This window comes from Armigeres subalbatus, chromosome 2 (genome assembly GCF_024139115.2).
Source record: "Armigeres subalbatus isolate Guangzhou_Male chromosome 2, GZ_Asu_2, whole genome shotgun sequence".
Classification (NCBI taxonomy): Eukaryota; Metazoa; Arthropoda; class Insecta; order Diptera; family Culicidae; genus Armigeres; species Armigeres subalbatus.
In genome coordinates, this window is record NC_085140.1 from 103003982 (window position 1) to 103070125 (window position 66144).

Genomic DNA, 66144 nt, shown 5'->3' on the forward strand with positions numbered 1-66144 from the left:
GCCATGTCGACTATGCGTGCAAGATGATGTCCAACAGTTCCAAGGTGTGTGCCAGTAGACGTAGGCTACTGGCAGGCGTTGACGTATCTATTCTACGGCAAACGGTAAAACTGCCGGGAGAGGGCCAAGCTTCTCAAAACTGGAAGTGAGCAGCTGCATCAATCGATCCACCGCATTATTCAGAAACTATGAGAGGTTCATCTCAATGGACGCAGTGGTTCTACATGGTTCTACGCCCCAACAAAAAATGAGATGAAGAAGAGGTTGGAGAACCTCATGTGTCCGATATATAAGAAAGGGCACAGACTAGAGTGTGCCAATCACAGAATTCGGCGTACGAAACTTTGTCGCTCATTCTGTTTATCAGACTGAGGCGGCTTGAAGAGTTCTTCGTCGGCGAATACCAGGCAGGTTTTCGTGAGGGCTGATCAAAGAAGGATCAGCCAACGGATGATCTTTGATAAATTCCGGAAGTACGACTTTCGTCTCTAATTCTATCATTATAATGTACGTCAAAGCATGGAAGATGTTATTAGCATTTCTAATCAAGTTATTTTGAATCTTCAATAATTGTTTCATTCCGCTAACTCCTGAACTCTTTGAATTTTCGGATGGTCTGGAATTGGACATGCATTCAATAGATATCCTAATAGATTTGAATGACCAAAAAGAGCATATTAAATTATAATAATTGCTACTTTAAACCATAAAGTAACCATCTGCAAAAATATAACTGGAGTATGAAATTACAGATCAGCCGCCTGACACAATTTAGATGGAAAAATGTTAGCAGTGGCAGTGCAAACTTCAATTCGTGATGTCCAGAATAAACGCAGCGCTGATATCGTGTCTTGATAGCAAGAGGCTCAAGAGAGGTCAATGTGAGCCACCCACCACGAGTTTCTATCGGTGGTGACGAAATCGAGGTGGTTGAAGAATTCGTGTACTTGGGCTCACTGGTGACCGCCGATAACGATACCAGCAGAGAAATTCGGAGACGCATAGTGGCTGGAAATCGTACGTACTTTGGACTCCGCAAGACGCTCCGATCGAATAGAGTTCGCCGCCGTACCAAACTGACTATCTACAAAACGCTTATAAGACCGGTAGTTCTCTACGGACACGAGACCTGGACGATGCTCGTGGAGGACCAACGCGCACTGGGAGTTTTCGAAAGGAAAGTGTTGCGTACCATCTATGGTGGGTTGCAGATGACGGACGGTACGTGGAGGAGGCGAATGAACCACGAGTTGCATCAGCTGTTGGGAGAACCATCCATCGTTCACACCGCGAAAATCGGAAGACTGCGGTGGGCCGGGCACGTAGCCAGAATGTCGGACAGTAATCCGGTGAAAATGGTTCTCGACAACGATCCGACAGGAACAAGAAGGCGAGGTGCACAGCGGGCAAGGTGGATCGATCAGGTGGAGGACGACTTGCGGACCCTCCGCAGACTGCGTGGTTGGCGAAGTGCAGCCTTGAACCGAGCTGAATGGAGAAGTCTTTTATGTGCAGCACAGGCCACTCCGGCCTTAGTCTGATGATAAATAAATAAATAAATGATATCGTGTCTGACCACCAGTGGTCAGTGGATTAAGTGGTAGAAGGAACGGCTCAGGGGAAGGGTTTGAAACCGTAGCAGAATGAAAAAATATCTCACATATCATGTCTAGATACAGTACACTCTCGATGGGTAGCATACCGTGAGAGACGTGTTTCGGAAGTTGTTACGATAATGAACTGATTCGATTACCCATGATAGAATTCTTTTTAAAAGCCCCAATTGCGGGGGGCACCGATTCTGATGATGCATTTCATCTCGTTTTACAGCTGTACGAAAAAATATGTTCCCTAGCATATAATGATGGAGAACAAAGCGTTTTTATTAAACCGCCTATCCGAATCAGTTTTTTTTCCAACGCCGACTAATGAAAATCTGCTTCTCGTTGAAGAAGTGATTCTGGCCGATCATGAGAATCTCTTCACATTTAATATCTTATTTTATTATGTCTGGGATAAAATCCTGAATAAACCTTCAAAAGTATATCGACGAAATTTTTGTAAACTTTAATCCAGTTTGAGCATTTTGTAGCCGTGGTACCATTTTGATTTTATGTTAGTTTTTTTTTAAAGTCATGTAGAACATGATGGTTTACAAAAATGATACTTGCAATATATCTTATTCCAGTATTTTAATGTTTTTTTTTTAAATTTTTTAGGCCGGAACTATAAGCAGATGCTTCTTGAAATAATAAGCATCACGTTTAACAAATTAATAAATCACAATTTATTTGTAATCGTTCGATTCATCCAATCTTAAACTAACCAAGTCCAAGCCAATGGTAATCAACACGACGGCTCGTTTTAATGCCAAAATCATCTGTGTCCAATTAGGCCTCATCAAAACGACTTTCATCGGATCAGTTGCCATCTTTATTTACCGATCACTGCCATGGAGAATATATTCCGTTACACCTCATTCGATTCACTAAATATCCATTTCGAGCCGAATGAAGGCATTTCACGTTCACACCAAACCAAATGAAACTAGTTAATATGATTCAAGCTTACCTTGCGCGGGATAGTTTTCGTCGACCTTGAACATCTCGAAACCGCCCGGGATTGTTTACTATCCTCTGTCTACGGCTTGTTTGGTGCCGTTTTGTATTTTGCTTCTTTTTTCCGAACGCGTGCGTTCGATTTTCTTCGACGACCTCACGCGAGAAGACACGGCAAAAATTTCCCCCAGCTGCGCCAACACCGAGGAGCTAAAAGGTCACTCTTTTCACTTTCCAACAACACCCACCCGCTTCCGTTCTCGGCTTCGACGCCTTCACACAGCGGAGGTTATTTTCTCGTCAGAACAATATTCCTTTCTTCGACCGATGTTGGTCATTGGAGGAGGTGTCGTAAATTTTGTGGACTTTTATTATCTTTTGCTAATGACAAACACACACAGTCCCGAAAGAGGCGTCGTAACGTTCGACGATCGTGTCAACTGCCACTGTTCACCAGGCGACAATCGGAAACTCGATCACATTAATCTACGGATGGCCCACTCAAATTAAATATCTGCACACTCATTCAATGCGCATCGCATCGATGGTCACAAACAGCTTCCTGAATCATGTCACTTTCACTAATCAACACACATCTAATGATCCACTGGTCCACTAAGACTTCCTTGTTGACGAGCTCGCCCAGACCTGGCCGCGGTAATTGGATCCTTGCAGATCCCCAGCTCTGAAAGTCCGTGATTAATTGGCTTGATCTTGAGTGGGTTCGGTAAAGCGAGGAAAATTGTCGCCAACGATCAAGCCAACGGGCAGTGACCGTCTGATGGGGCCTGATCTGATTTAGTGGCTATTGAGCGCCCTTTGTAGAGCACTGAAACCGCGTTGTCTGCCGAAAATGCGTCCGTCACGATCTACGTACGAATGGCGAATGTGCGAGGTAAAGTCCACAGCGAAAGAAAGTTTGTGCTGCGCGGATTTTCCGCAGATTTATTTCTGAGCAAAAATTTCCACTTCGCTCTTCGGCCGAGGATCGCGCGTTCTCTGCGGTTCTCACACTTTAGATCGGTGCGGTGGTTATATTACCAGGGCTGGTGGTGGGTGATATGCACAAATGACAAAAGGTTCAGGATAGTTACGTTAGATACATGAAGCAAAATCGGCAGTTGAAACCTTATTGGATAAAGTGATTTGGTAAGGTTGGTGGATAAAATCGCCATCCAACCTATTCGAATCAAGAAAAAACAACTCGGAATGGGTCTGACAGTGGTTTGGAACCACTACTTGACCTAGTTGGGACAATAAAACCCAAATCTGCAATGGTCGATGGTCGGAATTACCATCGGTAGGAGAAAGATAAAATAAATCCAACTCAGGATGAATCTGCATTTAATTGTTACTAGAAGAAAAGAAGAATAATCTGTAATGAACATTCTTTTCCAATCAATTAATGCTCACTAACAATTCCAGCAAAGTAAAGTTTTAGGTACCGAGTCCTCTGAATGTAACTCCATGTAAATTGGTCTATATGAAGTAGTTCTAAATAATATATCTCAAATCCACACAATCCCATACCACTACTTCCTGGTTTCAGTCATTATTGCAAAGGACCTTCCGGAATTTTGTCAATCGGCCGGTTATGGATGCAATCCTTGAAGGGATTCAAATAGAAAAGCTGAATATTTATTCCAGTATTTATTTCTCACGTATATTAAACATTACGGGTATGGTAATCCGGGGGCAGCAGGGACTATGTCCACGGGCTTGACGATCCCTCCCCATGCCATCTGCGAGTTGTGGCGCCTGCCTAGGATGTGGTGGGGTTTGACAGTGGGCCCTGTTAAACCTCTATAAAAAGCTGCATGCATCCGCAAGTAGGCTCCGCCAAAGCGACCGTGTGCCGCTCAAAGCACACAAGCCCAAGTCCTGGTGTTAGGTGGGACGCTAAACAGCTCTGACACGACGGCCCTCCAACGAGACGGGAGGTTTGCGCAGGCCCAATAAGCCGCCTTTAAAAACAACCATTACGAACGACGTAGAAGATAATACGACTCGATACAATCGGCAACGACCCAGGCGACGAAAAAAGGATCACGATTGGAAGCTTGGAACATGGAACTGCAAGTCGCAAGTCGCATCCCCGCAACTTCGATGTCGTAGCGCTGCAGGAAATCTGCTGGACAGGACAGAAAGTGTGGAAAAGCGGGCATCGAACGGCTACCTTCTACCAAAGCTGTGGCACCACCAACGAGCTGGGAACCGGCTTCATAGTGCTGGGAAAGATGCGCCAACGCGTGATTGGGTGGCAGCCAATCAACGCAAGGATGTGCAAGCTGAGGATTAAAGGCCGTTTCTTCAACTATAGCATCATCAACGTGCATTGCCCACACGAAGGGAGACCCGACGACGAGATAGAAGCGTTCTATGCACAGCTGGAGCAGACATACGATGGATGCCCACTGCGGGACGTCAAAATCATCAGCGACATGAACGCACAGGTAGGAAGGGAGGAAATGTATAGACCGGTCATCGAACCGGATAGTCGTATCGTATGATAACGGACAACGATGTAAACACTTCGCAGCCTCCCGAATGGTAGTCCGAAGCACCTTCTTTCCCCGCAAAAATATCCACAATGCCCAATGGAGATCAACTAACCAAGAAACGGAAAACCAAATCGACCGCGTTCTAATCGACGGTAAATCATTCTCAGTCATCATGAACGTCAGCACTATTGAATTCGAGCACTACCTCGTTGCAGTATGCCTGTGCTCAAAACTCTCGACGGTGTACAACACGCGTCGTAGTCGAACGCCGCGGCTTAACATTGGGCGGCTACAAGACGGTAGACTAGCTCAAGACTACGCGCAGCAGCTGGAAGTGTCACTCCCAACGGAAGGGCAACTAGGCGCAGCGTCTCTTGAAGATGGCTGGAGAGATATTCGATACGCCATTAGTAGCACCGCAACCGCTGCACTTGGTACGGTGCCCCCGGATCAGAGAAACGACTGGTATGACGGTGAATGTGAGCAGTTAGTGGAAGAGAAGAAAGCAGCAAGGGCAAGATTGCTGCAACACCGCGCGAGGAGGAATGAGGCACGATATAAACAGGCGCGGAGCAGACAAAACTCGATTTTCCGGAGGAAAAACGCCAGCAGGAAGATCGAGACCGTGAAGAGACGGAGCAACTGTACCGTGCTAATAACACACGAAAGTTCTATGAGAAGTTGAACCGTGTTGAATCTGTTACTCGACATCAAAGCCGCATATGATCGGGCCCGTCTTTGGCAGCTAATGCACGAACACGGATTTCCGGATAAACTGACACGGTTGATCAAAGCGACGATGGATCGGATAATGTACGTAGTTCGAGTTTCAGGGACATTCTCGAGTCCCTTCGAAACGGGCAGAGGGTTACGGAAAGGTGATGATCTTTCGTGTCTGCTATTCAACATGGCTTTGGAAGGGGTAATACGAAGGGATTAACACGAGTGGTACAATTTTCAATGAGTCCGTCCAGCTATTTGGCTTCGCCGACAACATACATATTATGGCACGTAACTTTGAGAAGATGGAAGAAGTCTACATCAGACTGAAGAGGGAAGCTAAGCGGATCGGAATAGTTATCACGTCGAAGACGAAGTACATGATAGGAAGAGGTTCAAGAGAAGATAATGTGAGCCACCCACCGCGAGTTTGCATCGGTGGTGACGAAATCGAGGTGGTAGAAGAATTTGTGTACTTGGGCTCACTTATGACCGCGGAAAATGATACCAGCAGAGAAATTCAGAGACGCATAGCGGCAGAAAATCGTACGTACTTTAGACGCTCCGATTGAATAGAGTTCACCGCCGTACCAAACTGACAATCTACAAAACGCTTATTACACTTATTACAGTTCTCTACGGACACGAAACCTGGACGATGCTCGTGGAGACCAACGCGCACTTGGAGTTTTCGAAAAGAAAGTGCTACGTACCATCTATGGTGGGGTGCAGATGGCGGACGGTACGTGGAGGAGGCGAATGAACCACAAGTTGCAAGAGCTGCTGGGAGAACCATCCATCGTTCACACCGCGAAAATTGGACGACTGCGGTGGGCCGGGCACGTGGCCAGAATGTCGGACAGTAATCCGGTTAAAATGGTTCTCGACAACGATCCGACGGGCAGAAGAAGGCGAGGTGCGCAGCGGGCAAGGTGGATCGATCAGGTGGAAGATGACTTGCGCATCCTCCGTAGACTGCGTGGTTGGCGCAGTGTAGCCACGGGCCGAATGGAGAAGACTCTTATATACCGCACAGTCCATTTCGGCCTTAGTCTGAATAAATAAATAAATAAATATTTTCAGTCAGTGCAAGCATATGGCATTTGTGCTTACACGAGAAGCGTGAGTTCGTCTGGAATTGTTAAGATGGTGTTACTCATGTCCAAACTATGGAACTATGCGGAGCATTATTGGCAGCGGAGCTTTCAGAATGGATCCTGGAAGCAATTAAGATGGATGGGGAACTGTTTTTCTGGACAGATTCAACTTGTGTCTTGCAGTGGATAAAAGCTGTCCCATCAGCATGGACGACCTTTGTGGCCAACCGCGGGGCAAAAATTCAAGGATTGTCGGAGAATTGAATCTGGCGTCACGTTTCCGGAAATCTGAACCCTGCTGGCTTAGTTTCCCGTGGGGTTAAACCGGACCAACTTAAAGGATTCAGCCTCTCTTTGGTGGGAAGGTCCGCCTTGGCTCCGGACTAATAAAGACATCTGGCCAATTCATCCAACGTACAGAAGTTCCCAAATTTCACGGATCTGGTGAGACGTACTGCTTACTGGCTACGATTGATGGATATCTTAAGGAAGGTTGAACCTACCAAGCGGCGATACGGTGTGATCCAGGTATCAGAACTACGGGAAGCTGTATATGTGGTCATTCGTCGTGTGCAACAAGACGTGTTCAATGAGGTGTGGAAAGTACTTTCGGCAGGTGGTACGATAGCCAGAGGCTCGTCGTTACGCTGGTTTCATCCTAGGCTATCACAGGACAAACTATTTCGTGTTGGAGGGTGATTAGAATATTCATCAGAACGTGAAGGGACCAAGCATCCGATTGTCCTACCAGCAAGGCACCCTATCACCAAAAGGCTTTTGGAATACTCTTATTATGCATTACTTCATGCAGGACCACAGCTGCTACTGAGTGCAATTAGATTACAATATTGGCCACTGGGCGGCCGCAGTAGCACACCAATGTAAATATCCGATGCTGCCGAGTAAAACCAAAGACAGTTGAACAGCTTATGGAAGAACTTCCAGCGGCTCGTGTAACTGTATCAAGACCATTCTCATACTCCGGCGAGGACTATTTCGGCCCAGTATACGTTCGGCTGACACCACGTAGATCTACTATGAAGGCGTCTGTGGCAGTATTTATCTGCATGTGTACCAAGGCGGTGCATCTCGAGTTGGTAACAGATCTGCCCACCGAAAAATTTATCCAAAAATTACGCAGGTACATTGGTAGACGAGGAATGGTTACTGACATCTACTCGGATATCGGAACCAACGTTGTCGGTGCCCGTAATCAGAAAAAAACAATTGTTTGTGCTACTGCAAAGCAGAGAACATTATGAGACGGTAGCTAGGGAATGAACACAGGAACAAAAATCAGGACGAAATTCAGGAGCACTTCAATCCTCCGAGTGCTCCACACTTCGGAGGTCTTTGAGAAGCACCAGTAAGATCTGTTAAATGCCATTTGCTCAGAGTTCTTGGAGAGCAAGTGCTGACATTTCAAGACATGAACACACTTTTAGTACAAGTTGAAGCTTTTTTTTTAATTTAAGACCGCTGACTGCAATGTCAGACGACTCGAACGATTTGGAACCCTTAACCCCAGGATATTTCCTGACTGGAGGCTCGTTGTATCAACTACCGGACCGGATTTTTTTATTAGGTTCAATAAATAGGCTTTCCCAGATTCAGGCGACACAAAAGAAATTGCAGGAGTTCTGGAAAAGATGGCGGCGGGGGTACTTGTCGCAATTACAACGAAGCGTTGGCGTCCAGTAATCCCAATATCAATCCAGCTTTCCACGCTCGCCATAATGGCGGTTGCCATAAAATAATTTGACAGTATCTGCTTCCGACGCCGAACCGCCTTCGACGCTGCGTGGTATCTAAGCAATTAATTCGTTTTGTTTATTTACTGAAAACTCAGGAAAAGTGTTTGTCATTGTACTATCAGCCTCGATTCAATTAAAATATATTGATTTTCTATTTCCAGGACACCTTCCAACATTTAGTCAGGAGTGGATACATTTAACGATTTTTACAATTACTGAATGCATATATGTGGATGACCGCAGGCTCATCTGACCAGTAATGTGGATTTTGGATGCTTTCGTCGATGGCCCCTGACGCATCCCACATCCAACCGCTCAACCACGTCCAACCAACATAGAAGACCTTTCTGGTTCTTGGGGATTATGCAATGTCAGTCTGCTTAAGAATTTCTGCTAAAAAAAGCTAAAGCTTCACATTTTTGAGCTCATATAGAAATATTAGAATCATATTACTGTTCATGAATATTGATAGCTATTCATTGAAGATCTAAAAGTTAATTCCTTGAATGATGTTATTATTTCCTTGAATGATTAATATTTATTTGAAAATGTAACCATCGCGCAAACTTATTGCTTGTGTTTGATGCACATAATAATATCAATTTAATAATAGTCAGCTTCTTCTAGCTTTCTTTCAAATTTCCTACTTTTAATTTTCACAAATATCAACGAGAAATTCTTAGACATCCCAAACCGAAACTAGTTGCGAATGGTTATGGATTTCTCGTGGAAATACGGAAGAATTTGTCATTGGAATAAAGAAGAATTTCCCGTTGATAATTGACAATTCTTCCAAATTGTTACGATAAATTCAACTAAATGTCCAAAGAAAATTGTTCCGAATTTCCACTGGAACCCCATTACTATTCAAATAAACTTTTCGTGAAAATTCGGAAAAAATCCTTGGAAATTAGAAAAAAATTACGGTCAGTTTGAAGAACGAATACACGCAGTGAAACAGCATAATAAACCCAAGAGCTCCCTGATGTTCGTCCCCCATCAATGAAAATGGATGCTACCAATATTGCTGTCTAAACTGTAGGGTGAGGTAGCTCAAAGTTTCTCCCATCCTGCTCCTTCTTTTTTGTCAACAAAATGGAACCAAGCGGGAGGGGAAAAAGTTCGAGCTACTTCAAGCTGCTCATTAGTCAGGACTCGCATGCCAATACATTCGTAAGCCTTAGTCATTACTGACAAACGGATTGAGAATGCAGCAAAGTGCATAGCCGAAAACATTTTAAATCCACATTATTTCTGGTCAGGAAAGACAGTCATCCATATAAATACATTCATTAGTTGGTAAAACTCGTTAAAGACTCCGCTCCTGAATAGCTGTTGGAAAATGTCCTGGAAATGTAAAAATATTAGAAGTTTTATAAAATCAAAGCTAATAATTTGCAAACGCTTTTTCGATTTTTTCAGTAAATAAACAAAATGAATAGTTGCTAAGATACCTTGCAGCGTCGAAAGCAATTCGGCGTCGGAAGCAGTTAGTGTCAAATTATTTTATGGCAGTCGCCATTATGGCGAGCGTGGAAAGCTGGATAGGCCAACTAATCGTCATTCGTGAAGATAGCGTGCCACCAATCAGGTGGAATAGTAAAGGTAAATCTGGGAGAGGACGGTGTGGTAAGAGTTGCTTCAAGGAGAGGACAGCAACGGGACTTTGGATAGACCCATTGAAAAGTTTTGTATCCTTCCATCATCGGCTAAGAATGTCAACAACAACCAATAGTGGAGCAGCCGAAAGGCACGAGAGGTTTAATTTCTTTTATTTTCAGAATACCCAGTTATTTTGTGGACAATGCCTGGAGTAAATCCCACCGAAACACCCAAGGAAATAAATATCGACGGCCGTCCAAGTCCACCCAAAATAGGTGTCCACCTCAGCTACCAGGAATCATCACCCAACCACCCAAATACAGTCCACATCGGAAGGAGATAAGGACCAGTTCCCAAACAAGGATTTATATATATTAAAAAAAAATATCTTCATCAATTATTTCAAGAATTTCTCAAAGAAATTCTTTCAGTAATTCCCTAAGAAATACCTTCTGTAACTCTAGGAAAAAAATCCTCAGCCCCAGCTTAACTCCGCCGGTGGTTTACTTAATTCCAAAGAATCTTAGATTGACAACAAAGGCAAAATCAATCTAAATTTACAGAATTGAAACTAATTAATCACTTAAAAAGATAGAACCACTGTGTTCAATGTTTACGCATTGCAAGAAAAATTTGGAATCATTGAAAATTCAAAGCGCCTTCAACTTCAATGAATATTTTTCTGGTAAGAGATCAAAGGTTCTTCTTCTTCTTCTTTTTGGCATAACATCCCCACATTCGGACAGAGCCGCATCGCAGCTTAGTGTTCATTAAGCACTTCCACAGTTATTAACTGCGAGGTTTCTAAGCCAAGTTACCATTTTTGCATTCGTATATCATGATTCATGAGGCTAGCACGATGATACTATTATGTCCAGGAAAGTCGAGACAATTTCCAATCCGAAAATTGCCTGGACCGGCACCGGGAATCGAACCCAGCCACCCTCAGTATGGTCTTGCTTTGTAGCCGCGCGTCTTACCGCACGGCTTAGGAGGGCCCCAGAGATCAAAGGTTTCTTATGCTAAATTTGATTTTTCTTGTTTATATTTATTTTTACATAGTCTAACAGATGAATGCAAAAAAAAGTTAAAGAATAATCAAATGAAATAATCCTACGATATTCCACAAGGTATCCAATTCTTCTAAAAGTTTGGAGTTTTCCTAATATTTATACACACAATGTACATCTTGTTATAAACCTTTTCCCATATTTTTTTTCAAAAACAAGATCACTGTTTTCCTTAACACTGTTCCACACTTTTTATGCATGTTGCCACCAGCCCTGCTATATGCGAAAAAGAAATCTTCGAGATCATGCAAAACTTCGCATGACGACTATCTACGACGACCCGATACTTTGATGCTGCTGACGATGATTTACCACGCAATCGACCGAAGCACACAAACCCCCAGAAATGAAAGTTGATGCGCGCGAGTTGATAAGATTCGGTATCGCGATTTGCTTATGAGTTACGATTGAATTCTGAAACGGTCGACACTCGGATGGAAACTAGTCTCCCAAATCAGAACGTGGATCGTGCCACAGCGTTGATGGCGCCGCGCCGTTACGCCATCCGAGCCTCAGCCTATAGCCGCGATTATTATGACCCGATACGGTCTTGTCGTCTTGCCCATACAAGGAACTGGCCCAAGGCAAGCGAACGAATTGACGCCGCTGCATGGCGTCTGTCTGAGGGAGCAGAGGATGCTGGAGCTGGAGAATGTCTTGTATGCCTAAGCTAAAAAAAACTAAAAGCGCCCCCGTGCCGTGGACCACGACGATCGACCGACCAACGACGCAACAGGGCTGGCCTTCGCTGGAATGTGTCACGAACTGTGACTGTTAGTGGCAACGCGCGCGCGATCGCGGACCCGAACCGAAAGGAGGCACCCAACAGAAGCGCTGCTAACACAATCGCTTGGATGCGTAATTCTTCTCGTCGCCGCCGGTCTATATATAGACTGGACTTTGTGGGGGATAATTTACACGACGGATTCGCCACCGAAAGTTTTGGCTTGGATGGATTGAACGGTTGACTGGATGCTGCCGCCGTCGTCGTAGCCGTTTGGATTCGAAATGTAGAGACAGAAACAAAGAAGTCGATTCTGATGTGTGGAGAGAATGGTATGTGGTGCACTGCCACAATAAATATCTGATGGGCCGTTTCATGATATATGCACATTACACATGTTTGTTTGCATAAATTGACATAAGCAAAAAAAAAGAGAAATGTAGACTTATAGAAGTTTAATAGCTTTGATGAAGGAATATTGCAAATGTACCTGAATAAGGTGACCACATAAATTCTTTATTTCAATTGGGTTTTTACAACCAAAAAACAGATCTTACAATTATTGTATAAAAACGTGGCATATACAAATCTGTAAGATTTTTATACAGAAATTGTATTAAAATAATACAAATCTGTATAATTTCGGGTCTTCCACGAAAGGCTGAATCACATAAGGCTGAAAACTCATAAGGCTGAACACGAAAGGCTGAAAAAGGAAAAATCTCACATAAGGCTGAAATAACAAAAGGCTGAAACTCGAAAGGCTGAAAAATTGTGAGAAACCAATTTTTGTGGAAGGATTCACATTTGACGTTAATAGGGGCACAAACTAAAATGATCCGCAACCTTCTTGCAACTTCTTATTGTCTTTCAATTTTTATACGGAATTCTTATTTTTTAGTCTACACAGCTCAAAAAATGTTGAGGTAACATAAGAAGAACAAGACTTTATTGTTCTTAGCTCTTGTATTTGGTTTTTGATATTTGCTAAAATTACTTTCTTATTTTTTCTTCTTTATTATTTTCTCTTCTCCCTTCTTCCTTTTGCTTTTTTATTCTCCCTTCTTTCTTCTTCTTACTTTTTTATTTAATTTTTTTCATTTTTTTTTTCTTTCTTCTTTAACCCTTCTAAGTTCCTTCTTTCTGTTCCATTCATGCTTCTTCGTTCTAACTTTCTTCTTAGTTCTTCCTCCATAGTTCTTTCTTCTTAATTCCTCCTTCCTTGTTCCTATTTCCTTCTTCTGCCTTCCTTGTTCCTTCTTGCTTCTTCCTTCTTTCTAAGTTTCTTCTTTCTTCATTTTTCTTTGTTCTTCTTCTTCCTTCTTCAATCATTCTTTTTGCTTTCTTATCTCTTCCTTCTTCCTTTTCCTTGTTTTTTTCTTTGTCTTACTTCTTCCTTCTTCATTACCATATTTTTCCTCCCTTTCTGTCTTCTTTCCTCTACTTTCTTCTTTTTCCAAGTTTCTTCTTTTTCTTTATTTCTTTTTCTCTATTCATTCTTCATTCTACCTTCTTTCTTCTTCTTTCAGTTTCCTTCTGTCGTCATTTCGTCCATTCTTCTTCTTTCTTTTTTTCTTTCCTTGTTCCTTGTTTCTTCATCTTTCTTTCTTTCTTATTTCGTTCTGTTTTCTTCCTTCATTTTCCTTCCTTTACCCTTTTTTTCTTTTTTTTTCTTTTACCTTCTCCCTTTTCTTTTTTCTTTATTCTTGTTCCTTCTTCTTTCTTCCTTCTTCATCTTTATCCTTCCTTCTTCCATCTTTATCCTTCCTTCTTCCTTGTTTCTTCTTGCTTCATCATTATTCCTTCTTCCATCTTTATTTTACTTTTTCCTTCTTCTTAGTTCTATATTTTTTCTTCAATATTTTTTTCTTTTTCCTTCTTCCGTCTTCTCTCTCCTTTCTTTCATTATCTTCCTCCTTTTTCATTCGTCCTTGTTTCTTCTTGCTTCATCATTATTCCTTTTTCCATCTTTATCTTACTTTTTCCTCCTTCTTTCTTCGATCTTCAATTTTTTCCCTCTCCATTCTTCCGTCTTCTTTCTTTCTTCTTCCATCTTCTTTCCTCCTTCCTTTTTCTCTGTGCAATTTTTATTCTTTATATTTTATTCTTTATTCTTTATTTTTCATTCTTTATTCTTTATTCGTTATTCCATATTCTTTATTCTTTATTTTGTATTTTTTATTATTTATTCTTTATTCTTTATTCATCATTATCTATTCTTTATTCATTATTCACTATCCAACCACTCAACATAGTTCGTATAACATATCGTATGGTTGGAATTCATTTCATCCCATCAATTTCTGCCTTTCGATACATTTCAGCCCTCTGATACTTTCAGCCTTTTGAGACTTTCAGCCTTTCGGGATTTCAGCCTTTTGAGTTCAGCCTTATGAGTATTCAGCCTTATGTGTTTCAGCCTTTCGTAGGACACCCATAATTTCAATACAACGATTGTATTAAAATCTTCCAAAAATTGTATATGCCCAATTATTATACAGTTTCTGTAAGGTTCTTATGCAGAACTGTATTAAAATCTACCATCCGCTGGTTGGGTGTAGGGGTATTGAGATTATTACATATTTTGAATCTATCATAATAACTGAGCCTAAATCCAAAATTTCATAAACTTTGGTGCACGGCAGCTATTTTAAATCACTTTAAAAAAAACCTAATAATTATCGCGTATCGAACACCCCTAACTAGATTTTACTATGGGCCGAGCTGTCAACCTGTGAGCTAACTGCCAAGCAGTCAAATTTTCAAAAACTGTTAAAATGGATTTTTAACATCAAATATTAGGTATATAAGTGTTTGTACCTCAGAAAAATGTGTTCTATAGGACGCATAAAAAAAATTCAACATGTTTTTCAAAATAAAAAAAAAACAATTGTAAGAGATTAGAGTCATAATAAATGAACCGGTGCCAGCGAAAGTGGTACATGTTACATTGAGTAAATTTTTCAGGAGACGCATTTTCCCAAAAACATCGAATAATAAATTCATATTTGCAATTTTTTGCAACTAAACTGTACCATCATGTTATGACTGATGTTCCTAAAGATAGTAGTGAAAAATAAGCGAAGTTTATGACAAATTTTAAGTTTATTGGAACAAATTACACATGTACCACTATTAATGGGAGCAAAAGGAAACAGAAACCGAAAAACGTTGACAGTAAAAGTGGTACATGTACATTTTTAAAATCATTCTAAACGGCAGTAAACTATCTTGAAATTCAAAATAGGATTAAAATCTGTTGTGAAAACAGTCATGTTGCCGAATTTTCTTTTAAATAAGCTGATTTTAGTGGGTGGAACTGTACATGTACCACTTTTTCTGGCAACGAAATGGCCATTGTGATATATACCAGAAAATAAAATGTGCATATCTCCAGATTTAGTTGCCAAAAATCACTTTTTCGTTTTTCTCTTACTAGATCTTCGCAAATAAAAGCCGTTGGTATAAAAAACTCAAAATTGACAAAAATGGTTTATGTACCACTTTCGCTGGCACCGGTTCAAATATATTTGTCAATCTATATGAATGAGCCCCTGATTAATCCACCTAGCGGTAATGGTGAGTTTGCATTATGCAACGTACACACCAGTCAAGCAGTTTGACGAACATTGACTCCGCCCCGCAGAAAACGCTTCGGTTGCTGCTTTGTTTGAACGTGTGTGAAGTTGTTCGAACAACCATTTGACAGTTGGTGGCTCGGTTGGAAAAAATTAAAACGGTTTGATTTTGGTTTGAGTTGTCGGGGGTGGAGTCAAGGTTCGCCGAACATGTTTGAGCATTTGTAGTGAAGTTGCACAAACCCTCATATAGTTTTTGATGGTTGGTGCTCAAGTTGGCGCTTCGGTCGTTCGTGTGTGATATTGTTGGTCGAATAAATTGATTGTTCGTGTCGCTGTTGGTGAAACTGGAGGGATGTTTGAATAAACGAGAGGTGGAGTCAATATGTTGGTCAAACTGCTTGACCGTGTGTACGTTACATTAGGTATAAAATGGGTCTGTTCAAATATTACGTAAGGCGAAAAACGTTGTTTTTGATAACCCACCACCCCCTCGTAACAATCTGTAACAATTTTTAGAACTACCCCCACCCCTATGCGTAACGCGTAACAAATAGTTTTTTGAAAAAAAAAAAAGATTTTTGGTAGGATTTAAAACACGTTACGATAAATTATTATGCATTGTATATTTTATGCTATTTTAAAGAAAATACACATTGTTTAACAATTTTAATTTTATTTTCGCTATGTAATTAATTTGTTACGCGTAACAATATTCCACCAAGGACAACCACCCCCCCATATTTTGCGTAAAAAATCGTAACAAAAATTAAACAACCCCCACCCTCTCTCTATTGCATTACGTAATATTTGAACAGACCCTAATAGTATTTTAGTCTTGCTCTTTAGCCCAATGTTTGATTCTACAATTTTTTAATAGAAAATAATGGAACACGATTTTCCGTCGAATGCAAGTAAATGACAAACAAGACTATGGTGGCAGCCAGGTGAAAGGAGCACTTTGAAGATTTGTTGAACGGAAAGGTGAGGAGCAGGATGGACCATTGGAGAACCACCAATGTTGGATGAGGTTAATAAACAGCAGCGTACGTAATCGACCAATCACATTTGAACAAAATATGAAGAACTGCCTACCATGGGGTATCGAAATCCGTACACTTAAGCACCTTAAGTACATGAAAAAGTCATTAGAAAATAGGAATCGAACGTAAATGAAGCGTTTATCATTGGCACAGGAGCTTAAAGGCTTCTACTTTTGAAGTGCTTCACATTTACTCATTAAAAACTACGAAAAACACAATAAAATAATGAATAAAATCAACTACTCCTGACTCGAAATCCGTCCACCGTGGACGGATTTCAACCCAAAGGATCAGAATCCGTACAGCTATTTTGTAACTAAATATTTAAATTGAAGCATTCTGATTGACTAAACTACCACTGTAAATAGTTCGATACGCACCTTGAGAAGCGATCTATTCGATTTGTATTCCGCTTAGGGAGCGTCCACAAATTACGTAACGCTTAGAGGGGGGAGGGGGGGTTGAGTGAAGTGTGACGGGCCATACAAAATTTTTAGATGTTTCATACAAAAAGTGTGACATAGGGGGGAGGGGAGGTTGAAAATGCCCAATTTTTGCGTTACGTAATTAATGGATCTTCCCTTATCTTATGTAATGATTCGCAATTAGCAAAGAAACACAGTTACTTTTGGTGCAATAATGCTCTACCCGAAAACAAAATGGCGGCAAAAACTTCGCGTTTGGTGGGTGGCGATTTGTTTTTGATTTTTGTTGTTTTAATTTCAAAGCCTTCTTTTCATTTCTATACCTTAAAAGCTTAGAGTAGAGTGGGGCAAGAGTGCGCGTGGGGTAAGAGTACGTTTTCGATTTTTTGAAGTAATAAAAAAAGATAAACTAGCAGCACTGCATCAGTTTGACAGGTATTCTGGCCAACTATTATCATGTGTAATTGTAAACGATTTGAATAAACAACAAAGGAGATATGGAGTTAGATAATTTTTTGGTCATTTTGCTAAAAATAATTGGGTTTCCGCAACTAGTATTTCATTACCATATATACGTTCAATCAGGTGAACATTATACCATTTCGGTAACCTATTGTATAGAGTGCTTTATGGTACAGAACACCGATCCGGTTGGTTTTCCAAAAAGACAAAACTATTACTTGAATAATTTTTGGGAATGTGGGGTAAAAGTACGCAGGAACCGGTGGGGCAAGAGTACGCATATGAATTTTCAAGTTATGATGTCAAACCCGTATCTCCGGCCGAAATAAGACTTCTTCCAAAGCGTAAAGATCCACAACTAAGAAAAAAGGGACAGAATTCAAAATTATCACAAGTTTTTAGGATTAGTTGAAGTAATTCGGTGTTAGAAAGGACTTAGCGATCAAAGCACTGAAGCGAAATAATGAAATTGCATTAGGACTTGTTGTACACCTAAACATAGTACGAAAACACAATTTTATCTAAATGATAATTTCATTTCATTAAAAGAAACATTCATAAATTACGCAACGTTTAGCTGGGAGGGGTTGCGAGATGTGTGACGATCCATATATTTCTTAGAGGATTCATACAAAAAGGGTAAGATAGGGGGGAGGGGTGATGAAATAGACAAATTTTACGTTACGTGATTGGTGGACTTTCTTCAAGGAAAATGCCTTTGTATACGCCACGCGAAACCTGATATATATTTTTACCTCTGTAGTTTTTTGTATATATAAAAAAACTATGTTTTTTCGTATGAAAGTGCACATTTTTAGGACCCCCTCCCCCTTTAAGAGTTACGTAATCTTTAAACATTCCCTAATATATGCTCATTAAACATCAATTAAATGTTATTAACTCTTATTTGTGTTAATATATACTTAAAGCACATGATTGGATAAATGCGTACTCTTACCCCACCCGATGCGCACTTTTACCCCACCGGTGGGGTAAGAGTGCGTTTTTCACTTGCCTTGCAATAAGGGTTCTACTAAAACGAATCTCAATAATTTCAATATTTTTTCCACTGGGTAACATAAAGGAAGAGTATATGAATCATCGACACTGATTTGATATGAAGAAGCTTGCTTCATAAGGGCCACATGATCGATTGAAAACTAAGTGCGTACTCTTGCCCCACTCTACTCTACTGCCTAGTATCTGAACAGGACAAGATGAATTATTTCTACATTAATTACCTTTAACCTCCTTTAATTTATTGATATTTCATGAGGTGGACGGATTTCGGTCCCGCACGGTACCGACTGATTGGATGGTCTCATATGGTTGCGGGTAGTGATAGTGGTAGACTTAGTGCATTTGATGCTGAGGTATAATAGTGCTTGATGGAAATGTGTTTGAAGTTGTTGAAGATTTTTTTTTACCTTGGAACGCTTGTGGCATGTGACGATGACGTTTCCCGTGAAGTGAAAAGACGCATTGCTGCTGCGCAGAGGCGCGGCCACGTTCCGAGACGTGGGTAGGACAAAAACTGGATTATCAAATCTATAGAATACTTTTATGAAATTTCGAGGACTTTCCGGAGATTCTCTCGAATTTCAAAAGATTTTTTCGAATTTAAAAAAAAAATCTTTTCATAGGCTTGCTACCAGACATCCGCATGTGCTGCAATCATCATAAACTGCTTCATATTCGCGTATATCTGCGATTGTTCTTTCATATCTTTGTTTCGTTTCTCAACCTATAAAGACGAGCTCGGCAGTCTAGTAACTACCGCTTCTGCCTTATAGACAGGAGGTCTTTTTTTTTCTTCCTAAACAATGGAGGGGGAATCTGCTCAACAGACATCCTGGGTTGTCCAGGAAGTGCGGGGTTAGGGATCACCTCCAGCAGCAAACGAGGGAGGCAGGACTACATCCCCGACCCGCTAAACCGTTTCCATTGCCGCCAAGCCCATCGTCCCTTCGGTACAACCAGAAAGTTATGCTTCAAAGGGGAGCCAGTGCACAACGCACCCTCGAGGTTAGCTGCGTGTCCTTGGAGCACCGAACATCGTAACTCGCTTTTTTAGAAGAACACCATGGTATCGTGCCAGCGCGTTGCCGGCTTTCCAGGTGGCCTTACCACGCCCTATGTCCTCGGAAGGTGGGAAGGGTCGACTTCGCGCCTGCTTCCCTCTGCACGACTGGTATCAAGAATGATGATGCCGCGTGCACCCCAAATTGACCTTTCTGCGATAGGGCCTATTCGCCAGCACACAGAGGGACTTGCCGACGCGAGGCCTACGCTTGCCCCAGCCTTGACGAGGACCCCTTTCCGTCCTCGGGCTCGGAACCCGCCCGGTTGACCGACGCCGCGAAAGCGACGATACCATGTTGTTCTTCGCGCGGCCACTTGTTCGATAAAAGGATCGACTCCGATCCCTTGGACCACCTCTTATTTGCGCCTGAACTAGCCATCCTTGAGTCCACGTGCCACCTTCTGTGTAGCTCCGAGACGATTTGAGCGATAGCCGATAAAACGGCGTTCCAGCCAACTTCATCTTTAAACATCCTCCGAACTAGGTTGTCCGGGGTAGTGTCCAGACCACATGTGGCAAGCATGTGGTCACGCATTGCGCGAAAACGTGATCACACGAACAACACGTAATCCGCCGTTTCCTCTAAACCTGCGCACACCAAACACTCGGGCGAGGCCGAGCAAGCCAGCTGCGTTACCTGTGTTATAACCACTAAATTATCCTTCTGGGCTTGTTCGGTTGAGTAGGCTTCTTTAATGAAGAGTAAAAGGGCAGACACAACTGGTTTGGTTACAAGTCAAAGTAGAACTGTTTATTTCAAATATATACAATTATCTTGAGCTCATGTTTCACTCAGCTCTCTTAATTCTTGTTTACGCTCTGAGCACCCGTATAGTGGGTTTTCCTATTTTACCGGATGGTGGTAGCTTTTCGCCTTGCTACCACAACCTGCACTTTGATTTTGCAGCACGCTTAAACGCCGGGCACATCGAACCCCCTATGGGGTGCTTGCTGTTGTGGGGTTTGAGTATATTACCATCAGCGTGTGATTGTACATTAACACCTCAGCGTGTTGATCAGTGCGCAGCAAGCCATGACTCGTCCTCTTCTGGTCAGACCTCCGTGGCGTGCACACGCACCCACGGAGAGCTGCTGTCATAACAATTCGCTCCGGCCATTTGGGGCCACACATTTTGGCGATCCTGCCAGGTTGTTTGTTCAATCCTGACGCTGATTTCAAAAGGTGAGTTGAATTCAATTGGTAATGTGCTAATGAGTTAAAATATTTGATGATTAAAAAAACACAAGGCAATGGGTTTGTATTGCTACAAAGCGCGTCTGGAAGAACGCTGCAAAATGGATTGTGGTTTAGAAAATCACAAAGCGCGTCTGGAAGACCGCTGGAAAATGGATTGTGGTTTGGAAAATCACAAAGCGCGTCTGGAAGACCTCTGAAAAATTGATTGTGGTTTGGAAAATCGCAAAGTGCGCCTAGAAGAACTGGAAAATGGTTTGTGGTTTGGAAAACCACAAAGCGCGTCTGGAAGACCGCTGGAAAATTGATTGTGATTTGAAAAATCATAAAGCATGGGAGACCGCTGGTTTATGGTTTGCAATACCACAAGCCGTGTCTGGGAGACTGCCGAGAAAAAAAAATTACAATCTAGAAAATCTCAAGGTGGGACATGGAAGCATTTATTTTGGTTAAAATAAATTTAGTTTGAAATGTATAACTTAGCGACTTTAGTGTACATGAGACTACCAGTTAAGCTAGTTCTATCGAAATCTGAGAGATATGGAGATCTATCGTATGCTACAAAGTTGTTTGGAAGGCTTAATATATTATCTTGAAGTTTATTTTGGAATTTACTGACTTAGTAGTCGTAGCGGAATTACCCGTTGGATGAGATATCCAACATTCACGAAGCTCAAAAAACGTTGCCAGCATTCACAAAGTCATAAGTTTGGAGTTATTGGCTAATAGTACTGGTTAACATAAGTCTAAAATTTAGGTATATACTTATGCTATCCCATTTAAGTATTATATCTCTGCGAAATTTTAGATAAATATCATATCCTAGACCAGATGTTCCCAAACTACTTGTACATACGACCCACCTAGCAGAATCCCATATTGCTTGCGACCCTTCCACATTGGCTTTTAGAATTTCGATTCAAAAATAAGTTCGCGTTAGATTGAACAACGATTATGAATTGCTTCATATCCCATTATTATATTATTTTGAATGGATTGGGAATGATAATTCGAACGGATTTGGATTAGATTTTGGTTGGATTTGATTGGAATGGATTTGAATTGAATATGGATTGGATTTGGATTAGATTTTGGTTAGATTTGGATTGGATTTGGACTGGATTTGGATTAGATTTGATTTAGATTTGGATTAGAATTGCATTTGATTGGATTTGGAACGGATTTGGAATGTATGTGGAGCGGATATGGATTGAATGTGGAGTGGATTTGGATTGGATTTGGGTTGGATTTAGATAGGATTTGGATTAGATTTTAGTTGGATTTGGATTTGATTGGAATGGATTTGAATTGGCTATGGATTGGATTTGGACTGGATTTGAATAGGATTTGATTTAGATTTGGATTAGAATTGCATTTGATTGGATATGGATTTGGAACGGATTTAGATTGGATTTGGATTAGATTTTGATTGGAGTGGATTTGGAATGGATGTGAAACGGATATGGCTTGGATTTTTATTGGAATTGGATTGGATTTGAATTGTTTGAATTTCATTGTATTTGACAAAATCTCAAAATTTATTGTTCTTCATTCAATACATAGATCCAAATCTAATGACTGTGATAGATTTGTGGGACAAAATAGGGACAAAAGAATGAATCAAGATTCGTCTTTTGCAACCCATCATTGATCAGCCCACGACATCCCTGGGAGTCATGGCTCACAGTTTGGGAACACTTGTTCTGAGCGGTTGTTAACAAGTTCAACATCGATATGTTGAAGGTCAGCTTACTGGTATTAATATATATGTATGAAGCTGATAGTTGGATTTAATGGACGGTATAAGCATTGACGAATACATAGACGGAGGGGTGGCCATTTTTCCGGGCACCACTATATACCCCTGGGGAGTGACGGATTACAATTATTACAATCACTCGACCATTGAGAAGCCCCTCAATTCGAATCACGTCAATTTGACAACAGTTGTCATTTCCAAGGTTGTGGACTGTCTTTTCGTTTGCATGAGTGTTTTTGATGGCAAAAATTGGGGAAGTTTTTCATTTCCAGGTAGGTAAATGAATATTTCTTTTAAACTCGACCAAATATGTGCCTACTGTTAAATAAATATTAGAATTATTTTGACGCAGTATGTTTTTGTTGCAGAATTGTCGGATGACCGTAAAATGTGATCGATATCTATACCGTTGAACGAGGAACGTCTACCGAACCTTCTGATGACGAATCATCCGGTTCGCACTTCCACTGCAGAATCACACAGTCAAGAAGTTGTTGCTGCTTCACTGGGAAATCCTGCCGAAGACTTTACCATATGGTGTTTGGCTGCAGGAGATGATTGCAAGCAAGCCGGAAACTCCTGGAATTTATGATCCCAGCTATTTGAGCTTTTCTGGAACACCACCATTCGTATGTTAGGAGGAATACCGTGCTCTATCTACAAATACTTCAGGTAGGACCTACCACCCAGACGAGCCGTAATTGATTGCAAACTTTTTGGGTACGGCGCAGAATATGTTTTATTTTGCTTGCATTAATGCATTTCAATGTTACACGTCGATCAGAAAAGAGCATTGATCTATTTATCTTCATGTCTTGATGATCAGGTGGTTTGTACTTTAGAAGAATGCTTCCAATACTCACAATGGCAATGGAGGCAACGGAAAGTAACCCTTACTCCTGGTCAGAACTCTTCCCAGTTGTTTCATCAAATTTCAACTGCAATACCTAGAAACTCAGAAGTTTTCCCAGCTGCCAAGTCTTTAAAAATTCAACGAGCAGCACTCTGGATCCTTGAAGAGTACATAACCTTACACAACATCGTCGAGGGATATCATGGATGCGATTGTCGTCTAACCCTGGATGGTACCTCGAAATACTCATTGTCGATGCCGAGCGGAGGCGACTGGCCGGCAATGAAAAGGGGAACAAAAGAGGGCCTGGCGCTTCGAAACAACAAAGTCACGTCGGATGGAACGTAGCAGAGCGCTTTCAGTATTGCTCCGTAAGTACCAAGTGAATTGGAGAGGAGAGAAATTAAAATTTAACAGGTTTCCATTAGGCGTGATATTTTTTATGATGTCCAACATGTTCTGGATCTATGATGGAATTTACTTTCGATTCAGCCTCTTAAGAAAATCAATTGACTACGTCAGGACAAAATAGATCATTTGCAGTTTGTACGCTTTTTGTTCTTAAAATTAAAACTTATGGTATAGTCGATAAATTTATGCGGATTATCCTGTGTAAAGGTAGCCTCACATCTCGGGAATCTTGATCACGGGATTTTGCTCCCATGCATTTTCAATGGGAGCCGGATTTTGATTTTCCGTGACGGAAAAAAAATATACACAGGAAAATCAAAAATCCCGAAGTGTAAACCCACCCGCGGAAAACCTGACTGATTTCAAATATCCGTGTCTCCAAACTTTACAACATCAGTCTACAAACAAATAAAAAAGTTTGCAAGCCATAAAAGTACGGTCGCAGAAAATTTAAATTCGTTTTTTCTTCACTAGTTTAAGTGTTTTTATTGAAATTCCTGTTAAGATATAAATTAAGAAGTGCTTTTAAATATTGTACCATGTTCGAAATTGTGTGGAGCGAGGAAGACATAATCGAGGTTTCGCCCGAAGATTCTTTAGCGACCGAGCGGCTGGAAGATGAGAGCGGGGAGATACAAGAGACGATTTTCAAGAAAAATGCAAAAAAAAGCCAAAAAAGCGCTCAAAAAAAGAGAAAGAATTTGAAATTAAAAGTATGACATGCCAAAAAGTATGTCAGTACCCTGAAATATACCAGATAACGCATGCGGATTATTCCAACAAAACTGCGAAGGATGCTATGTGGGAGGAAATCAATTGAAATATTTTGGATCAACTCGGCAACACAGTAACAGTGCCGGATTGTCGCAAATATTGAGATTCGCTTCGAGAATCAACTAGGTAAGTATTTTCAAACCATATAGGGGAGCTGTTCCATTTTCCATCTCACTGGACATATATTCATCTCATCGAAGATCAAAGAAATACAGCACCAATCTCGTCGTTTCTTTTAGCTTACATGCATGATCATTGCTGAAAAATCACAAAAATAAGAAACAAATCTAATTCCTTTTCATTGCTTTTTGTTTTTAATGGGATGAAAAAGGGAGCTATGAGATGAAATGCCGAACAGTTCCCCTACCATATATCATACGGGTCAAACCAGACATATTTTATTTTATCAAATTGTAATATTTTGGATATAATTTATTCAACCGTCTAAGAGGAATTAAGTACTCTCCATGTAATTCCACTATTTAATTTTCGATATCTTTTCAGATACGTATTTCGACCACAACTGACCGTATCTGAAAATATATCGAAAATTAAATAGTGGAATTAAATGGAGAGTACTTAAATCGTCTTAGACGGTTGAATACATTCCACTAAAAGAGCTTTATATATTTTTCCTATAATTTATTATTTAATCAGACTAAATAGCCTATTCATATTACATTTATTGTAATAAATATCAGTACATAAGTCTTCTCTGTTCAACTCGGTCCATGGCTCCATGGTCGCCAACCACGCAGGCAACGGAGGGTCTGCAAATCGTTTTCCAAATTCCATTTTGGATACACAGATGTTGTCAAATATTTATAAACGGTGCTGATTATTGTAAGAATTCGATGATTAGTTACGTTAAAGATTTTCGTTCGTATCAAAGATCAATTTCCGAACCCACTTGTCACCAGGGATAGCACCGATTTTTAAGTTAAGCTGTTGGGGGAGGAGGTCAAGTCGAGTGTTACGATTCGTACAAAAATATTAAACCTTCCATACAAAAAGTGTTACGTGGGAGAGAGTAAGGTAGGGGGTCCAAAATCGTCAAATTTAGCGTTACGTAATTTTTGGAGGAACATGGATATACCTAGGTCACACACATTTATTAATAACGATGAACAAAAATAATTATTCTTTTAACCCCAAATGAATTTTAAAACCGATTAATTTTTACTTCTCTTGATAGCCGTAATGATGCTGTAGTCTCATACTTACTTTAGAATATATTTCAGCATTTTTCAGTTGTGAAGACCCATAAATGTTTTCTCATGAAAAGGTGGTCTTGCCAGCCACATAATATACACATGATCACTTGGCTCAGAAATCTCGAGGTTAAAAAAATCGTTTATTGAGGCTGATTTGCGAAGCCAATTAGAGAAAAGTCAAGAGTAAGTTTTCATCAACGGATACCATCTTCAAAATGCAAACTTTAGGTTCATCAAAATCAACATAACCAGCAACAACATTAGAGGCATCTATATCGTGCTTCTTCCAAACTTCACTAGGAGTTGCACAGCGATAGCAAATTTGATTTCTAACATTTCGTCAGCCGTTCGGCTTTGCGGGCTGCGAAATGATGAGTTGACATCCGGGAAGGGGCGCCTAACATAGCTCTGGTCCTCACAAGTTCCAATACTCACGCTTCCACGGGTCTTCCGATGACAATTGACCGCCAGCTAAGGGTTGCGTACTTAGCTGGTAGTGCAGCCTGGGCACTGTTGTCCTTCTGACATCAGCTAGAGTGAGAGGGTGCGTACTGTGGGGTCTGCCTAGGATGTGGTGGGGTTCGACAGTGGGCTCTGTTGAACTTCTATAAAAAGCTGCATGTGTCCCCAAGCAGGCCCTATCAAAGCGACCGTGTGCCGCTCAAAGCGCACTAGCCTAGTCCTGGTGTTGGGTGGGACTTTAAACAAATTTGACCCGACTGATCGAGCGTCTGTCCACCAAGGAGGTGCGGCTCCAACAGCGTCTGTTCTGGCATCCAGCGGCTGAGTATGAAATGCTATTCCCCGGAAGCTATACCTAAGATGGCAGCCCCATCCCGGTGGATAGGGAACCTTGGGCCAACAACCTACTGTTCCCGAAACATCAATTTGTTGAAGAATCCGATAATGAAAGAATACGGACTGATTTTACGGCGACGACTCTTAGCGCGAAACAACGGACACGAATAGGAACATGGAACGTTTTAACCCTAGCCCAGCAGGGTAAATTGGCACAACTTGCCAATGAGGCACGCCGCATGAAGCTTGAGATCCTGGGACTGAGTGAAGTCCGTTGGCCAAACTTTGGAGAACACAGAACGCCGTCGGGACAAGTTCTGCTATACTCTGGTTTACGAGGTGAACATGCTCCCCGGCATCGCGGAGTTGGCTTCCTACTAAGCGCTCAGGCACACTCTGCGCTTATGCAGTGGGAACCTATAAGTGAAAGGATAATCGTTGCCAGATTTAGAACACGGGTCCGAAACCTTACTATAATCCAATGTTATGCGCCAACCGATGCTGCCGATCTGCAAGACAAAGAGAACTTCTGCAGTCAACTCAATGCCGTCGTAGATAGAATTCCGAAGGGTGATATCAAGATCTGTTTGGGCGACTTCAATGCGAAGATAGGATCCGACAACTCGAACCATGAGCGCATTATGGGACGCCATGGTCTCGGAGAAATGAGCGAAAACGGAGAGCTGTTCGCAGAATTTTGTGGTAATAACGACATGGTGATCGGGGGATCGCTCTTCCCTCATCGACCGGTTCACAAGGTCACGTGGGTCTCCCGTGACGGCTTTACAGAAAATCAAATCGACCACATCTGCATCAGCCGAAAATGGAAACGGAGCCTTCTTGATGTACGGAATAAACGTAGTGCCGATATCGCGTCTGATCATCACTTCCTCATCGGCGAAATACGCCTGCGCATTGCGCGGATTCGTCGGCAGGAGGAAAGAGTTGGACGACGATTCAACACACGCCGACTGGAAGATGCCACGGTGAAACGGTCCTTCGTCGAAGAACTGGAGACGCGTGCTGCAGATATTCCGGAAGGTGGCAGCGTGGAAGACCAATGGACCGCCATCAAGAATGCCTTCATCGCCACCAGCGAGAACAATCTGGTAGTTCGCACCCAGAGAAAACAATGGATCACCGATGAGACCTGGAGGAAGATAGAGGAGCGAAGAGAAGCCAAAGCCGCGATAGAGCGATCGAAAACCAGAGGGGCCAAAGTCTTAGCCCGTCAACGATACACGGCTCTTGAGAAGGAAGTAAAACGTTTATGTCGACGGGGCAAGCGAGCGTGGGCAGACTCTCTGGCCGACGAAGGAGAGAGAGCCGCCGCAACCGGGGACATTCGCCTCCTCTACGATATCTCACGACGCTTAAGCGGGGCGAAGATGAATGCAACGATGCCTGTGAAAGACGCGAATGATCAGTTATTGACCGACCCAACTGACCAGCTGAAACGCTGGTTCGAGCACTTCGAACAACTTTTTCAATTGCCAACCAGGCCATCACCACCTCGGCATGATCTGCCTAGGATCCGACGTATAACACGTGTCAATACCGAAGCTCCATCACTGCTAGAGATTCAAACAGCCATCCAAAGCATGAAATCGAATAAAGCCCCAGGGGTCGACCGCATAAAAGCCGAGATGCTCAAAGCTGACCCCATGACATCCGCTCAACTACTGCATCGTTTATTTCGTAATATCTGGGACACCGCAACTTTCCCGGTCGACTGGATGCAAGGTATCTTAGTGAAGGTGCCCAAAAAGGGTGACCTGACTGTATGCGATAACTGGCGAGGCATTATGTTGCTGTGTACCGTTCTCAAAGTTCTGTGCAAAATTATCCTAGCCCGGATTCAGGAGAAGATCGATGCGACTCTCCGGCGGCAGCAAGCCGGATTCCGTGCCGGAAGATCCTGTGTGGACCATATTGTCACGCTCCGCATCATTTTGGAGCAGGTCAACGAATTCCAAGAGTCCCTTTACTTGGTATTCATTGACTACGAAAAAGCTTTCGACCGTCTCAATCACGAGAATATGTGGGCCGCCCTGAGACGCAAGGGAGTTCCTGAGAAAATCATCGGCCTCATCGAAGCACAGTACGAGGCCTTTTCGTGTAGAGTGCTGCACAATGGGGTCCTGTCCGACCCTATCCGGGTCGTAGCTGGTGTGAGGCAAGGATGTATCCTATCACCGTTACTGTTCCTCATCGTAATCGATGAGATTCTGGTAGATGCGATTGACCGTGAACCAAACCGCGGGCTGTTATGGCAGCCTATAACCATGGAGCACCTAAACGACTTCGAATTGGCGGATGACGTTGCACTACTCGCGCAACGGCGCTCTGATATGCAGAGTAAGCTCAACGACCTTGCCGATCGCTCCTCCTCGGCAGGTTTAGTCATCAACGTCAACAAAACCAAATCGTTGGATGTAAACACGGTGACTCCTTCCAGTTTCACAGTAGCCGGGCAACCAGTGGAGAATGTTGAAAGCTTCCAATATCTTGGTAGCCAAATGGCGTCAGACGGCGGTACCAAGATCGACATAGGCGCACGGATCAAGAAAGCAAGGGCTGCCTTTGCGAGTTTAAGAAATATCTGGAAAAACAGGCAGATAAGTGAACGCACCAAAATACGAATTTTCAACTCTAACGTGAAATCTGTGCTGTTATACGCCAGCGAAACATGGTGTGTATCAGTGGAGAACACTCAACGGCTGCAGGTGTTCATTAACAGATGCCTGCGGTATATAATTCGGGCCTGAGGCCACAACTGGATCTCAAACAACGAGCTCCATCGTCGTTGTCACCAGAGGCCAATAACAACAGAAATTCGGGATCGGAAGTGGGGCTGGGTCGGCCACACTCTACGTAGGGGCGGAAACGAAATCTGTAAGCAAGCATTAGACTGGAACCCAGCGGGACATCGCAGCAGAGGCAGACCCAGAGGCTCATGGCGGCGAAGCCTCAATAAAGAAATAAAAGAAGTCGACCGAAATCTAACCTGGCAACAGGTTAAAGCGATAGCCGGGCATCGCTCAGGATGGAGATCTTTCAAGTCGGCCCTTTGCACCACCGGAGGTGTACAGGATCCATAAGTAAGTAAGTAAGTTCGGCTTTGCGAATTCAGCATGATGACGACTCAAATGTGCACAATCAGGACATCAATCTGCAGCACAACGAGGACGATCATTATGACGACTCTATGCACCACGACCGTAACAACAACGATGACCATGACGACGACTCAAATGTGCACAATTAAGACATCATTATACAACACGGACAGGAGACTCTATGGACCACGACCGTGACGACGAACATGTTCACAACCAGGACATCATTGGGCAACACAAACAGGACGACTCAAATGTTCACAATTAGGACATCATTATGCAGCACAACGAGGACGATCATTATGTCAACTGTATGCACCACGACCATGACGACGACGCCAATGTTCACAACCACATCATTGGGCAACACAAACAGGACGACTCACATGTTCACAATTAGGACATCATTATGCAGCACAACGAGGACGATCATTATGACAGCTGTATGGACCACGACCGTGACCACGAACATGAGCATGACGACGACGCAAATGTTCAGAACCAGGACATCATTGGGCAACACAGACTGGACAACTCAAATGTTCACAATTAGGACATCATTATGCAGCACAACGAGGACGATCATTATGACAACTGTATGCACCACGACCATGACGACGACGCCAATGTTCACAACCACATCATTGGGCAACACAAACAGGACGACTCACATGTTCACAATTAGGACATCATTATGCAGCACAACGAGAACGATCATTATGACAATTGTGTGGACCACGACCGTGACGACGAACATGAGCATGACGACGACGCAAATGTTCAGAACCAGGACATCATTGGGCAACACAGACTGGACGACTCAAATGTTCACAATTAGGACATCATTATGCAGCACAACGAGGACGATCATTATGACAGCTGTATGGACCACGACCGTGACGACGAACATGAGCATGACGACGACGCAAATGTTCAGGAACCAGGAACGCTGGCCGCTTCTTTCTGCTTCAGGTAGGACACGAGATTACGCAGTGGACGCGTCTGAACGCTGGCATCATCCGAAGATGCTACCGATGATGTCGATCGCGGCAGGCCGAGGAAGATTGCGTGCGACGATGACGTCGATATGCGCTTCTGCACATCTTCCAACTTGGGTTGATCGAGGCGTAGTCGCTGAGTAATACGAAGGTGGTGTTTACCTTCCTCGTCCTTCATCAGGCTGTCCACTATTGCGTTGTCTCCGTCTGTTAGGTGCAACTTGGCGGGGAATAGTGAACTCTTCAAAATCAGTGCCCCTTGCCAGACTGTGGTAGATTTCCGTGCCATTTCTGGTAACGTTCTTGCATTCGATAACATGCCATTCCTACGAGAAGACGAATCAGAATCCGAATCAGCCGGACTGCGTCGGACTGCGGGAGCGAGATCTATCGATTCCTGGTTCACGTGATCCAGAACGACGGCGTGAATCATATTCGCCATCGGCTCCTGATCGACGCCATTCATCATTGTCCCCGTGGTGCGGTGGGCCATCACGATGAAAACCGCCACGGAAACCACCACGGCCGCGGAACGGTCTTCCACCATAGCCGTACGATGAATTTTCCTCGTATGATGCACCGCCTTCCGGATATTCGTAGTCGGGGCCGCGACGATACTCACCGCCTTCCTCCACTGGGCTTTGAGAACGATGGTGTTGTTCCGTTATCAGCAAAATCGATACGAATACGACGATCCAGTGCCCCTAACGGGAATCCACGCATTTCCTTCACAGCAGCCGTAGCAGCATCAATAGAATCGTACAGAATGTACGCCTGGGTTGGGTGTCCCCTTTGTTATATTCGATCTTTTTGATGGCACCAAAACGGTCGAACTCACGCTCCAACTGAGTAACCGAAGTCCATGCGCCAAGACCACCAACCCGAATTCTGGTCGTCGGAGTAGCTTTACCGTATCCTATCTTGCACTGGAACCATGTCCAACGTTTGGTAACGAACAATTAAAAGCAAAAGCATTTCCAGTTCCTGCCGAAACGAACCGAAACTACGTCGCAAAGTGAGGGAGAAAAACAAACAGACAAACTGTCAAAACGTCAATAGGGGTAAGTCAGTGCTCGTAAAATATTTATGTAATTCGTCACCCACGAGGGGTATTTTCTTCAAAATGAAGAAGAAGACATGGTGCCCGATTTTCTGATGGCTTTGTACCGGACATTTCGGTCTATGTATTCGTCAATGGTAGAAGATATTTAGATTATTGCTACAATATAAAATGTTTTTGTGAGATCAATTACCAATTTAGTTTAACATTTAAATGATACAACCTATTGACTTGCATTTCGTTGTTCTGCGATTGAAAACCACGATGATCATACAAGTTTATTTTGGAGCTCAGTTTTCAAAGGAAATCATCGGTTTCTCAAAAGCAATATGTTCATCTTCGTCTCGCGTAAATAACGTTAAAAAAACATTGCGTTCTATGCTAGAGGATTTTTTTGTTGCTTTTTTTAATGAGAGAAGAAGGGAAATGTGGGGTTTGAGTATATCACCATCAGCGTGTCGATGTGCGCAGCAAGCCATGACTCGGCCTCTTCTGGTCAGACCTCCGTGGCGTGCACACGCACCTACGGAGAGCTGCTGTCATAGCAATTCGCTCCGGCCATTTGGGGCCACACACTCACCTTGACCGTCTCGTTTAGGACTTCCTCCGCCAAATTCTTGTAAGCGGCGCCCTTTTGCGAGACGCCCCGCTTCAGCTCGAGGATCATCTCGCCCATCTGGGTACGGCGCCGAGTTCACCGAGCTTGACGTCACTCCTCATCGCCTTCAAGACGTCCGAGTACTTAGCCTCGTTCGTCTTGATGACTAGGGCATCACCACTGGAGCGATTGGCGCCTACCCTAGACTTCTTGCCACCGTCATTCGCCTGGGCCTTCTTTTCGGCCATTGACGTCTTCGGTTTTCTCTTGTTCTTGATATTATCTTGTCCTTGCTGATATCTCTGATATTCGAACAAAATTTGCCAACTAAACATTCTACCTTTTTTTCGAGCATAAAAACCTCAGTTATTTGTTATCCAATTAAAGGTCATATTTATGCATAAAAATTGTAATATGCGCTGTACCCTGTACCTTTCAAAAGTGTAAGAAGGCTCTTATTCACTGTACGTGGATTGAATTGGTTTTTTTCTTAAGTTTGACAGTGACTAGTGAGTCGATGTAAAAAGCTGATCGATCAGTAAAATATGCTGAATCTCAGTAAACTTTATAATTGCTGATTTTCTTCAGCAAATCATTTTGCTGAAATACTGTTCAGGAATTTGGTGTGTGCGGCCAAAACCGGTACACCCTATTTAAAACACGGGGTCTCTAGGGGGAAATATTATTTTTCAAAAAAAAAAAAAAAAATGCTCCATATAGTGGGTAAACTAAAATGTTCTATCGGGGGATCTAGAACAATTTATTTTTCACTATTTTTGGTGCAAACTCCATAGAAATCTCAAATGATACCCAAAATTTAATGATACATTTTAAAAATGAAGCTGCTTGGAAGAGGAATATATATATATATATTCTCGTGTAGTGGGTGTTTTAGAGATACTGATTTTTTAAAACTAAGCCTCTTCGGACAAAGACGCCGTGAAAACATTAGAAAAGCTAATAATAAATTAATGCGCGCCTTGGAAAACCACGTGTTCCAACAGCGGCACGTTGCCCCGTGTGCCGCTGATCATAAAATGCGCCCGCTTCATCTAGCTGTCACTTTCGTGTTTCAGTGTGTGCGTGTAATCTCGCGCAGTCGGCGAGCGTGTTTCGAATGTTTGGAAAATTAACGCAAAGGAGAAAAAACAAAAATCTGACCGCGGGTGGACGGGAACGCGTCTCGTTTGATGAAAAGTGCGATTTTCCGGTGGAAAAAAGTAGCGGAATTGTATGAAAAGTGTGCAGCGGTGCAGCCAAGTGTATAGATTTTTCGAATATGGTGTTTGATTTTTGTGGAAATTGTTGGATGAGTGATAAAATGCGTTTGTATTATGACGATTGACAGAAGTATTTTCCGTGGGGCAGTTTGTTGATAGTGCGACGCTTGAGTGGGTGGGGCGCGCTAAGTGTATCGCCTTCGTGGGGTGGAGGTGTCTGGTCTTTTAACAAAAAGAAAATAATTGCAAGTGGAGGGAAACGGTTCGACTACTAAAGTTGATTGATTGCAAAGCGCGAAAAATTGCTTCAAATCGCTTAACGATAAGGGTGATAAAGGTGAAATTGTGAGGGGTAGAAATCTATTGACACTTCTTGACAGACCCTTGCAAGGAAAGTGAAAATGGCCCAAAGAAAGCGAGAGTAGCTGTTTTGAAGGTCGGAATTACAGAGGATAGAATCAACATCTGTTTTGGTGATAATAACGAGAAAAATGGCTGGATACAAATGTGTGAATTTTGGGGACTTGTGTCGGCTTTGTGCCAGCAGCAGTGGTGAGCGAATTGGAATTTTCTCAGACGAAGGGAAACGGAAAAATCTTCCGGTGAAAATCACGGACAGTCTCAAGATTAAGGTAATGTCGTTAATATTACAAAAATGTGTTAATTCTCGAATATTTTTCCTAGGTCTACGAAAAGGATCGTTTACCAAAAAGCGTTTGTTCAAAATGTTTGAAACAGTTGGAAGCTCATGTGGAATTCCGGGAGTCGGTTGTGAAGGCGCAGGGGATGCTGGAGAGTTGCCTAAACTCCGCCAAGCTTAAAAATGGTGGAATGGTCTACATAAAGGATGATTCAGCGAAAGATGAGCAGACGTCGATGATGACGACGACTGATCTCACGACACCATCGCCGAGTCCAGTTGCTGCCACCATCACTCTCCCAACCATCCAAACCCAATCTCCGACACAAGCTCCTGCTCAAGTGAAGTTGCTTCCAACAATTCCCTTGAGTAGTTCAGCTGGGCTACAACATACGGCCACCATCACTTCCTCACCAGCCATGACACCCATCATTATCAACACTTTGCCGAAAGGATTCGCACATGCATCGACCGCAGCGACGGGAGGTGGGATTAAAGCAGCCACTCTCATGGCTCAGAACTCAGATTTTCTCACCAGCATTATGCAAGCCGTGGGGATACAAACGGGCGAGACTTCGGTGGCGGCTGCAGCTGTGGCAGCAGCAGCATCTACTCAAGAAAGTCACCACCACCAGCAGCAGCAGCAACAACTGTCGATGAATCAGAATAATCAGCAGCAACAACAGCAGCCGCTGGCACAGTACACAATAACTGTGGATGGCCAGACGATCAAGGCCAATCAGATCCACTACAAAATCCAGGACGGAACGGGGCAAGCCGTTTTGACGGCTTCCGGAGCTGAGGTAGAGCAGCAAGGCGGCTCGTATCAGCAGATGGACGAATTTCTGAGGATGAAGACGCCGGTTAAAACGAATAGAAGGGAGCTAGAGAAAACGGTGAGTGAAACTATTTGAGATGTTTTTCATAATTCTTCCAATGTTGTGTGTGTGTGTTTGTGCTGGAAAATCGAGCTAATTTTTTATTAAAACTTTCGAGCCTAATTGCTTTTGCGCGGTTTAATCCGCGTTTTGACGTAGGACTACGGGTACACTTTACGATTGCGAAAATCGGAGACCGTCACGAAAATATGATGGATTTTGAACGTTAATATCTCAGCCGTTTCTTGATGGATTTCCAATATTTTTGGAACATTCGATCAAAATGAAGCAACTTGCGGGCTTGCATCTAATTCTCAGTTCGAACAAGATTACATGCAGAGCGGATGCAGTGCAAATTATTTTACAAATACATATTTTTCGTTTCAGCCTGAACCAGTCTCGGCAGCAAAAATGCCAAAGATTAGTGTCCTAATCAAATCGCCCCCTCCTCAATCTACGTTAGTTCAACAAACACCCCCCAAACAAAACATTATCCCGGTTGCCACGGTATCCAGCAGTCCCATCACCTTAACGCCTGTGTCCACCTCCAGCAGCATAGCCAGTTTTTCTGCGGCTCCTAGTGGCACGATATTTACGAGTACTCCTGTCGCCGGGACCTCACTTGGATCAAGCACCGTAAAATCTACCGCTTCTATTCCCGTACTGGATGCCAGCAAAATCATGCAAGCCAACAAATGCATCGTTCCCATTATGTTGAAAGCCGAAGGAGGTGGGGAACAAATTGCGCTTGCGCCCATTACGAATGCTGCGGACATGAACAAAAGTGTCGTTCCTAACGTTCAGTACGTGCAGATGAAACTGCAGCCCGGGCCAGATGGAATGTTCCGATTGGCTCCTGCTCAGATGCCACCAGCTCTAACGTTAACTCCCCAAGGCATGCAGCAATTCGGGATAAGTCCTCTGCAAACCGTTCAAGCGCAACACGCCCAACAGCAGCCTCAGATTCAAATACAACCGCAGCAAATCCAGGCACAGTTGACTATGCCAAGCGTCCAAGTTCCTTTGTCCAACTATCTCAGTCTAGTCGAAAAATCTTCCCAGCTCCAGAACCAAGTCTCAGCTGCCGAAGTACAGCCCCAGCAAGCTAACATAGTCATCACAACTCAACCCGTTCAACAACAATCCCAACCCCAACAACAGCAACCTCAACCCCAACAACAATCCCCAGTTCAACCAACGCAACACATGCAAATTGTACAAAGACCCCCGATACAAGTCCAGCAACAACCCACACCACAGAGTCAACCCAAACCTCCGAAACCCAATCCATCGCCCCAACAACCGCCACCGCCTCCGACAACCACCCGCCGCGAATCGACCTCCCAGGAACAATCCCAACTGAACAGTTCGTCGGATTCGTTGACCAGCATCACGAACGCATCCATTGCGGCCACCCAACAGATGAAGGCCATTACGGCGTTGTCTTTCAAACAGGAAGGCCACAGTGATTCACAGGCCACCGGTGTGAGTTCGCAGGGGACCGCCTCCGGTACGGCCTCATCCAACGTCAGTTTTACGTCGTGCGACGTGTGCTCGAAGTCGTTCAAGCGGAAGGAACATCTGATGCAGCACCTGAAATCGCACGTCGGCCTCAGGCCGTTCAAGTGCGATGAGAGCGGGTGCAGTAAGTCGTTCAGCCGGAAGGAGCATCTCATGAGGCACATCGTGTCCCACACGGGGAAGAAGCTGTTCGCTTGTCCCATCTGTCGGAAGTATTTCTCGCGGAAGGACAATCTCAATAAGCATAAGAAGTGAGTTACTACGGGTTTGAGGGGGCGGGTTTTTATGTGAAATGCATTGTGAAATTATTTTTCGTTTTAGGACACATCAAGAGAATAACAGTTCAGCTCCATATCGTTGTACGATTTGTAGCAAGCACTTCTACATCAAGGGGCAGTTCTTGAAGCACAAACAAATGCACGAGATGGCAAACGAGGCGCAAAAGGTGAGTAGAAATAGTAGAAAGGCGAAACAAATATTCTCAATCAGGGATCAGGGGGTAGTCAATTGAAAACAATTCGTCAATGCACAAGTTTGAAGCAAAACAGTCCAGCCGCGGGTAGCTCTCTGTATGAGACCTTTCTTAGTGAAGCGGAGAGACGTGTGGTAGTAAAGCAAGTAGCTGCCGCCGATAGTTTTTTGGCATTACGCCGCCGATAACAGTTTTGCATCAGCACGCCGCTGTTTTAAATTTGTCACACCGGTTCAAATTTGTTGGAGTCTACATGATTTAATAGGTAGGCAATAGGCATGAATACAACGCTAGATTGTACATTTACTGTGGGAATCCTGAAACATTTCGCTTTAGAAAATTCAAAGAAATTACATGAAAAATCCCGCCAAGAATTTACCGTGGAAATTATTAAACAACACTTCTCGATGAAAAATTCCAAAGAATTACCCGAGCAAACAATTCCCTTCTTGAAGTATATCCCACGAAAATTTAAAAAATCCCAAGGAAATTCCAATCACCTTCTCGAGAACATTTAGAAGGATTTCCCCAAAAGAATTCGAAGAACTTCTCGAGAAGATTCCTCTGCGAAGAGTTTCTCGAGGAAATTCCATAGAATTTTCCTAGAAAATTCCTTAGCTTAGCTAGACAAAAAGTTAGACAAAAAGGTTGAGATAGGGGAACCCGGGGCAAGAAGGTCATCTTAAGCATGTTGAACTATTATATAGTAGTAACACCACTAAATCAAATGTTTATCGTACGCAAAATATAATGTAGATTGCTATCAATGAAACTACACCGATATTGATATAAATCGTATTGTAAAAGTGGACTAAATATTAACATTTCTTTTGGTTGTTTTTTTCATTGAAAAAAAAGGCCTGGGGCAAGAAGGCCACCCTACAGGGGCAAATATGACACATATTGAAATAAAGGTGTAATAATGAAACTACCACCTAGCCACATAATTGAATCAGCGGACGATGTCTCAGGAACACGTAGGCACAGTTCAGGGTGGCATTGACGGAAACCGTGACACCAATCTTTACCGGCCAGTTGGTGTTGAACGGATGTTTAATTTTGTTCCTTATCGCCTGCCGGAATGCTAAGTTCCTGAAGTCGCGAATTGGCAGTGCAACGAGTCGTTGTTTGACATCGTAGCAACCTACTGGTGTGAGGCAATCATACCATTCCATCGTAGCAATCTTGGCTCTTTGACATTTGTAATTTTCTTATCATTCTCAAACTAAACTCTGAATAAACCACACGTTATTTTAACCGAGCTCTGCGTTCATTCATAGAAGGTTATGGGCACCTCTACGAGAGAAGCTGTGTGTGGTATCCCACAATTCAACGGTGGTGCAGGATTCCAGCACTGGAGTTTCCGTGTCAAAATGTTTTTGGACTCCGTCGGCGTTTTGAATACGTTAACTGATGATGCTCCGGAAGCTGTCGATGAGAAGACGAAGTTTGAAGAATCGGACCGGAAGGCCAAGTCGTACATCGTCAGTTTCCTTGCAAACGAGTGTCTGGCGATCGTATGTGAGAAGAAAACGGCCAAGGAGATGTGGAAGGCGCTTGAAAACACTTTTGCGAAGCGGTCGATAAGAACTCAAAATCTGGTGAGGAAGCAACTCAAACGTTTTAAGATACGGGATGGCGATTCGATGAGAGCGCATTTGCTGGTTTTTGAAGACTTGATCCGACAATTAAAGACCGCCGGAGCGAAGATCGAAAAGGGTGACCTGGTCATCTCCCTGTTTCAAACCCTTCCGGATATGTATGACCCTTAAGTGACCGCTCTTGAGAATATTCCTGAGGAAGAGCTGAGTTTGGAAGTTGTGAAGCAGCGCTTGTTAGCGGAAGAGCTCAAACGTTCCGAACGTCACGAAGACTCAGGTGAAGTAAACTTGGCAGCGTTCTCCGAAGACAAGCCCCGGAAGCCAATGAAGTTTCAAGGCAAGTGTCACAAATGTGGCAAACGTGGACGTCGTGTAAGTTTCGTCGCAAGCCGCAAGAACGAAGGATTACGAAGCGGAAAGGTTGTGTTCAAGCTCGACTCGGGTGCCAGCGACCACCTCGTGAATGAAATGCAAGTATTTTCAGAAACTCGCAAGTTGAAGCAACCCGTTGAGATTCAAGTAGCCAAAGACGGAGAAGTACTGGTGGCCAAATTTACCGGCACCATCGTCGGAAGCAGCAACAAGAATATGCCGTTGACAATAAAGGATGTTCTCTATGTTCCTGAACTGCGAGACAATCTAATGAAATTGAGGTGGACATTCCAGTGGTTTCGGCAAATTTGTGTCAAACTGAAGCGACCACTTTGTGGCACTGGAGGCTGGGACACCTTAGCCAACAAGGAATGAAAGCAATCGTAAGTAACAACCTCGTCGATGGCGTTGATTTCAAAGCAGACAAGCTTGAATTCTGCGACGCCTGCGTCCAGGGTAAACTTTGTCGTGACCCCTTCAATGGCACCCGTCCAAGATCCTCAAGGCTACTGGAAAGAATCCATTCCGATGTGTGCGGACCAATCGAACCAACGGCGTGGGAAGGATCGAAGTATTTCGTTTCCTTCATAGACGACCATACTCATTTTGCAATGCTGTTCCTAATGAAGAGGAAGTCGGAGGTGTTTGATCGATTCCGCGAGTACGAGGCGATGGTGACGGCCAAGTTCAACATGAAGATATCTAAGATGACAATTGATCAAGGTCGTGAGTATCTATCAAATAGCCAGAAGCAGTTCTATTTGCAGAAAGGGATCCAGGTCGAACCGACCGTTGCACATACGCCGCACCAAAACGGCGTCGCTGATAGGTTCAACCGAACCATAGTTGAGAAGGTCCGCACGATGCTGATCGATTCGCATACCCCTAAAACCATGTGATCAGAAGCTGTCTTTACTGCTGTGTATCTGGTAAACCGAAGCCCTACCGTCGCTTTGTCGAGAAGTCTAACCCCGGCTGAATGCTGGTACAACGAGAGGCCAAGTGTGGAAAAACTTCGTGTTTTTGGTTGCAAGGCATTTGCATGGATACCCGGCCAACACAGGAAGAAGTTGGGTGCGAAGGGTGTCGAAGTTGTAATGGTTGGTTATGCTCCCAACGGTTACCGTTTGTGGGACAGGAAGTCAAGACGAATCATCATCGCACGTGATGTCAAGTTTCATGAAACATGTTTCCCGTATGAAGTGAACTGCGAAGAGCATGAAAAGCTTCCATTAGTCGTTTTACCACATAAGCATGAAGAGGAAGGAATTCAAGAGGCGAATCCGCTAGATGAACACCCATTGCGTCGGGAGGGCACTCCCGTTCAAGATGTTGAGCAGCTGCCGGATGACGCATCCCTATTACAAGCTAGTTCTCCGGTTACTGATGGCGAGGACGTTTTTGAGATGAATCAAACCGGGGCGCTCCCTTCGCAAATAGAACAACTCGAGTCCGATGGACAAGCGACGTTGAGGCGCAGCGAACGGGAGCGCAGGCTCCCCGGTAAGTTGTTGAATTTTTTCACCGGTTACAGAGCAACTTCTGTTGGCTCGTATTCTACAGATCCTCAGTGCTACAGCGATATCGAGAGACGAGACGATCGAGCCAAATGGTTACAGGCTATCGATGACGAGTTAAGGTCCATGGAGGCGAACGGTGTGTGGAGATTGGTGACCTGCCCGCGCGGTGTGAAGCCCCTAAAATCCAAATGGGTATTCCGCGTGAAGGAAGATGAAGATGGACACACAGCCCGTTATAAGGCCCGACTGGTAGCGAAGGGCTTCCTGCAACGTCAAGGGGTGGACTTTGAAGAGACTTATGCACCGGTGGCGAAGTTATCCACCATTAGGACCGTACTGGCAGTAGGTGTACACAAGCAATTCCATTTTCACCAGATGAACGTGAAAACCGCGTTCCTACATGGAAATCTCAAGGAGGATATTTACATGGAACTCCCCGAAGGCGTGCAGGCTCCACCTAACATGACATGCAAGCTGCTAAAATCCTTGTATGGGTTGCGTTGCTGGAATTGAAAATTCAACAGTCAACTAATCAAGCTGGGTTTCCGTCGGTCACGTCACGACTATTGTCTGTATATCCGTTGCGATGAAGATGATGAGCTGTACATCGTGCTATATGTCGACGATTTACTAATCGCGGGGAGGAAATTGGAGTCCATCGGCCGGTTGAAGAAGCAACTTTCGACTGTTTTCTGTATGACCGATTGTGGAGAAGCACGTCATTTCCTGAGAAGGAAGATCGCGTACGACCGGCATGAAGGAACCCTCCAGCTTTCACAGCAGGTGCACGTGGAAAAGGTCGTGAATAATTTCTTATTGGCCGATTGTAATCCCACGAAGTCACCCATGGAAAAAGGACTGCAACTACAACGAGAGGGGAAACCTACAAGAGAACCCTACCGGAAGCTGTTAGCCAGCTTAATGTATATTATGCTCAGCGTTCGCCCGGACATCTGTTTCCTAGTTGGGTATCTGGGTCGCTATCAACAAAACCCCACGGACGCTCACTGGCAAAGTTTAAAGAGAGTCGTCCGCTACCTCAAAGCAAATGCCAACACTGTACTGACGTTCCAACGCAACAATTCTCCTTCGATAGTTGGGTATGCCGATGCGGATTGGGCGGCGAACAACGAGGACCGGAAGTCTGTATCCGGATATGTTTTCAAGGTTTTTGGATCCACAGTATCATGGTGCAGCAAAAAGCAAACTACCGTAGCAATTTCCTCAAGTGAATCGGAGTACGTCGCATTGAGTGCAGCTACTACCGAAGCCCTTTGGTTAGCTGGAATTCTTGAGGACATGAACGTGAAGAATCCCGAAACACCTGTGACAATTTATGAAGACAACCGAGGATGTATCGGCATGGCCAACAACTTGGAGACGAAACGAACCAAACATATTGACGTGAAACATCATTTCATCAGAGATCATATCGCTGAAGGACGAATCCTAGTAAAGGCTGTCGTTACTCAAGATCAATTAGCCGATATTTTCACCAAGTTCCTGGATCCCGGCAGATTTCAAGAATTGCGACGGAATCTAGGACTGAATGATTGAGAGGGGATGACATCGTAGCAACCTACTGGTGTGAGGCAATCATACCATTCCATCGTAGCAATTCTGGCTCTTTGACATTTGTAATTTTCTTATCATTCTCAAACTAAACTCTGAATAAACCACACGTTATTTTAACCGAGCTCTGCGTTCATTCATAGAATTGGTCCATGTTGAGTATGTGCTGAAAGAGTGCATCCTCTTGCTGCGGATTATTCTCTGGTGCGGAGCGACCGAATCCACAAGCGTTAATCTTCCGATCCGGATGCTTAAAATATTCGACGACGAACGCGGTGCTGAGTGGCTGCTCGCTTCACATACATGTTGGACTCTGTCACCGCTTCTATTGCCGCGGTCATGCTGGCGGATGGTCATTGTTCCACGTCGAAATTCGTACCAGGTACGCATTATCCTGGACCGGTCACTATACGAAATCACAACAACAGTTTGACACTTGTGTTTAAGGTTATGTTTGCGTGATTCAAAGAGTGACCCTTTTGCCCCTGGTAGAGGTGTCCTTTTTGCCCCGGATCGTCAATAGTGAATTTAAATGCATATTTTCGCAAAAAAAGGTACCACAGCCAGTAGTGTTGAGTTAGAAATACTTGTCAATACTGTAAACTTGTTTCCTACTTCGAATAACCCTAAATTAATATAAAATGCCCTTTGAAAATTCTTCTTTCATGTGATGTCATTATTATAATTTTTGGCCAGATCCAAGTAGCTTTTGGTTTTTTCAATTCAAGATTTTCAATACGAAATTTAATGAATATTACATTATAAGACTGTTAAGAATGTTAAAAAGCAATCGATTATGCTTATATTAATACATTTTACAGGGAAATCAAAGGTGTCCTTCTTGCCCCGGGTTCCCCTAGTCAAAATTTTGTCGAAGTTCAAATCAGCAGACTGAGTGTGGAGAGTTTTGCTGTTGAGTGTGTTGTCACGGAACGTGAAGAAAAGACGCCATTTTATGAACCGAGATGTTCTGTATTGAACAGATTAAACGTTCGTCTTGTTCGATTGGAAAATACAGAACGAATATTTATTGAATAAACAAATGCAGTTGGTAACCACCTGGGACGGGACTTGCAAAGAGGAAAAAATGTAACTTCATCTGCAACCAGCAAGCGCTGTCACGAATTGTCAGATATAACCAGCACCTTTTTGCCTTTCTCGTACAACAAAGTTGTACCGAAAGGCTATCATTTCACTTCGAAAACGAGCTTTTTATAGAAGCCTCGGAGGCCTATAGTGTTATATACCAAACGACTCAGCTCGAAGAGCTGTACAAATGTCCGTCTGTCCGTGTGTATGTATGTGTGTATGTGTGTGCACAAAATCTAAGAAAAACATTAGACAACTTTTCATATAGTAATCCTTAACCGATTTTCTCGCAACAAGTTTCATTCGACAGTGGGTAAAGCCTAGTTGATCACTATTGAATTTTATATCGATCGACTGTTGCGTTTGAAAGTTATAAAGAAAATGGTACATCGAACCATATTAACGCCATATAAGGTTGGTGTCTTGGCTAAATGAGAGAAAGGCAGTATCACCACTCGGTGAATTAAGTTGGTTTTGTGTAAAAGTATTGGTATCCCTCAAAAAGTATTCCGAATGATTTTGTTTTACGAGTACTTTTTCACTTTGAAAAGTATTCTAGAAAAGCCGGACAGCTTAATATTGAACTGTTATGAATACGTGTTTTATTTCCGATAGGAAAATCTTTATAAAAATAAGTTTACAAATCCGTAAATCACAAACACTTTTATTGTGCTCAGAAGATTCTACCCGGGATTTAGGTGAAACACTCAAGGAAACAGTTGAGAATCGATGATCAACTGTGATGAAAAGAAGAACAAGTGTCAAAACAAGGAAAAAGAAGCCGTCTTTGCAGGTCTCGTCTCAGGTAACCACTATTACTAGATGGCTCTCTGATAGGCTGGCTAGGTTGCCTCGATGTAACATATTAATGCTGTCCAATGAATGGCTTGAAGTTGTTCCCATGCCTCTCATGTTCATTTGTTTACAAAAAGAACGAGCAGGACGTGAACAACTTCGAGCTACTTCAAACTGCTCATTGGACAGCACTATTAAAAAACACGCAACAGCACATCTTCCCCGTAAGCTAATTCCTATTTGGAACTCGTACTATCCGACTGCTTCTTGTGGCGTATACTCCATCTGCACGATAATGACCTCGTTGTGGTAGATCTTGTCGTGATTGATCTTGCTGTACTAATAAAGTATCGTCTTCTTCTGCCGATAAATACTTTTCCGGACTGGTCAAGCGAACGACGTATATTGATTTTTATTATATCGACAGCTTCTTAGCGGAAGTCTACAGTACAAAGTTTTAGTACAAATTATGCAACATTACGAATCAAGACCAAATCCCCAACATTAAAAACTGAATTTACCGTTACCCGTTTATCATAGTGTTGTTTGTTGTACTGTTGTAAACGCTTCACATGGGTGAGTGGGCTAATGGCTAGGCTGTCTTCCGTCCCATAAAACCGTGGCGGGCCTTGTAGCACGCTGCCCAATCCTGCCATCCAGTTTTGCCTACTGAGTAGGAGTAGGCTCAGATGCCCTTTCCTGACTTGCGCTGATCTGGCTCTGAACACGCAAGTGTCAACCCTCGCATGGCCTCCCTGCTTACCGCAAGGCAGGCATAACCATAACCATGGGATCACTAAAGGCGACTACTCCAGTAGGATTCGGCGGCAGCCGCAAGGGGGACCCATATAGCAATGAGCCTTGAAAGACAAAAATCTTTGGAGATGGAGGTGGTGGACCCCTTTGCCAAAAGGGGTCTAGCGAGGTCCCCTATTAGAGAGGGGGAGAGCGGAGTGACGGTTGCTGCAACTGGCAGTACCGAAGAGTCTCCAGTGGTGGTGGGGAGTAGCCCTGCTTGCACGCCTGATGAGCCACTACCAGGGATACGGGTGGTGGCCGAGAAACTCGATGAGATCATCGAGTTCATAAGCGGTAAGCAGAACACCAACAAGGAGCTTAAACAGAGTCTCTTGGTGCTTCGGCAAGCTGTTCGAGTCGCAAGACAAGAACAGGACGCTTATATCAGGCGTGTAGCGGCAGCAGAGAAGGTAGCCAAAGGTATCCAGACCAAGGCCCTCTCCTCCCCTAGCGGTGTTACTGCGGCGAAAGAGGCGACCGCTCTTACGGCCAGTGAGTGTATGAAAACGCCAAACTCGAAGCGACCCAAACGCGCTACCATTAAGGCAAAACGTCGCCTGGATAGTGCACCGGAGCCTGAAGGGTGAAGGTGGTGAAGAAGGTGAAGGCACTAGACAGGCACAAGTTGCTGAGCCACAAGATGGTCCGAGCCAGCCATTGGTATCCGCCGAAGGGGATGCAAATCCTTGGCAGCTGGTCAGTAGGGTGCGGAAGTCGATCACCCCTCGACCTGCGAAGAAGGTGAGAGACAGAGGCGAGGCGTTGATGGTAAAAACCGACAAGCACAAGTACGCCGATGTCCTCAAATCGCTGCGAGCGGCCGATAGCCTATCGGGCCAGGGTCAGGATGTGCGCAGCGTCAGACGTACCAAGAACGGTGAAATGATCTTGGTACTGAAGCGTGGCGCGCAATCTAGCGGTGTAGCTTACAAAAAGCTTGCCCAGAAGGTCTTGGGTGACGGCGCTCAGGTCAAGTCGTTGGGTGCGGAAGTGACCCTCCAGTGTAAGACGTCGTCTCTGCCGTCAAAAAGCAGTGCGGCACAGAGGTTGAGCGGTCCTCTGTACGTCTAAGAGGGGGATTCTTTGGTACGCAGGTAGCCTATCTCAGACTACCGGTGGCTGATGCCAAAAAGGTCACTGAGAAAGGGAAGCTGAAGATCGGTTGGTCAGTATGCCCAGTAAGCGTGCTCCAGCCACCTTCAGTGGACAGGTGCTACCGGTGCCTTGAGTCCGGGCACAAGTCTTATGACAGCAAGGGTCCAGACCGAAGCAAGATGTGCCGTCGCTGTGGCGAGGAGGGACACAAGGCGCAGGAATGCGACAAGACACCTAGGTGCCTCATTTGCGCCAGTAAGAAGCAGGCCCGGAACCATGCTATGGGCGGGCCTGCGTTTCCCTTCGGAGCCGTGCAAGTAACATAGCTGAACCTGAACCACTGTGCATCTGCCCAGCAACTGCTGTGGCAGTCGGTCTCGGAGTCGAGGACCGATGTCGCCCTCCTGTCCGACCCGTACAACGTCCCTGCCGAAAATGGCAACTGGGTGGCGGACGGGTCTAGGTCGGCGGCAATCTGCACAACGGGAAGGTACCCGGTTCAAGAGGTTGTACACTTCTCCGCGGAGGGTGTCGCGACAGCCAAGATCAATGGTGTGTTCTATTCACCCAGAGAAATGTTTTTTAAACTCAATGATATTATGTATAAAAACAACAAAAATAATTATTGTTCCCCGGCTAATAATTTTATTTGTTGAATTCAACAATGAATCAGATTTGATTGGACGAAAAATATTGTAGTTTCTACAATGTTCCAAAACAGCACTCAAAATAAAAATTGTTTAATTTACAATATGTTTTTTTGTTTGTAAAAAAAATAGTTTTTAAATCAAAAAGGAAAGTTTCGCTTTCAACAATATTTTTCTTAAATTCAAAAAAATAAATATTGTAATCAAAAATTTATTTTAAATGTTATCAATTGTTTTATTCTTGGTTAGGCTTCGTGTGAAAAATATAATCACAATAATTATAGGGGAACGGTTCGGCACTTCATCCCATAGCTCCTATTTCCATCTCATCAAAAAAAAGCAATGAAAAGGAATTTGGTTTGTTTCTTATTTTTGTGATTTTTTTCATCAGTGAGCACGCGTGTTAGAAAAAAGAAGCGACGAGATTGGTGCTGTATTTCTTTGTTTTGCGATGAGATGAATATATGTTCAGTGAGATGGAAAATGGAACAGTTCCCCTATGTATTTGTATTTTTTTCAAATATTTACTTCACAAACTAGTTTATAATATACTGTATTAATTTATTATGGGCCGTCCTTAGCCGTGTGGTGAGACGCGTGGCTACAAAGCAAGACCATGCTGAGGATGGCTGGGTTCGATTCCCGGTGCCGGTCTAGGCAATTTTCGGATTGGAAATTATCACGACTTCCCTGGGCATAAAAGTATCATCGTGTTAGCCTCATGATATACGAATGCAAAAATGGTAACCCAGTGCCTAACGCCATCTGCGATAGTGCCACCGCTAACCGACCAAGCCATTGCCACTGTATCTCATCGCCGCCCATACCGCTGAATAATCCATTAAAGGTAAAGTTTAATGAATAAAGCTTTATTAAGATTCCTCACCATTCGAAATCTTCCCACGCTCGCACGTCCTGGGAGCTGGAAGAAAAGAGGCCTTTTGCGCTCACCCGGAAGCTGCCGTTGGTCAGACCCTTTCTGGGACAGCAAGAACTCCCGGGGTCATAGCGTTTCAAGGTATTAGAACGTCGGTATGCTCCCCTAATTTGGGAATGTCTTTTTCATCATTTACTTGATGGAAAAGAAAGTGGAAGAGGAAATACAAATGCATAAAACAAGCTCCTGGGCAAGGAGCCCTAGATAAGGACTTCAATAAGCCAAAGGCGAAACACAGAGTATACTAAAAACCCAGATTAATCCACCTAGCAGTGATGATGCCTTTCTCGTGCATTATAAAATATATTGAAAGAATCACATTAGAAAGGTCAAAAAAGCTCTTTAGGAGAATAGATCACATTTTTTCGATAATTTTGCATGGTTTTGAATTAGTTCAAATGTATTGCCACCATTTTTGTAAAAAAATTTTTTTTCGGTTTTGGATTTTTTTTTTCCAAGCGGGGTCCCTTGGGTAAAAACAATGATTTTTCAATAATTCCGAAATGCAATGTCCGATCGAGCCAATTTTCAATAGCAAACAATGGGACCGCATTCCCCGTCGAATGCAACTTGTTGCGAGTAAATCGGATAATGCTAAGTTCTAAAAAGAGTGTCTACAAAATTTGTACACATACACACATACACACACACACACACATACAGACATCACCTCAATTCGTCGAGCTGAGTCGATCGGTATATAAAAATCGGCCCTCCGGGCCTCCTATCAAAATTTTGTTTTTGCAGCAATATTATAGCCTTTACGTACACTTAGTGTACGAGAAAGGCAAAAAGCGTAAATCAAATTCATATAGTTTTTGCTCGCGATTAAAAAATCCAAAACGTTATCTAATAATAGTTATACGGAAGTGTGGAGAATGAGATGGGTACAAGAACAAATTTTAAATACTTGCCCAGATATGGTTATTGTCATTCAATTATTCATAGCAGTTTTATAATTTGCGGAAATGTTATGCTCTGTTTTGGCGTGTTTTTAGTAAACGTGTAGAGGGCTAACTTAAATTCAGTGACGGACGACTTAGCCCGATCAATTTTCGGAGAAGGATCGTAACAAAACGAAATACCAAAAAAGTCAGTTTGCTGAGTATTGTTAAGACGGACGGTCGAGTCTGGCACGCTCGTCCGGGTCACGACAGGAAGTACTAATAAGAAATGTGTGTGAATTTCAGATAAATTCGCTCATTTGACGCAGACAAATTTTGCGATCTCATTTGATCCAGCGCGCAGCGTAATCTTTATAAACTGATAAAGCTTTTAACGGGAAGAGTATTTGTAATGATGTATGAAATTAAAATTTATTGGTTGAACCAAAACAACAAGTGCTACCAAACTACCGTCAGACCCACTCTAAAAATTCATATACCTTGATCTGAATAGGCCCGTTGGTTATTCTGGCCATCAATAAACCTAATTGTTTTGTTCTTGATACTACTTGGAACGATCGCTATTCTCACAATCAACCAAGACGGCAAAGACAAAGGTGCTGTTTGAACATTTAAAGTAAAATGAATTTCCTTGAATGGACAAATCATCCGTTCTCATAAACTACGCATCGCATCAATATGAAAGCTAGGTCAACCTACGAGCTACGACTTGGTACTTACGACTTGTTTTACAGTTCTAAACAATAAAAGAGATTTCATTGTACCTCCATACTAAATTCTAGCTGTATACTTCCAATTTCTTCAAGACTGTTATCCACCTCGTGTGTGTGGAAGGAACATTGAAAGCTTACTATATCGAACAGCAGACGTCACTAGTGCTTATGCAATATTACATTGATACAAACACGCAGCAACACCACCTGTCGCCTTATAATGGAAATATTGCAATTATACCATCAGGTGTAGGGTAAAGTCACTAGATATAAAGTCTGGCGAAGACACTGACAGGTCACCAATCGAACTGTCATTTGCGGGATCCAATCGAACATGACGCTTCAAATGGGCTTGAACCAATGGAGAGTATTGAGATAGTGCTGATAAATATAGTGGAACAAAAGATATTTTAGTTACTAGATAAAGATTGTCGCTTCGGTTCCCTTTGTTCTGCTGGCCGAAACATGTGTGGTACATACCTGTCAAATCGTATGGATTTTCCTTCTTTGACATTTAGCTCCCCTATCCTCGCCAGCAAAAGATGTTCCGGACAGCGACGACAGCGACAATCTTTATCTAGTAACTAAAATATCTTTTAGTGGAACATTATTCCAAAAATATCAAAAGCTAGAGTCCAAGGAAAAGGGAGAGGATTTTTTTCTGGGATTTACTAGCTGAGCAACATTTTATTTGATTTTTCGCGAATAAAATGTGGAAAAGGTGTTTTTGCTTTGTGAAAGCAACTTAGGAAAGCTGGAGTTGGATTTTTTGTCATCAACTAATGGCGTTTCCGAAGGTCACCCTATCGACTCCATAAAAGACTGATACCTGTATGTGCGTATGTATGTGTGTGTATTAGGGTGGTTCAAATTAGTATGGGAAAAACTTTTTAAATTTTTTTTGATGGGTCGCCTTCTTATTCGGATTTATCTGATGTCCTGATGGTCTGGACAAAATTTCAGCCAAATCGGTCAACGTTTGGGCGGTGCTAAACTCGTTGGAAGGTCTTACTTCGGAAAATTTTTGGATGACCAAGAACTTATGTTTTGAATACAATCTATTCTATGAGTCACGTAGAGCATGCACCATATTTGAAATAGGCGGACAGATCTTTGGTTACGCGTGTAGATCTACAGGCCTTGCTTCGGGACTTTTTTGTATGACCAATAGCTTAGGCTTTGATCACAATCTATTCTATGAGTCACACAGAGCATGTACCATATTTGAAACAAGAGGACAGATCTTTATAGATCTCAAGGCCTTATTTCAGGAGATTCTTGGATGAGTTTGAGCATAGATCGGAACACATTCCTGGTTTCATATCACAAAAACCATGTACCATATTTTTTACGCGGTACATGGAGCGACGTAAAAAAAACCTTAGTGTAATTATATTTGTATTTTTTTTCAAATATTTACTTCACAAACTAGTTACACTGGATTGCAGTAGAAACAACAATTAAAATTTTTGAATTAAATATATTTCAGTTTTGATTTTAAAAATAAAATATTTGGGTTTAAAAAATATTTCAATAATTTTGGTTTTTAGTTCAAAAAGGTAGATTTTCTCTGCGTGAAATCCTCCCATTGTTTTCAAATCTACTTAGACACTGGATATCACCTATCTAAAACCTAAATAAATGTGAAGTAAATTATTTAAAAAATCAATAAACGCTTTTGAATAGTCAATATTGAGAAGTTGATAACTTCCCAAGGAAATGATTCTTTGTCTAATAGGTAGTAATTTTATTTGACGTTTTTTTTTACTAAAAATGACCTAATAATTCAATTGAAATTTGTGTATGATTCAATTGTTTACATATTTTATTGTAAATGTGCTTTTAAGTTCATCATTTGAGCTTGTTTGATAGGCAATTAGTCAATTTTGTGCGCGGTATTTGGAATCTTCTTCGGAATGTACAGTATTAGGCATATTTGTAAGTCAAATGTCGAACACTATTTTCTTCATTTTTCATGAGTTAAAATACAAAACATATTTTTCCCTTAGAATGTATTTCATATTGATTAAAGCGACACAGTTTTCAAGGGTGATTGTTACAAATTAAATTTTATATAGCGAATTTATTGTGAACACCTCCTTAACCCCACGGTAATAGGGCATGTCACGGTACAGTTAGATATTTACAAAACCAACTTCTTTCTCATTTTTTCCAGTCCGACAAGAAATCTCCAGTTAAGGTGAAAGTTGAACTGCCAGAAATACCACAACAGTTACCAACTGTCCAACAACCGCAACCGCAGCAACAACATCAACCCCAGCACCAAATCCAGCAAATACAACTGTCCATCCCACAGCAGCAGCAACAACAAACCCAAGTTCAACCCCAGATGCAGTCGATGTCGCTTCAGCCCCAGCAGATCTTTACCATTCCAGCCCAACTGCAGAACACCATCGCGGGCAAGGCACCCATCATCCACCAGTTGCAGATTGCGATGCCTACCAGCATGGCGACCGCCACCAACCAGAGCACCTTACAAACCGTTTCGGCCTCGACCCTAGCAGGACTAGGGATGGGAGGAGTCAACACCACCGCTGGTACCGGTGGGACCAAAACGGCCATCATAAAATCCGCCGATGGAAGCTCGGCCACCGTGTACACCCTTCCGTCGAACTTCATCATCGATGGGACGCAGTTTCTGGGGGCGGCGATGCAGCAGCAACAACAGCAACAGCAGCAGACGAGGGAACTGATGGGCAGCATCGGGAATATTAAGATCGAACAGATCACCTAGGAGCGGAGGGTGGTTTGGGTGAATCAGCATTCCAGTTAGAGATGAGGGAGGGGAGAATTGTACAGCCAGCTTAAATTAGGCTGCTCTAAGTTCATGTCATCTTTCCAATTTGTTTGTTTTGTTCTCGTTGCCATCAATCATTTTCGATATAATTGTGAAAAATAGAGCCAAATATCAAATGTAACTTGGGGATCATCCTTTTTGCTTTGGTGAGTAGTTCATTAACGATTACATAAATGTGTGAAATCCCGTTTTAGTAATTATGTGTTATTGTAAGGTTTCATTCATATACCAGATGATACACAGGGATTGCGGATGATTTCTGTCCCATGTAAGTTAAAAGTCTGTTAATAAATCGCAAAGAATAGCGTTCTGTATTTGTAAATAATAGTAACTTATTCAAAACATTAAATTATCTGCTTTGTTTTGTCAAATTCTAATCTTACTTCGCTATGACTATGTGTAGTCCGTAATGAATTGGGATTTATTGTTTCCAAACAGTGATTGAGGCCTTCCTGGCATTTAGTAGTGTTAAAAATTCGTGTTTTAAAATAAGGATATTGTATATAACGCCATGCCACTAGAATGAACAAAAATATGTAGATTTTGTATCTGTGTAAAATAAGATTTCATGATTTAGTGCATAAATCTCTATTATCAGTAGATTTGAAATATATCAACCAGTGTCAAAGAAAAAACAAAAAATACTCCAGAAGATTATTGATATCACTGCTCACATTAAGTTCTTCAAGGAACAATCATCAACGTTGACCGTTAATTACAGGGACGAGAGTCCACTCAGTTCATAGCCGCACCACGAACTTATTGATTGTCATGATTCAGTTAGTTTCGGTGATTTTTCGTATATATATACTTTCCAAAAGTTTGGTGGTGTCAAACACAGATTTTCAATCATTTTAATCTAATATTGTGCGCCGATTTACAACCGGACACGCAGAATTTTTACAGTGAACTGAATGCCGTCATAGATAAAGCTTCAAATGGTAGTAATGGTCATGGTAGTAATGCACGAAAACGGTAAACTGTTTTCATGATAATTGGGGGGTCGTTCTTCCTCCATCGATCAGTGCATAAAGTTACGAGGGTCTCTCGTGATAGATGTACTGATAATCAAATCGACCACATCCACATCAGCCGAAAATTGAGAGTAAGCCTTCATAAAAGCAGCGTGACATCGCGTCAGACCATTATCTCCTGATTGGCGAGATCCGACTACGCATTACTCGGATTGAGTGGCGGTAGGAAACACAAAGACACATCCAACATAAGTTCAATCTAAATCAAATAAAAATCCAATCCAAATCAAATCGAAATCCAATCCAAATATAATCCAAATCCTATCCTAATCCAAATTCAATCCAAATCCGATCCTAATCCAATTAAAATCCAATCCAAATCAAATCCAAATTTAATCCAAATCCAAATCAATTCTAATCCAAATTCAATCCAAATCCAATCCAAATAGAATCCAAATCCAACCCAATCCAAATCTAATCCAAATCTAATCCGAATCCATTCAAATCCAATTCTAATCCAATCCAAATCCAATAAATATTCAATCCAAACCTAATCCAAATCCAATTCAAATCCACCCAAATCCACCCAAATTCGATTCCAATCTAAATCGAATCAAAATCCAACCCAATCCAAATCTAATCCAAATCCAATCAAAATCCAATCCAAATTTAATCCAAATCCATCCAAATCCAATCCAAATCCAATCTAAATCTAATTCAAATCTAATCCAAATCCATCTAAGTCCAATACAAATCCAAATTTTATCAAAATTCAATTCAAATCTAATCCAAATCCAATCCAAATCTAATCCAAATCCAATCCAAATCTAATCCAAATCCAATCCAAATCCATTCAAATCCAATCCAAACCTAATTCAAATCCAATCCAAATCCAATTCAATTCCAATCCAAATTCAATTCAAATATGATCCAAATACAACCCAATCCAAATCCACCAAAATCCAATTCGAATCCAATCCAAATCTAATCCAAATCCAATCCAAATCCAATCCAAATCCATCCAAATCCAATTCGAATTCAATCCAAATCTAATCCAATCAAAATCCAATCCAAATTTAATCCAAATCCAATTCAATCCAATCCAAATTCAATTCAAATCTAATCCGAATCCAATCCAAATCGAATCCAAATTCAACCCAATCCAAATCTAATCCATATCCATCCAATTCCAATCCAAATCCATGCAAATCCAATCAAAATCCTACTCAAATCTAATTCAACAAAATTCAATCCAACTACAATCTAAATCCAATCCGAATTCAATCCAAATCAAATCCAGATCTAACCCAAATCCAATTCAAATCCAATCCAAATCCAATCCAAATTTAATCCAAATCCAATCCAAATCCAATTCAATTCCAATCCAAATTCAATCCAAATCCAATCCAAATCGAATCCAAATCCAACTCAATCCAAAATCTAATCCAAATCCAATCCAAATCCAATAAAAATCCAATCCAAATAAATCCAAATCTAAGTCAAACTCAATCCAAATCCATCCAAATCCAATTCGAATCCAATCCAAATCTAATCCAATCCAAATCCATTCAAAATCCAATCCGAATTTAATCCAATTCAAATTCCAATCCAAATCCAATCTAAATCGAATACAAATCCAACCCAGTCCAAATCCAATCCAAATCCAATCCAAATCCAATCCAAATCTAATACAAATCCAATCCAAATCCAATCCAATCCCAATCCAATCCAAATCCAATCCAAATCCAATCCAATCCAAATCCAATCCAATCCAATCCAAATTCAATTCAAATATAATCCGAATCCAATCCAAATCTAATCCAAATCCGTCCAATTCCAATCCAAATCCATTCAAATGCAACCAAAATCCTACTCAAATCAAATTCAAATCTAATCCAAATTTATTCAAAATCCAATCCAACTACAATCTAAATCCAATCCGAATTCAATCCAAATCAAATCCAGATCTAACCCAAATCCAATTCGAATCCAATCCAAATCTAATCCAATCCAACTCCAATCAAAATCAAATCTGAATCTAATCCAAATCCAATCCAAATCCATTAAAATCCAATTCGAATCCAATCCAAACCTAATCCAAATTTAATTCAAATCCAATCCAAATCCAAATCAATCCCAATCCAAATTCAATTCAAATATAATCCAAAACCAATTCAAATCGAATCCAAATCCAACCCAATCCAAATCAACCAAAATCCAATTCGAATCCAATCCAAATCCAATCCAAATCCAATCCAAATCCACCCAAATCCCATCCAAATCCAATCCAAACCCATTCAAAACCAATTCAAATCCAATCAAAATCCAATTCAAATCTCCAAATCCAATTCGAATCCAATCCAAATCTAATCCAAATCCAGCTCAATCCAAATCCAATCCAAATCCATTCAAATCCAATCCAAATCCTACTCAAATCTAATTCAAATCAAATCCAAATCCAATACAAATCCAATCCAAAACCAATACAAATTCAATCTAAATCGAATCAAAATCCAACCCAATCCAAATCTAATCCAAATCCAATCAAAATCCAATCCAAATCTAATCCAAATCCATCCAAATCCAATCCAAATCCAATCTAAATCTTATTCAAATCTAATCCAAATCCATCTAAATCCAATTCAAATCCAAATTTTATCAAAATTCAATTCAACTCTAATCCAAATCCAATCCAAATCTAATCCAAATCCAATCAAAATCCAATTCAAATCCAATCCAAATCTACCCAAATCCCATCCAAATCCAATTCAATGCAATCCAAATCTAATCCAAATCCATCCAAATCCAATCCAAACCCATTCAAAACTAATTCAAATCCAATCAAAATCCAATTCAAATCTAATCCAAATCCAATTCGAATCCAATCCAAATCCATCCAAATCCAATTTAAATACAATCCAAAATTAATCAAAATCCAATTCAAATTCAATCCAAATCCATTTCAAATCCAATCACAATCCAATCCAAATCCTACTCAAATCCAGTCCAAATACAAAGGCTGGATTTGGATTAGATTTGGTTATTCGAATTGGTTTGGATTAGATTTGAATTGGATTTTGATTTGATTTGAATTAGTTTTGAATGGGTTTGGATTGGATTTGGATGGATTTGGATTAGATTTGGATTGGATTTGGATTGGGTTGGATTTGAATTCGATTTAGATTGGATTTGTATTGGATTTGGAATGGAATTTGGATTGGAATTGGATTAAATTCGGATTGGATTTTGATTGGATTTGGATTGGATTCGAATTGGATTTGGGTTAGATCTGGATTTGATTTGGATTGAATTCGGATTGGTTTAGATGTGGTTAGTTGGATTTTGAATAAATTTGGATTAGATTTGAATTAGATTTGAGTAGGATTTTGATTGGATTTGAATGGATTTGGATTGGAATTGGACGGCTTTGGATTAGATTTGGATTGAATTCGGATTAGATTTGATTTGTATTTGGATTGGATTGAATTGGATTTGGATGGGATTTGGGTGGATTTGGATTGGATTAGATTGGATTTTGATTGGATTTGGATTAGATTTGGATTGGATTTGGATTAGAGTTGATTGATTTTTGATAAAATTTGGTTTGAATTGGTTTAGATGGTTGGTTGATTTGAATGATTTGATTGGTTGGATTGGTTGGATGGTTTGGATTAGATTTGGATTGGATTTTGATTGGTTTGGATTGGGTTGGATTTTGATTCGATTGAATTTGTATTGGTTTGGTTGGTTGTATTGGATTTGGTTTGATTTGAATTAGATTTGGTGGGTTTGGATTCGAATGGTTTGGATTGGTTTGGATTGAACTGGTTTGGATTAGATTTGGATTGGATTCGAATTGGTTTGGAGATTTGAATTGGATTTTGATTGGTTTGAATTGGTTTGAATGGGTTTGGATTGGTTGGATGGTTTGGATTAGATTTGGTTTGGTTGGGATTGGATTGGATTCGATTTAGATTGGATTTGTATTGGATTTGGATAGATTTTGGATTGGATTGAATTGGTTTGGATGGGTTTGATTGGTTTGGATTGGTTTGGTTTGTTTGAATTAGATTTGGTGGGATTTTGATTGGATTTGGATGGTTTGGATTAGATTTGGATTGGATTGGATTGGGCTGGTTGGATTAGATTTGGATTGGTTCGAATTGGATTTGGATTAGATTTGAATTGGTTTGATTGGTTGAATTAGTTTTGAATGGTTTGGTTGGTTGGATGGTTTGGATTAGATTTGGATTGGTTTGGATTGGGTTGGTTTGATTCGATTTAGATTGGTTGTGTTGGTTGGAATGGAATTTGGATTGGATTGAATTGGATTTGGATTGGTTTGGATTGGTTTGGATTTGATTGGATTATGTTTGAGTGGGATTTGGTTTGGATGGTTTGGATTGGATTTGGATTGGGCTGGATTTGGATTAGATTGGTTGGTTCAATTGGTTTGGAGTTTGGATTGGTTTGATTGGATTTGAATTGGTTTTGAATGGGTTTGGATTGGATTTGGATGGATTTGGATTAGATTTGGATTGGATTTGGATTGGATTAGATTTGGATTCGATTTAGATTGGATTTGTATTGGATTTGGAATGGAATTTGGATTGGATTGAATTGGATTTGGATGGGATTTGATTGGATTTGGATTACATTTGGATTCGATTTAGATTGGATTTGTATTGGATTTGGAATGGAATTTGGATTGGATTGAATTGGATTTGGATTGGATTTGATTGGATTTGATTGGATTTGGATTGATTTGGATTGGATTCGAATTGGATGTTGGTTGATTTGGATTGGGTTGGATTTGGATTCGATTTGGATTGGTTTTGGATTATATTTGAATTGAATTTGGATTGGGATTGATTTGGATTTGGATTGGATTTGAATTAAATTTGGATTAGGTTTGGATTGGATTCGAATTGGATTTGGGTTAGATCTGGATTTGATTTGGATTGAATTCGGATTGGATTTAGATTGTAGTTGTATTGGATTTTGATAAATTTGGATTAGATTTGGATTGGATTTGGTTTTAGATGGATTTGGTTGGAATTGGACGGTTTGGATTAGATTTGGATTGGATTCGAATTGGATTTGGCTGGATTTGGATTGGATTAAATTCGGATTGGATTTTGAATGGATTTGGATTGGATTAGATTTGGATTGGATTTTGAATGGATTTGGATTGGATTAGATTTGGATTGGATTCGAATTGGATTTGGATTGGATTGAGTTTGAATTGGATTTGGAGTTATTTGGATTGGATTTTTTTTGGATATGGTTAGTTTGGATTAGATTTGGATTGGGTTGGTTGGATTCGGTTTGAATCGTTTGTTGGTTGGTTGGTTTGGATTGGTTGGATTGGATTTGAATTGGATTTGGATTGGAATCGAATTTGGATGGATTTGGGTGGATTTAAATTGGTTTTGGATTGGATTTTGATTGGATTGGATTTGGATTGGGTTGGTTGGATTGGTTGTATTAGATTTGGATTGGTTTGGATTAGATTTGGATTGGTTTGGACTGGGTTGGTTGTATTCGATTTAGATTGGTTGTATTGGATTTGGATTGAATTTGGATTGGATTAAATTCGGATTGGATTTTGAATGGTTGGATTGGATTAGATTTGGATTGGTTCGAATTGGATTTGGATGGTTGGATTGGTTTGACTTGGATTTGGATTTGTTGGATTGGTTTTATTGGATATGGATTGGTTTGATTAGATTTTGGATTGAGTTGGTTGGATTCGATTTGGATTGGATTTGGATTGAATTTGGATTGGAATTGAATTGGATTTGGATTGGATTTGGGTTAGATCTGGATTTGATTTGGATTGAATTCGGATTGGATTTGATTGTAGTTGGATTGAATTTTGTTGAATTAGATTTGAGTAGGTTTTGATTGGTTGCATGGATTTGGATTGGAATTGGATGGATATGGATTAGATTTGGATTGGGTTGAATTTGGATTCGATTTGGATTGGATTCGGATTAGATTTGAATTGAATTTGGATTGGATTGAATTGGTTGGATTAAATTTGGATTGTTTTGATTGGATTAGATTTGGATTGAATTCGAATTGGATTTGGATGGTTTGGATTGGTTTGGATTAGATTTGGATTAGGTTTGGATTAGATTTGAATTGATTTTGATAAATTTGGTTGTTTGGCTTAGATGGTTTGGATTAGATTTGATTAGATTTAGATTGGTTGGATTGTTTGGATTAGATTTGGATTGGATTTTGATTGGATTTGGATTAGATTTGGATTGGTTTTGATTGGATTTGGATTAGATTTGGATTGGTTTTTTTTTTTTTTCCAATTTCGTTTATTTGGTAGGTTCAGGCGTGTATAACACTTTACGGAGCCATGGTTCTTTGGGATATGTACAATCAATATCATTTTTATGAATTAATAAGAGAGGGAAGAAGCCAACGTACTCGTGGTGACTCGAGGTTAGGTTTACAATGTTCAGGATGGAAGGGATTAGGATTCGAAATCAGAGATCATAATCAAGAATGTCAACTGCTCATCCGGTTTTGGTGTCAGTTACGATGGGTGTCGTCGTGCTCGAAGAATGGTTCGACTGGGAGCATCTTCCGGATGGCCAGAGCTCGAGGAGCTCTACGGAACGAGACAGGCAGAGACTTAAAAAAAACTTTGTAAGAAAAAAAACAAAGTATTAGATTTTGATGTCAGAAGAACAAAGAAAACCAAAATGGCCTGCATATAGACTACATCACGTCTCTAAAACACCTCAAACTTCCCTGAAGGGTTTTTTACCTCGAGGCCTAGGGTATCCAATAGTCGCTCTCTGGAGGCGTCGTTTTCCGAGCAAGCCAAACTACGTGATCGATGTCATCATAATCGGCTCCACCTCCATAAGTTCTATCGACAAGGTTTATTCTGTACAGATGTGCGTTTAGTGAATAGTGATTGGACATAGATCTCGACATCGTGCGAATGAAGCCTCGACTTAAGTCCGCACCTCTGAACCACGCTCGCAGAAACTTTAGGAACTATAGAAAATAGCCAATCCAAGTTCGTTGTGTGTCCAATTCCTTTGCCAACTCTGAAGAAGCTCTGACGGACTAATGGGAAAACTCGTTGCTCGAGTATTGTCTATCATAAACTTCACCTTCCTGTGCACCTTTGTGCAGTCTGCCTTCTCATTTTGCCGTAGTTGAGCAGTGAGAAGGGACCAAGCAAAAGGTAATCTTGAATGATCTTTCGACCAAAACACGCATCTGCTCTCTTGTTTTGTAAGAAAGTAGATGCGTGTTAACAGTTTCATCGACGATCCTCGATAGAACTAAGACTATCCGAGAAGATGAAATAATGGTCTACAGGCTGATTGGAAATTATCCCAAAGCGAAGTTAATTGCTGCCAGCTCAGCAACATAAACCGAACACGGTTCCTGAAGTTTTCGGAATGGTTGAAGTCACTGAAAACACCGAAGCCAGTGGATCCGTTAATGCGAGAACCATCTGAAGTATCTGTTGTTGCAATTGACATGTTCATATTTTTCGGAAAAAGAGAGGGAATGGATATTTTTCGAAGATGATCTGGTATTCCTTGAATGGCATGTTTCATGGATAGATCGTATTCAATGGAGGAACTGTCGTTGGTGAAGTGAACTCGAGATGGATTATAACACGGAAGACAAAGATCTGTTGATATGTAGTTGAGATAAACTCTGAGTCTTGAACGCAAGTCGGTTCAAGCATTTTTTCGAAGTTATCTAGAACAAGTGTGTCTTGTTCCACATTTGATGAGTATTCTTAGTGAGAGCTCCCAGTAACGGTGCTTAAAGGAGTGACTCAGCAAGCACCTCCAGGCTCATGTTATGCGTTGAATGCATCAGCCAAGGGCAATACGCAAACAACGATACTGAACGTTCCAATTTGATCAGGTGGCAATCAGCTGCTGAGAGGAAGCAGAAAGAGCCATACTCTAAAACAGAGAATAGTCGTTCTATAGAGTTTGATGAGGTCTTCCGGGTGAGCACCCACCATGTTCCGGAAGTAGAACGTAGAAAATTGATCCTTTTCGCATTTTCTATCAAATACTCAAAATGGAGTTTCAGGTACATTTGGAATCAAACACGACCCCAAGGTATTTAGAAGATAAAGATTGGTTAATGTCATCATTCAACAGCTTTAGTTTCAGTTGAGCAGGTACCGCTACAACACAACCAACTGAGTTTTTGCGGTGAAAACTCGATCCCTAAATGTCGCCCAAACAGTCAATTATTTAAGGTACTCTGAATGGTCCTTGCAAGACATCTGCACATGGACCTCTTAGAACCACGCATCATCTGCATTGTCTGAGCGGCTTGTCCTTCCAAACAATTGTCAATATCTTTAACATAGAAATTATAAAGCAAGGGACTTAAGCACGAACCTTGGGGAAGGCCCATGAACTAGTTCTGGAAGTTGTCAGAGTGCCAGTGTGAATTCATTTTCTGACAACAAATTGTACAAGAAATTATTCAAAATAACGGTAATCCATTACTGTGCAGATTGTCTGACAGTACTTATGGAAACTGAATCAAAAGCGCCCATAATATCAAGATACTGAAATATGCTCCTTGTGCAAAGGCCAGCTGAATATCTGAAGAAACAACCTAGACTCGTTTGTTCCTTTCCTTTCTAAATCAAACTGAGTTTGAAAGCAATGCATTCTGTTCGACCCAATGGTCGACTCTTGAAAGGATCATTTTTCCAATAACTTTCGCCATGATGTAGCATGGCAATCGGTCGGTATGAATTGTGATTAGACGCTGGTTTCCAGGCTTTTGAATAGCTATTACTTTGACCTTCGCCATTCAGGTGGCACAATGTTGTACTCCACGAAACAGTTGTACAGGTCAAGTAATCGTCTTTTGATATCTGGGAGTTTTAAGAAGATTGAATTTGATGTTATCGCATCCCGGAGCAGAGTTTTCGATGAAAGAAGAGACATAGAAAGTTCAGCGATGAATGGTCCACGAACCGGGATCAGTTACTGATTCTCGAAATAGCGTTCTGCTGGTACGGAATCTGGGCAGACCTTTTTGCAAGTTGAATATCCATCGATTGGTATTCTTCACTCTCATTGGTGGAAATGCGGTTCCGCATGTTGCGACCGTTTTCCAAAGTGTTGTCATTAGAGGTTTCTCATTAGTCCCTCAACAAAACGTCGCCAGTAGCGTTTTTTGCCTTGAAAGATTTTTGAGTTTTCTTTCAGCCTCAAATACTCTTCAAAGCTCGGACCTTCCGTGTTTACAGAGGCCTTGAAAACATCAGATTTCTCAGAATACAACTTGTACATTCATCATCCTCCAGGGTGGCTGGTCTTCTGATGACAGATGCACTTGGAACAGGTCGTTTCTGAGCTTCTGAGTGCTTTTTGAATCAACTCAATAAGGAATCGATATTCATCCAAAGGTGGAAATGTATCAGTTGAGTCAATACCAATTTTACCGCCGATGCAAATTTTTGCCAGTCAATTTCTTCGTGAGATCGAAAGAACATTAACTGGCTCGAATTGTGATAGCCACTCTTAATTGTGTGACTATCGGCATATGGTCACTACCATGGGAATCTTGAATTACCTTCCACGTGCAATCTAATGATAGTGAATTTGAACATAGAGACAGATCAATACGGCTTTGTTGACCATTTGGTCCTATTCGAGATTTGGATTGGTTTTGGATTATATTTGTATTGGATTTGGATTTGTTTTGAATTGAATTTGGATTGGATTTTGATTGGATTTGGATTGGAATCGAATTTGGATGGATTTGGGTGGATTTGAATTGATGTTGGATTAGATTTGGATTGAATATTTATTGGATTTGGATTGGATTAGAATTGGATTTGAATGGATTCGGATTAGATTTGGATTAGATTTGGATTGGGTTGTTGGATTCTATTTGGATTGGAATTGGATTGAATTTGGATTAGAATTGGATTTGGATTGGATTAAATTTGGATTTGATTTGGATTGATTTAATTGGATTAGGATCGGATTTGGATTGAATTTGGATTAGGATAGGATTTGGATTATATTTGGATTGGATATCGATTTGATTTGGATTGATTTTTATTTGATTTAGATTGAACTTATGATGGATGTGTTTTGTGTTTCTACCCTCAATCCGAGTAATGCGTAGTCGGATCTCGCCAATCAGAGAGATAATGGTCTGACGCGATGTCACGCTGCTTTATAGATGAAGCTTACTCCAATTTTCGGCTGATGGATGTGTCGATTTGATTATCAGTACATCTATCACGAGAGACCCTCGTAACTTTTATGCACTGATCGATGGAGGAGAACGACCTCCAATTATCATGGAAACAGTTTACCGTTTTCGTGCATTACTACCATGCCCATTACTACCATTTGAAGCTTGATCTATGACGGATTCAGTTCACTGTAAAATTCTGCGTGTCCGGTTGTAAATCGGCACATATTAGATTAAATGATTGAAAATCTGTGTTTGACACACCAAACTTTTGGAAAGTATAATATACGAAAAATCACCGAAACTAACTGAATCATGACAATCAATAAGTTCGTGGTGCGGCTATGAACTGAGTGGACTCTCGTCCCTGAATTAACGGTCAACGTTGATGATTGTTCCTTGAAGAACTTAATGTGAGCAGTGATATCAATAATCTTCTGGTATTTTTTGTTTTTCTTTGACACTGGTTGATATTTCAAATCTACTGATAATAGAGATTTATGCACTAAATCATGAAATCTTATTTTACACGGATACAAAATCTACATATTTTGTTCATTCTAGTGGCATGGCGTTATATACAATATCCTTATTTTAAAACACGAATTTTAACACTACTAAATGCCAGGAAGGCCTCAATCACTGTTTGGAAACAATAAATCCAATTCATTACGGACTACATAGTCATAGCGAAGTAAGATTAGAATTTGACAAAACAAAGCAGATAATTTAATGTTTTGAATAAGTTACTATTATTTACAAATACAGAACGCTATTCTTTGCGATTTATTAACAGACTTTTAACTTACATGGTAAATCATCCGCAATCCCTATCATCTGGTATAATGAATGAAACCTTATAATAACACATAATTACTAAAACGGATTTCACACATTTATGTAATCGTTAATGAACTACTCACCAAAGCAAATAGGATGATCCCAAGTTACATTTGATATTTGGCTCTATTTTTCACTTATATCGAAAATGATTGATGGCAACGAGAACAAACAAACAAATTGGAAAATGACATGAACTTAGAGCAGCCTAATTTAAGCTGACTGTACACTCTCCTCCCTCATCTCTAACTGGAATGCTGATTCACCCAAACCACCCTCCGCTCCTAGGGTATCTGTTCGATTTAATATTCCGATGCTGCCCATCAGTTCCCTCGTCTGCTGCTGTTGCTGTTGTTGTGCTGCATTCGCCCCCAGAAACTGCGTCCCATCGATGATGAAGTTCGACGGAAGGGTGTACACGGTGGCGAGCTTCCATCGGCGGATTTTATGATGGCGTTTTGGTCCCACCGGTACCAGCGGTGGTGTTGACTCCTCCATCCCTAGTCCTGCTAGGGTCGAGGCTGAAACGGTTTGTAAGGTGCTCTGTTGGTGCGGTCGCCATGCTGGTAGGCATCGCAATCTGCAACTGGTGGATGATGGGTGCCTTGCCCGCGATGGTGTTCTGCAGTTGGGCTGGAATGGTAAGATCTGCTGGGGCTGAAGCGATCGACTGCATCTGGGGTTGAACTTGGGTTTGTTGTGTGCTGCTGTGGGATGGACAGTTGTTTGCTGGATTTGGTGCTGGGGTTGATGTTGTTGCTGCGGTTGCGGTTGTTGGACAGTTGGTAACTGTTGTGGTATTTCTGGCAGTTCAACTTTCACCTTAACTGGAGATTTCTTGTCGGACTGGAAAAAAGAAAGAAGTTGGTTTTGTCAATATCTAACTGTACTAGCAAGTCGGAATGGTAGTCAAGCACCTTCTTTCCCGCAAAAATACAAGGCCACATGGAATCACCTACAAACGAAAACCAAATCGACCACGTTCTAATCGACGGTAAATTCTTCTCCGACATCACAAACGTCGCACTTACCGCAGTGCGAATATTGAATCCGACCACTACCTCGTTGCGGTTGCCTGCGCTCAAAACTCTCGACGGTGTACAACACGCGTCGAAGTCGGACGCACCGGCAATATTGGGCGCTACAAGACGGTAGCTGGCCCAGAATACGCGCACAGCTGGAAGTGGCACTCCCCAACGGAAGAGCAGCTAGGCGCAGCGTCTCTTGAAGATGGGCTGGAGAATATTCGATCCGCCATTGGACACCCAACCTTACTTGGCACGGTACGGATCGGAGAAACGACTGGTATGATGACGGCGAATGTAGGCAGTTAGTAGAAGAAGAATGCAGCATGGGCGAGATTGCCAGCACCGCTGAGGGCGAACGAGGCACGATATAAACAGGCGCGGAACAGAAAAACTCGATTTTCCGGAGGAAAAAGCGTCACAGGAAGATCGAGACCGTGAAGGAGCGAGCAACTGCCGCACTAATACACACGAAGAAGTTCTATGAGAAGTTGAACCGTTCACGTAAAGGGCCGTGCCACAGCCTGATATGTGCAAGGACATAACAGAACCTTCTTACGAACGAGCGTGAGGTGATCAAAAGGTGGCAGCAGCACTGAAGAGCACCTGAATGGCGATGTGGCAGACGAAGATGGCGTATGGTGATGGACCTGGGGGAACGCCGCAGGACATAATTCTACCAGCCCCGGATCTCCAGGAAATCCAGGAGGAGATTGCCGGCTGAAGAACAAAAAGCCCTGGGGTTGACCAACTCCAGGAGAGCTATTTAAACACGGTGGTGAGGCACTGGCTAGAGCGCTGCACTGGGTCATTACCAAGATTTGGGAGGATGAGGTTCTGCCGCAGGAGTGGATGGAAGGTGTCATTGTGTCCCATCTACAAAAAGGGCGATAAGCTGGATTGTAGCAACTACCGCGCAATCACATTGCTGAACGCCGCCTACAAGATCTCTCCCAAATTTAATACCGTCGACTAGCACCAATTGCAAAGGGAGTTCGTGGGGCAGTACCAGGCGGGTTTTATGGGCAGACCTCCACCACGGACCAGGTGTTCGCCATTCGCCAAGCAATACGTAACTTCTAG

At 41.9% G+C, this 66144-nt stretch overlaps 2 protein-coding genes and 1 pseudogene across 3 annotated transcripts in view; 1 reads left to right on the forward strand and 2 right to left on the reverse strand.

Moving 5' to 3' along the window:
* The window catches only part of LOC134210549 (myosin light chain kinase 2, skeletal/cardiac muscle-like), a 130124-nt gene extending 126583 nt beyond the window's left edge, over positions 1–3541 (reverse strand). The window contains exons 1-2 of one of the 2 annotated variants that reach the window (XM_062686602.1): positions 2711–3537; positions 2572–2672 (exon numbers count right to left, since the gene is read on the reverse strand). In XM_062686602.1, the coding sequence (XP_062542586.1) occupies positions 2572–2605 (34 nt within the window). In that variant the 5' untranslated portion in view covers positions 2606–2672; positions 2711–3537. Of the gene's footprint in view, positions 1–2571 lie in introns of both variants that reach the window. The other variant, XM_062686601.1, reaches the window with a different exon arrangement.
* A 27132-nt stretch (positions 3542–30673) lies between these two features.
* LOC134209113 (RNA-binding protein spenito-like) lies at positions 30674–33448 on the reverse strand (annotated as a pseudogene).
* A 78-nt stretch (positions 33449–33526) lies between these two features.
* Positions 33527–52623, forward strand: LOC134210550 (uncharacterized). Its single transcript, XM_062686603.1, has 5 exons — positions 33527–34248; positions 34301–35152; positions 35522–36906; positions 36977–37100; positions 51348–52623. The coding sequence occupies exons 1-5, from the start codon at positions 34108–34110 to the stop codon at positions 51924–51926; spliced, it is 3081 nt and encodes a 1026-aa protein (XP_062542587.1). The 5' UTR covers positions 33527–34107; the 3' UTR covers positions 51927–52623.
* The last annotated feature ends 13521 nt before the right edge of the window (positions 52624–66144 follow it).

Excerpts from the sequence above, each read along its gene's own strand:
- LOC134210550 (XM_062686603.1), top strand. The coding sequence starts at position 34,108 with ATGGCTGGATACAAATGTGTGAATTTTGGGGACTTGTGTCGGCTTTGT. Across the intron at positions 34,249-34,300 it reads CGGACAGTCTCAAGATTAAG|GTCTACGAAAAGGATCGTTT; the intron begins GTAATGTCGTTA and ends TATTTTTCCTAG. Across the intron at positions 36,907-36,976 it reads AATCTCAATAAGCATAAGAA|GACACATCAAGAGAATAACA; the intron begins GTGAGTTACTAC and ends TTTTCGTTTTAG.